Source organism: Chlorocebus sabaeus, chromosome X, assembly GCF_047675955.1.
Source record: "Chlorocebus sabaeus isolate Y175 chromosome X, mChlSab1.0.hap1, whole genome shotgun sequence".
Lineage (NCBI taxonomy): Eukaryota > Metazoa > Chordata > Mammalia > Primates > Cercopithecidae > Chlorocebus > Chlorocebus sabaeus.
In genome coordinates, this window is record NC_132933.1 from 149,846,427 (window position 1) to 149,918,033 (window position 71,607).

General features: G+C 41.4%; 2 protein-coding genes across 2 annotated transcripts in view; both read right to left on the reverse strand.

Moving 5' to 3' along the window:
* Positions 1 to 25,986: 25,986 nt before the first annotated feature.
* Positions 25,987 to 53,266, reverse strand: ARSH (arylsulfatase family member H). Its single transcript, XM_007990955.3, has 9 exons — positions 53,175 to 53,266; positions 49,410 to 49,531; positions 46,308 to 46,433; positions 44,084 to 44,507; positions 40,477 to 40,613; positions 35,344 to 35,478; positions 31,848 to 32,010; positions 29,986 to 30,107; positions 25,987 to 26,354 (listed from the first exon to the last, which is right to left on the reverse strand). Exons 1-9 carry the CDS (start codon positions 53,264 to 53,266, stop codon positions 25,987 to 25,989), a joined length of 1,689 nt encoding a protein of 562 aa, XP_007989146.3.
* An 18,087-nt stretch (positions 53,267 to 71,353) lies between these two features.
* LOC140710807 (endogenous retrovirus group K member 104 Rec protein-like) overlaps positions 71,354 to 71,607 on the reverse strand; it is a 2,401-nt gene continuing 2,147 nt past the window's right edge. Inside the window, exon 2 of the mRNA XM_073013266.1 lies at positions 71,354 to 71,607. This exon is cut by the window's right edge and continues 202 nt beyond it. The gene's annotated coding sequence lies outside the window, so the exon portion shown is untranslated.

Sequence of the window (71,607 nt, forward strand, 5' to 3'; positions counted from 1 at the left end):
GTGCTGAGATTACAGGCATGAGCCACTGTGCCCAGCCAAAGATTGGATTTTAAGTGCAGTTTTGGCTGGATGCGTTTGGCTCACGCCTATAATCCCAACACTTTTGGGAGGCTGAAGCAGGCAGATCACCTGAGGTCAAGAGTTCAAGACCAGCCCGACCAACATAGTGAAACCCCGTCTCTACTAAATATAAAAAAAATTAGCCAGGCGTAGTGGCACATGCCTGTAATCCCAGATACTCAGGAGGCTGAGGCAGGAGAATCGCTTAAACCTGGGAGGCAGAGATTGCAGTGACCCGAGATTGTGTCATTGCACCTCAGCCTGGGCAACGACGGCAAAACTCTGTCCAAAAAAAAAAAAGAGAGAGAGCAGTTTCATGCATTGATCCTAAAGGTTGGGTTTATCTCCAACTTGTCTAAACTGTCAGGAATGCTTAGCGATTTGAATTCCATAGAGAAAAGTAGACAGCTTTGAAAGACTTCATGGGTTTTAAGAGGACACTTAGTCGGGTGCGGGGGCTCACACCTGTCATTCCAGTACTGTGAGAGGCCAGGGTAAGAGGATGGCTTGAAACCAGGAGTTTGAAACCAGTCTGGACCACATAGTGAGACTCTCCCCCTATTTCAAGTCATGATAATAACAATAGTAATAATAGAGGAGGCTGATTGTAAGCTGCAAATTTTTTAATAAAGAAAAAGGTCATTGTGGAGTCACATTCCTGAGGAAAGGCATTTGTAAGAAGCTTGTGAGGAGACGCCCTGAGAACCGGGGGTGATGTCCCTTCAGGAAGAAAAGAACAGATCATCAATGCTGGGACCTTGGAGGTGGTAATAGAGAACTTGGGTTTTATCTGACAATGAAGGAGAGCTATCTCATGATTTATGACCAAGGCCCATCCACTCTGGCTCGTGTTCCGATATCAATACACTTGACCAAGTACAGCACACACTGTGAGTGTGCAGCTGGGACCAGGAACAGGCATTCTTTCTTGAGAAACCACAGTGTGTCTCCGAAAAAAAGTCCAGTAGGTAGGCTGGGTGCAGTGGCTCACACCTGTAATCCCAGCACTTTGGAAGGCCCAGCACTTTGAGTCGAGGAGTCCGAGACGAGCCTGGCCAAAATGGCAAAACCCCATCTCTACTAAAAAAAAAAAAAAAAAAAAAAAATTAGGCCGGGCATGGTGGCTCATGCCTGTAATCCCAGCACTTTGGGATTGGGAGGCCCAGGCGGGCAGATCACCTGAGGTCAGGAGTTCGAGACCAGCCTGGCCAACATGGTGAAACCCCGTCTCTACTAAAAATACAAAATTAGCCGGGCGTGGTGGCGGGCACGTATAATCTCAGCTACTTGGGAGGCTGAGGCAGGAAAATTGCTTGAACCTGGGAGGTGGAGGTTGCAGTGAGCCAAGATCATGCTACTGCACTCCAGCCTATATGACAAGAATGAAACTCCATCTCAAAAAAAAAAAAAAAAAAAAATCACCCAGGTGGGGTGGCATGCGCCTGTGGTCCGGAAGGCTGAGGCAGGAGAATGGCTTGAACTCGGGAGGTGGAGGTTGCAGTGAGCTGAGATCACGCCACTGCACCCCAGCCTGGGCAACAAGAGTGAAATTCCATCTCAAAAAATAAATAAACAAAATAAAATAAAACAAAAATAAATTACAAGTAGTGACAAGCTGAGGGCTAAGGATGTTACAGGGTAATAGCTTGATAGTTTTGCAAATCTGCCCAAATTTAAAAATTAATTTGTAATTAGCCAGGTGTGGTGGCACATGCCTATAATCCCAGCTACTCGGGAGGCTGAGGCACAAGAATTGCTTGGATTCGGGAGGCAGAGGTTGCAGTGAGCTGAGATCACACCACTGCACTTCACCCTGGGCAACAGAGCGAGACTGTTTTTTAAAAAAAAGGTTGTGGACAGAGCATTCACGTCTGCTGAACATTTATTTTGACCAAGAAATGATCTCTCAATGTACAACTGCAAATCAAGGAAGTTCAAATTATCAGAGGACACGTCAGAAATTCTCCCTAAATAAAATGTCTGAAAAAGTGTATTTCCAAATATGGTCCACCTCACCTACAGTGTCCTCCCCTGGCACTTCATATGCAGCTCATTATGAATGCTGGGAGCTTTCTCATGATGTCAGGCTAGTTTCTGGGCATAGTTTCCAGGACACCAATTTCCTGCAACTGCCTCACCCCATGCCAGAACTTGCTAACAGAACTTGCTAATTTGCAGCCTGTTCACTTCTTCTTGTTTCACATCTGCTAATTCTGGGGTAGCGACCTCACCCAGTCTTTCTCAGCAATAATAATTAAGAAAATAATTTCCTTGACAGACAAGTTAGACAAGCAGGATGAACTTCAGAGAGACAAGTTCTTTAAAACATTCCTAGATGACTTCAGTGTGCAATAACAATAATTCTAAAATATTTTTAGTGTGTGATAGGTGAAAAAGGATTGCAGGCGTGTGCATAGAAAAAGCTAGCTGCAATCAGGGAGATAGGTTTCACACTGTTTTGTTTTGACTTCTTTGAATGTATCTTTTTTTTTTTTTTTTTTTTTTTTTGAGACAGGGTCTCACTGTCACCCATGCTGGAGTGCAGTGGTGTGATCATAGCTCATTGCAGCCTCAATTCCTGGACTCAAGTGATCCTCCTGCCTTGGCCTCCCAACATGTTGTGATTACAGATGTGACTGACTGTGCCAGGCTGAATGTATCATGTTTGTAGTAGAATATAATTTGAGCTGTTTCTTTTTCATCAGTGATTTCAAAAACTGTAAAAGAACCTCTGTTGGTAATAGAATAAAATTACACTCATGCTTAAGATAGGATATTTAGGGCTACACTTAAAGAATCAAAGCTTTTTGGTCAAAGTGGACTAGCAAAGCCAAACTATGAAGGACATGCAGAAAAAATAAATGAAGTATTGCAAATGTTTGAATTTGTTAAAACATAGGTGAAAGTACTACACTGCTGAAGACTAAATGAATGCTTAAATACAGCGAGGCATAGACCCTGTCATAGGACATAGGTTATGCAGAGTTATGCATTTGTTTTTTCTTAGCAGAAGCTTGGTGTCATAACAAGTGCAGTTGACAAGGCAGTTTCATTTTACAATGATGCCACTGGAATAGAGAATCTCAGAGGTGACTCAACAATAAGTGATTAAAATAAAATTAGTAAAAAATAATGTGATGAGTGACAATAGAATACAAGATTTTCGGGTTTTGTTGTTGTTGTTGTTGTTGTTTTGAGACAGCATCTCGCTTGATTGCCCAGGCTGGAGTGCAGTGGTATAATCTCGGCTCACTGCAACCTCTGGCTCCTGAGCTCAAGCAGTCCTCCCACCTCAGCCTCCCAAGTAGCTGTGATTACAGGTGTGCACCACGACACTCAGCTAATTTTTTAATTTTAATTTTTCGTAGAGACGAGATCTCTCTATGCTGCCCAGCTATCCTTGGCCTTGGCCTCTCAAAGTGCTAGGATTACAGGAGTGAGCCACCATGTATGGCCAATTTTTTAACCTCAATCAAGCAATAAAGGAAAGTGTACACCATCTCCAACTTTGCCACTTTTTTCCTGAGAGATAAAAATGAACACACTAACAACTTTGGAAGGCAAAAATCTCCTCTTTGTGATCAGTGCTTAGAGGGAAACATTCATGACCATCTCCTAGGCTGTCCCAACTCCCTGCTCAGTAAAAGTCACAAGGAAGGGTGACATGAGGAAATGGCTTCAAAAGACCACACCTGTTCCATTGGCCTTGAAGTTAGATAATCTATTTCTGCCTCTGCCAAAAATGTAACTCTATCTTTGGACAAGCTCCTTCCTGTCTCTTAGTCTCTGTTGCCACATATGCAAGACGCAAGGAAGGTTTTCCCCATCTAACCGGTGTAGGTGCCTGTGTGAAAATAAATAGAATGTGGAGCAGAGTGGATGCTACACTTTAAAGATCAGTTTCTCTCTCCATCTCCTTGGGAACTGCATCTTCCTTACAGTTAAAACCCTGTAAATGCTATATACGTTTTTCTCACTTTTAGGGTTGAAGGGTATAAAGTTAGGTAACCCAGTGGAAGTTGCAGTGAGCTGAGATTGTGCCACTGCACTCCAGCCTGGGCCACACAGTGAGACCCTGTCTCAAAAAAAAGAAAAAAGAAATACATATATGTTTGCACCTACCATATATACACTATATATAGCTGACATATGCAAAATACATGTGCACCATATGTCTATACACCTCTGCACACTATATATGCACATTTCACATATCCTATATACATAAATCTATACCATATATACATATCATATATACATATACTCACACCATATATATACACATACCACATATATACACACCCTATATATACACACACACCATAACCATCCATATATACCCATATAGTATATATGGGGTGTGCATGTGTGTGTGTTTCTGTGTATACATAATACACACTGCATATAAAATACTGGCCCACCATATACATCTATACATAATACATATACCACATAAATATATATTCCCTCTATAGATACATACCCACCATGTACACATATATCCAACATATATGTACATGACATATGTATACACACATATATACACACACCAATTACACCAGATAGATATATATGTACCATTTATACACCATAAATATACTCCATATATAATACACACCATATATATACATACACACATTATATATATACACTCCATATATAATACATACTCCATATTATGTATAATACATAGTTATATGTATAATACTGTATTTGAAGAGGTTTATCTAAGGAACATTACTCAAGAGGCTTCTTCCATAAATACAATGATTCAACTAATGAGATTCTGCTCACTAACCTGATGCTATAATGGGATAAGACTTTTGGGGGCTTTGGAACGAGGTAACAATATTTTGCATGTGACAAGGGTATAAAGATTTGTGACCAGATATCACAGTCTGGCACTTGTAGGAGTATGTCTACAAATTACTGATAGGCAGCAATGGATAACTATTTTTGTTAGGCAACCATAAAGAACTAATACAATGAGCAGACACACATTTGTAAAATGACAATAATAATGATTATTTTAATAAAAAGAATAATGAAAATATATGGCAGGAATTTAACTGTTATTTCTGGGTGATGGGATTATAGAGTCTTGTGATTTTCTTCTTACTATTTTTTCTGTATTCTTATTTATTTTATTTTATTTTTTGGAGACAAGGTATTGCTCTGTCATCCAAGCTGGAGTGCAATGGCATAATCACGGCTCACTGCATCTTTGACCTCTTGTTCTAAAGTTGGGACTACAGGCACATGCCACCACACTCAACTAATTTTTTATATTTTTTTGTAGAGATGGGGTTTCACCATGTTGCCCAGGCTGGCCTTGAATCCTGGACTGAAGCAATCCACCTGCCTCAGCCTCCCAAAGTGCTGGGACCACAGACATGAGCCATTGCACCTGGCACTACTTTTCCATATCTTTGCATTTTCCGTTTTTCAAATGTAAACCCTAAAAACTAGGATGAACAAAGTTTGTCCAGAAATCCTTTTACAAATGTTTACCTCATTTTGTCCACTAGCAACGAGGGGTCAGTCTGAGCTCTTGGTGCTATCAGAGTTCCTACCTCTCACTTACATGCAAACCCGGGCATGTCTCATTGCTTATTAGCCTCCTGTACTCTGATGTGCACAGTTCAACATAAATGACCACTGAAGTTTAATTTTGTTCCATAGCATTGCCAGGGTGGCATGACTGCCTGCTCCTGGCCCATCTGGCCCCTTAATGGAATTCCCCATGGCCAAGGTGAGAGAATAGGAAAGAAGAAACCAGCCAGGCAGACAGTTAGGGTGGGTCCTCAGTTGAATCCTTTCAAACAAAAGAACAGCCTGCAGGAACTGCAGATAAGGGAACTTGCACGGGGGGTTGCCTAAGACATGCCCACAGCTGCACAGATAAGAAAGGGTGCACAGGTGACTTGCCCAGACATGACCACAATGGAAAATTCTGTGCTCTGAGACATGGGCAGTAAGCGGAATAAAACAGTATAGAGTAACTCAAGCTAAGGGTCTGTATATGCTCTAGGAGGATGTTATGAAGTTACCAGGAATTTGCACCGTGTGCAAATAAGATGCCCAGCCCTCATAGGTTTCTTATAAAAGCCTCTGCATTCAACTGTGAAACAGAAACCCTCTTCTGGGCCCCCTCTCCGTGGTGGACAGCGTTCTTCTTTTGCTTATTAAACTTTGGCCCCAACCTCAACCTTTGTGTCCACGCTCCTTAATTCTCTTGGTTGTGAGACAAAGAACTCCAGGTGATACCTTACAATGAGAGACTGCTACATTGTGGTGCATTGGCAAGAGAATAACAAAGGGGCTTAGAGCCCAAAGACTTACAGCCAATTTAAATGTCCTAGGACAGATGGGAATGAAGGCGGACAGACATTCATCAACCTTTAAAATTCTTTAAGCAATACAAAAGCCAAAAAGCCAAAGCCAAAAGTGAGGTTACAAAATTAACTTCTCTTTGCCTTCTATGCATCAAGCTACTGTGTTCTTGGTTGCAGTTACAGACTAGTAGCTACTAGCTACACAAAATATAAGCATGACTAAAACCTTTTACACTAAGGAATTTAGAGACATTTAAAACCTTTTAAGCTAAGGAATTTAGAGAATTTTGTTGTGTCGTAATGCTTTTTACAGACTTTTTAGTAATTTGTCCTAAGTTGGCTGAAAAAAAATTATATATATATAATATATGTATATTATATATAGTGTATACATGTATATATATAATATGTGTGTGTGTGTATACACATAAATCATACCTTGGAGTATTATACCAAGGAGGATTTGTCATGAAGTACCTTTATCCTCTCAGTAATTTTCTTTTAATTCTATGGGGAGCAGGAAATTTGTTATGGTTTGGATGGATGTAAAGGGTTGGGTAATAACCCAGGAGGCAAAAACTGCTTGTTTTCCCTGCTGTTTAGTATCCATCCTTGATTTGAAGGGTCTGAACTAATTCTCTCTCTCAAAATCGGCTGCTACAATCTCCGGCTCCCATCTCTTCCATGACAGTCCCTGGGTCTAGAGTGAGGGTGCTTGTACCGTTTTAGCAGCAGGGCATTGGCAATGAAAACTAGTTTTGGCCCAATGGGATGCCAGATGAGGGATATTTACAGGCTTTGTCAAATTACCTCTGATCATCAGAATACCATGATTCCGGTTTTCTCAGAAGCAAAACAACAAGAGAGAAATAACATTCATAATTTTGACAATCAAGAGAATTTGTGTGTCACAACAGAAAAAAATAACTTTTCTATTAGGGTGCCAACTAAAAGCATCATGAATAAAATTATAACCTGTTTCATCTTTAGAGAATTATTGTAGCCAAGAAATAATTCATGATTCCATCTGCATTTGAAAACGAAGGTCACAGCCAAGCACTGTGGCTCACACCTGTAATTCCAGCACTTTGGGAGGCTGAGGCAGGCAAATCGCTTGAGACCAGGAGTTTGAGACCAGCCTGGGCAATATAGCAAAACCCCATCTCCACTAAAAATACAAAAATTAACAGGGCATGGTGGCACACACCTGTAGTCCCAGCTACTTGGGAGGCTGAAATAGGAAGATCGCTTTAACCCAGGAGGTAGAAGTTGCAGTGAGATGAGATCGTGCCACTGCACTCCAGCCCGGGAAAGAGGGAAACACCCTGTCTCAAATGAATAAATAAGTAAATAATAAAAGCAAAGGTCAGGGCTGGAATCTAGTAACAGGTGTGTTATAGTTGAAACAACTTTTCTGTCTCTCTAGCCCTCCTTTTCTACTGAAGAAAAATATAGGAAGACCAATACATCTGCAAAGTAAGTTTTAGGCTTATTATACTTGAGTATTTGCATGAAGCACAGCAAGAACTGATTGGTCATATGGGCTCTTCTCAGGTTGGCTTTGCTGGAACTTTACCTAAAAATACATTATTTTAGTCAAAGCCTTGGTCAAATAACCAGTGTCCACAATTGTGTCCTATTTCAAAAGAAAACAGTCCTGCTAAAGTCATGAAAACCACTATAAATTGCCATAAAATGGGAATAGGCAGAAATAGTTTCCAAACTCTGGAGAACTCGGGTAGAGAGAAAGGTAAATTTTGCTCACAATAAGATATGCTATCCAATCACTCTAAACTGTAAATATCTCGAAAGAAAAACAAGTCCTTAATGCTTCTTTAACCAGAGCAACAGCCTTCCAAACAAGATGTTGTTTGTTTATCTTGGAACGGCAATTCACATGCAAAGAGCTATTTATCGGGCACTGTAAAAACCAGCAGATCCTCACGTAATTACAGAGTCAGTCTGAAGAGGAAAAAGAGGCCCCCTCCTTGTATATTATCTTTGCATTCCCCAGGTAGCAGGTCCTATATGAACCATTTATGTTTCATCACGGAACTCTTTTGGACATCATTATTTCCATTAGCTTCAGTTAACATCCCATAGCAAGGGTGTAATTGCCTCTGCTGACGAAAAAGGTCAAACTCTATAAACTATTCTAAGAGATTTATTCTGCGCCAAATACGAGTGACTACTGGCCCGTAGCACAGCCCTCAGGAGATCCTGAGAACATGTGCCCAGGGTTGTTGAGTTAGATTGGCTTTATGCATTTTAGGGAGACATAAGACACCCCTCAACACATGTAAGATGGACATTGGTTCAGCCAAGAAAGGTGACACTCTTCAAAGTGGGGGCTTCTAGGTCATAGATAGATGCATAGATTTTCTCATTGGAAATTGGTCGAAAGAGTCCAGTTATTGTTACAGTAGGTAGCTACTCAGGCATAAGCAGGGCAGGAAAAGCTCTCCCCAACCCCACCAGGAATGTCAGGCGAGCATCAGGTGGTTATTAAACCGTCTCTCTAAAATAATAATTGGTCACAGTCAGCACCAGGGAAAGGCCGTCTCCTAATAGAAAACACCTGAAACTGGTGGTCAGCAGCTTCCCAATACGATCTCAGCAGGTGAGTGAGTGGGCTCAAGCATGCACACTAAGAGGCAAAACGGCGGAGTTTAACCGGTCTACAACCTTCCAGGAACACGCGACTGGTAAGGGAAGAACGCCTCAAGTGAGCATGCGTACAACTCCAGTAAACACACTGCGCATGCTCCCCTCCCGAGCCCGGCAGGCTTCTGTGCATGCGGACAGCCCACACCAAGGGAAGACCCAGGCGAGAAGGGACACAAGACTACAGTCTAAAGGTCAGTGCATAAAACCTCAAGTCTAAACGCCAAACCATGCACTTGATCTCTTAGGTCAGCTACTTGGCCATCTTCCAAGTGTTCTTTCCTTCTTTTCATTCCTGATCTAAAACCTTTTTTTTTTTTTTTTTTTTTTTTTTTTTTTTTTTTTTTTTTGAGACAGAGTTTCACTCTTGTTGCCCAGGCTGGAGTGCAATGGCGTGATCTCGGCTCACTGCAACCTCTGCCTCCTGGGTTCAAGCGATTCTCCTGCCTCAGCCTCCCCAGTAGCTGGGATTACAGGCACCCGCCACCATGTCCAGCAAATTTTTTTGTATTTTTAGTAGAGACAGGGTTTCACCATATTGGACAGGCTGGTCTCGAACTCCTGACCTCAGATGATCCGCCCACCCTGGCCTCCCAAAGTTCTGGGATTACAGGCGTGAGCCACCGTGCCTGGCCTCAATTGTTCTTAAACTTCTGCAGTCTGAGGCAAATGAAGAAAACTGGCATGGGGCCCCTTAATGTTGGGGGACCAGTTGGGGCTCCCTGTGGCCCACTCAACCTTTGATCATGTTGTAAAGACTTTTTGCTTTAATTCCATCAATTTTCCTTTTCTTTGTTTCATTTCTTAATAATTATCTAAACATTCCAGCCTGGCCAACATTGTGAAACCCCGTCTCTACTAAAAATACAAAAAAATTAGCCGGGTATGGTGGCACTCACCTATAATCCCAGCTACTCGGGAGGCAGAAGAATTGCTCGAACCGGGGAGGCGGAGGTTGCAGTGAGCTGAGGTCTTGCCACTGCACATCAGCCTGGGCAACAAGAATGAAACTCCATCTCCAAAAAAAAATTAACAATAATAATAAAATTATTATCTGAAGATTTCCACCCTTCTGGCATGAGCCCTTTGACTCACTTTTCCCTTCCCTGTTTTTGTTTGTTAATTTATTAATTTTACTTGTTAATTGGTGAAAGGAAACCAAAATCCCCAAGCCAAGGGGAAAAGGCAAGCTGGGAACTGCATCAGAAAAACTGCCTCCCATTTTTTCCTAAATAAGACAGCTATGAAGACAAAAACAAACAAAACAAAACAAAACCAAAAAACTACATACCGCTTTCACAATTTGCCCACAAAGAAAATTTTTGTGCACCTCAAGATCTTTACCCTAAAACTGTTCTGTTCAATTTCACCTTGGCTTATCTTCAGAGATGTGGGACAAAGGAGAGACAGAAGTGAAAGCCCTCTCTGCTCACCTGAGACAAATGCATATTGTGATAGCTTCCCCTGCCCTATTGTTTACACAAACATGCAGATTCACTGAACAGGCATCAGTCACTATTCCTCTACCCACCACCGCCACCCCCAATCCCTGTCACATGTAAATTGTGTATTCTGATCAAAGACCGAAAAGAATGCAACCTTTTGTGTCTTGTCCATCCATGAGCTGGAATCCCCCACTTTGAGTTATCTCACCTTTTTGGACTGAAACAATGTACATCTTACAGGTATTGATCGATGTCTCATGTCTCCCTAAAATGTAGAAAACCAAGCTGTACTCTGACCACACTGGGCACATGTTCTCAGGATCTCCTGAAGTCTGTGTCATGGGCGGCCATGGCCACTCATATTTGGCTCAGAATAAATCTCTTAAATAATTTTACAGTTTGTCTCTTTTTGTTAACACCCTAGTCTTTTAGTAGCATCTGTAAGACCCATGAGGGAAAGCTACAACAGCAAATTTGATAAGTTTTGTCAAACCATTGTTTGATTCTGCAAGAGTAATGTCACCTGGGGTGCTCTTGTAGAAACGGAAACTTGAACCACAACATTTGTAGAAATGAAGCTTTCCTTTCCAAATGTGTGAACCTCACAGTTCTTCAACTAACATCGTTAATACACCGAGAATCTATTGTGAACCCAAAATGTCTGAGACAGGTCTCAGTCCATTTAGAAAGTTTATTTTGCCAAGATTGAGAACATGCACCCGTGACACAGCCTCAGGAAGTCCTGACGACATGTGCCCAAGGTGCTCAGGGCACAGCTTGCTTTTTTACATTTTAGGGAGACATGAGACATCAGTCATTATGTGTAAGACATACATGGGTTCACTTCAGTAATTCAGGACAACTTGAAGTGGGGGCTTTCAGATTAGAAGTAGATACGAGACAAAAGGTTACATTCTTTTGAGTCCTTGATCAGCTTTCCACTGAATACACAATTTAGGCTGGCTCAATGAATCTGCACTTTTACATAAGCAATGGCACAGAGGAAGTTATCAGATAAGCATTTGTCTCAGGGGAGCCTTGGAAGGATGACTTTGAGTTGCGTCTGTCCTTTGTCCACAAGGAATTTCCTTAAGCACAAATTATGAGAGGAGTATGTAGCTTCTTATCTTTGTAGCTGTCTTATTTAAGAATCAAATGGGAGGCAGGCTTGCCTGACACAGCTCCCAGCTTGACTTTTCTCTTGGCTTAGTGATTTTGGGGTCCTGAGATTTATTTTCCTTTCACAGAATGACCTGAATGATATAGTTTGGCTGTGTCCCCACCCAAAGCTCATCTTGAATTGTATCTCCCATAATTCCCATTGTTGTGGGAGGGACCTGGTGGGAGATAATTGAATTATGGTGGCGATTTCCTCCATATTGTTCTTGTGGTAGTGAATAAGTCTCATGAGATCTGATGGTTTTATAAGGAGAAACCCCTTTTGCTTGGCTCTCTTTCTTTGCCTACTGCCATCCATGTAAGATGTGACTTGTTCCTCCTTGCCTTCCTCCATGATCGTGAGGCTTCCCCAGCCACGTGGAACTGTAAGTCCAATTACCCCTCTTTCTTTTGTAAATTGCCCAGTCTCAGGTATGTCTTTATCAGCAGCATGAAAACGGACTAATACATTGGGTAATGGGCATATTCAGCTGGTGAATATCCCGGTCATCATAAAGCCAATCCCACATGGCTTGCATATGAAGCACATCAGCTGTTTTATCAGGGGTGCTCCACTTGGCATTTTATAGGGAAGGCTGGACAGTCCCCTTCTCAGGATAAACAGACCTTGTGGTGGTGTTTACCCAGTCCACCAGGCTGGCCATTTCCTCCGGAAAAACTTCCTGGGCATCTGGGTCCTATACGCTCATCAGCAAGTGTTTAATAGTGAGTGAGCTGCAGGCCCTGCACCAACCCAAACATGCTCTTTCTTTCTGTGGCATTTAAAAATTAAACATATTGGCTGGGCAGAGTGGATCACGCCTATAATCCCAGCACTTTGGGAGGCCAAGGTGGGCAGATCACCTAAGGTCAGGAGTTCAAGAGCAGTCTGGCCAACATGGTGAAACTCCATCTCTCCAAAAAATAGAAAAATTAGCCAGACATGGTGGCGTGTGCCTGTAATCCCAGCTTCTCAGGAGGCTGAGGTGGGAGAATCACTTGAACCCCAGAGGTGGAGGTTGCAATGAGCTGAGATCATGCCACTGCACTCCAGCCTGGGTGACAGAATGAGACCCTTTCTCAAAAAAAAAATTTAAACATACTGTTCTTAGTCATTCTTACAACCCATTTTTAGAAAAGGGAACTCAGGAAGCTGACGATACCAATCTAGAAGACAAACCAATTCCTTTTCAAGCTTGTCCAGCCCACAGCCTCTGCGCGGCAGAAGATAGACATGTGGAGGAAGGGCAAAACCAAGTAACTATTAAACTCAGAGGGTATTTTACAGGCTGTTCAATCTTTTGGCTTCCCTGGGCCACATTGGAAGAAAAATTGTCTCGGGCCATGCATAAAATACACAAACACTAATGATAGCTGATGAGAAAAAAAAAGGCAAGAAAATCTCATACTGTTTTCAGAAAGTTTACAAATTTGTTGGGCCAACACAGGGAAGCCAAAAGATTGAACAGCCCTGTAAATACCCCTTCCTCCACATGTCTATCTTCTTGGTAATCACAGGTCTCAGAGGTAACTTTCGGTTGGCCTGGCTTAATTTTTCCTTTTGTAGGAAGCTTTGAGGTGACTGGCCTGATCTGAGACAGACCCACATCTGAGCTTGGTGCGGCCTTCACACCCAAGCCAGCACTCTTTTACTTTCATTTTAGTAACTACAGAGGCAGTAAGCAAGCGATTGAATAGTTCACTTTTTCCTTATTAATTTGCATTTCCTATATATCCAGTGAACTAAATTCCCTGGGAGTATGAGTAGGATCCATCTCTAAATTTGTCGGGTGGCTTTGACCTTTAGTGACTGAAGACAAGCCAGCTGCATCTCCTTACTGATAGAGGAACTAGAAGGAAATTATTCAGGCAGATAGTGAGGCTAAAATAGTCCTTGGCAGAATTTCCCTTTTTAAAAAAGGAGCCCCCAAATCATTTCTTTTTAACAAAGAGCAGCCTGGAAAATCGAGCTGCAGGCATAGATAAGCAAGCTGGAAGCTCGCGTAGGTAAATGCTGGCAGCTGTGCCAATGGAAAAGCGCTACCTGGAAGCCAGGTATGTTCAACATGGAGGCTCCATCTTCCCTTTTCTTTGTCACCACGTGTACAGTAAAAAACCAGAGGCCAGGCACAGTGGCTCACACCTGTAATCTCAGCACTTTGGGAGGCCAAGGCGGGACGATCATCTGAGGTTAGAAGTTTGAGACTAGCCTGCCCAACATGGTGAAACCCCGTCTCTACTTAAAAAAATACAAAAATTAACCAGGCGTGGTGGCACACGCCTGTAATTTCAGCTATTCAGGAGGCTGAGGCAGGAGAATTGCTTGAACCCGGGAGGCAGAGGTTGCATTAGGCAGAGATCACGCCACTGCACCCCAGCCTGGGCAACATGAGTGAAACTGCATCTCAAAAAAACCAAAACGAAACAAAAAACAAAACAAACAAACAAACAAAAAAGGCAACATGGCACTAGCCAGGTAAATAATCCATCTGCATAATAAAAGATTAGGCACCAAGGTGGACAGATTACCTGAGGTTAGGAGTTTGAGACCAGCCTGACCAACGTGGAGAAACCCCATCTCTACTAAAAATACGAAATTAGCCAGGTGTGGTGGCAGGCACCTGTAATCCCAGCTACTCAGGAGGCTGAGGCAGGAGAATCGCTTGAACCTGGGAGGTGGTGAGCCGAGATGGCGCCATTGCACTCCAGCCTGGGCAACAAGAGCAAAATTCTATCTCAAAAAAAAAAAGATTAGGCCAGCTTTTCATGCCCTATGCAAATGACACACCTAGTCCTAACCAGTTTTACGTGCCCTATGCAAATGGTACACCTGGTTCAACCAATGTTTTGCGTCCTATGTAAATCATAGCCACCTCCTCAAGCTCATCTATAAAACCTGCTGCGTTTCAGCACCAAAGCAGCAACCCAGTTCTCCAGGACCCCGCTCTGCTGCAGAGCGCTCTTCTCTTTCTCTTGCCTATTAAATTTCTGCTCTCAACTCATTCTGTGTGTCCACGTCCTCGTTTTCTGTGGCCATGAGACAATGAATCTCGGGTATTTACCCCAGACAATGATGCCACTTCAGTACCATGTGTGACCACGTGGCCACCCAAAAATCAAAGGTTTCTCATTTCCCACCTTTTTATTTTTCTTTCTCCAATGAGTTTCGTCTGTGTAATTTTCCATTTATTTTAAAGTGACCTTTAAATAGCCTGTAAACATTACATATTCTTTGGCAAAAACCACATCTTTGTGTTTTTATAAACCTCACCAAAAATACATCTTACTCTCCTACTATCCCAACTCCCAGTAACCCTAATTTCCAGTGCAAAACCTGGGATTACCTAATTTAATCTAACATTGATACAGGACCGCTGGGCTCCCGGCTAAACTACAGCCTCAAGTCTGGAAGCTCAGCCCTATGTGAAAGCAGCTGGCCTCGTTTTTCTGCCCAAATGATGGCCTTTCTGGCCTGCCCTGCCCCTATCCGGTGCCCATAAAGACCAGACCAGCTGGCAGGGAAAAAAAAGAAAGAAAAAGAAAAAAACAACACAAGCAGCTGACTGGCAGGGATACAAGCTGCTGAGTGGTGAGCAGAGAAGTAACTGAGCATTGGAGACTACAGATAAACACGACTAGCTTCAGACGGCATGCTTTTGGAGGGCAGCCCAGCCAGAGAAGGCTAGGCTTCAGAGAAACATCACCTTCTTCACACACCACCCCCTTTCCAGCTCCTCTTCCACCGAGAGCCACTTCCACTGCTCAGTAAAGTCCTCCACATTCATCATCTTTCAAACAGTTTGTGTGACCTGATGATTCTTGGATACCAAACAAGAACTCGGTGTCAAAAAGGACAGGTGCTGAGGGCTGTCACCTTGACCCTTCACTGAGCTGTTAACACAAAACTGTCCGTAAACTGCAGGCTGAGTAACATGAGTCACTCCAGTTCCTGCCCACGAAGGGGGTCAAGGTCAAGGGAACAGTCCCGTCTAACAGGACTCTAAGATTTTAAACCACTGGACAGGATTTTGAAATTAAATTTATCAAATTAGTATTACTAAAGATTACTAAAGGAATGTGAATTAAAAGCATCTGAGCTAGCTTCTGGTTGTCTGATAAGCGCTTACTTTTCTTTAAGCCGTGTGATTAGAGCTCTTTCATGTAATTTGGTACTGAAATATTACTTCCTCACCACATATAGAAACTTACAGACAATGCCAGGTATGGTGCCACACGCCTGTAATCCTAGCACTTTAGGAGGCCAAGGCGGGTGGATCGCTTGAGCTCAGGACTGAGACCAGCCTGCCAACATGGCAAAATCCCATCTCTACAAAAAAAAAAAAAAAAGAAAGAAAGAAAAAATTAGCTGGACGAGATAGTATGCACCTGTGGTTCCAGCTACTTGGGGGACTGAGGTGAGGCAGGAGGATCACTTGAGCCCAGTGCTCAAGGCAACAGTGAACCAAGATCACACCACTGCATTCCAGCCTGGGTGACAGAGTGAGACCTTGTCTCAAAAATAAACAAATCAAACAAACAATAAATAAACATATAGACAGACACACAGATAAAGGCACATCCTATACAATTTTTCATTTGCCTGTTTTCAAAAATTCTCTCTCTTCCTTTAGACTATTAATTTTTAAAAAATTACAGGAGCCAGCAAAAGTTGAAGGAGAGAATTACCATCCCAGGCCTTTTCCTTTTCAAAAGAGGGAACGCTCTGAGGCGAGCAGGATGCAGCAGAAGTTGAACCCCTAAGATGTCAGTCTGAAGAATTTCAAGAAGAGATGATGGAATTCAAAAATTAAAAACTTCTTGCAGTTTCACTAAGAGTACATCAGTATTTTAAGAAAATCTTGTTCTAACCAATTATCTCCTTTTGCATTACTGTATTTTTATTATTAAAGTCCAATACCTAGAATGATTATAATTTCCTTTTAATTATAGCAAACTTAATTACATACAAATTTTTTTGAATTCCTTTTTTACAGACTGTATTATCACATGCACAGACCATATACAACCTGCTCGAACTTTCTGTTCTGTCCTAAACATCTCTCTTAAACAACCAGTTATTTTATGTGAAAAGAAAAATTAAACATACAAGATTCTTTCTCATACAAAATTATTTTTCTTTTAACATTTCTTACCAAAAATACCTCCTTGTAACTTTTTTTTTTTTTTTTTTTTTTTTGAGCAGAGTAGTCTCGCTCTGCCACCCAACCTGGAGTACAGTGGCACAATCTCGGCTCGCTGCAACCTCTGCCTCCCGGGTTCAAGCAATTCTTCTGCCTCAGCCTCCTGAGTAGCTGGGATTACAGGCACATGCCACCATGCCTGACTAATTTTTGTATTTTTAGTAAAGATGGGGTGTCACTGTGTTGGTCAGGCTGGTCTCAAACTCCTGACCTCATCATCCACCTGCCTCAGCCTCCCAAAGTGCTGGGATTACAGATGTGACCCACTGCACCCGGCCTACTTGCTTTACATCTCTTATTTCTTGGTTCCTTTTACTGTATTTCATAAATAACCCTTAAATAAACCTGGAATCTGGCCGGGTGCAGTGGCTCACACCTGTTATCCCAGCACTTTGGGAGGCTTAGGTGAGTGGATCACCTGAGATTAGGAGTTCGAAACCAGCCTGGTCAACATGGCGAGACTCCTATCTCTACTAAAAATACAAAAATTAGCCAGGCGTGGTGGTGGACACCTGTAATCCCAGCTACTAGGGAGGCTGAGGCAGGAGAATTGCTTGAACCTGGGAGGCGGAGGATGCAGTGAGCTGAGATTGCACCACTGCACTCCAGCCTGGGAGACTGAGCGAGGCTCCATCTCAAAAAATATAAATAAATAAACATGGAATTAGGTGAAAATAACTTAGATTTTAATAAGAACATATTTTTTAGAAAAGTTTTTCTATAATTTTTTAACATTGAAAATGACCCAGATATCTAATGAATATCTATTATTTAACTTTAGATTCTAAATTATGTTTATTTACAAGCATTTGTTTCATTACATTTACCTAATTAATTTTGTAAAATCTTTTACCTAGATCATCTGTGAAAACTGTGATAGTCATCGTTTAAAGTTATTTCCCTGTTAACCATTTTTATAATCTATGAATTTTGTGTTTACCTAAGCAAAAATTTTAAAGTTAGATATATAGATATTTTACTGATAACTTAGGATTTAGCTATTTTTATTACACTAATCACATTAAACATCTTATTTATCAAAAAGTACACAAACAGAGATTATTCTGTTTCATGCTGGGTTGCTGGGTTTATAGTTTTATAAGCCATATGCCAAATTTTGACACCTTATAATATCTGTCGAAGGTAAATATGAAACTGCTTGATCAGTAAATGGAAACAAACATGTATGCTGACAATTTTTTAAATATTTCTAATACTATTGTACCAATAATTTTAAAGCCAGCTTATTTATTAAAGATTTATGTAAGTCACGTGAACTTGAAAAGCGTTTTGGCTCAGTATTTAATTTATGAATACTCTTTAACTTGAAGCCAGTTTGACACTTCATGGCTAAAGCACATAAAAAAATATGTATGTACACATATTTGCACGTATATAAAGAAATCAAACATGCATACACACTCATACAAAGATCCTATAGCTTTTGCTTCAGAACTCTAGCCAAGAGATATCAACACAAACTCACCAGTTTACACAAACAAAAAGGTTGGATCCCAACAGTGACTTCTATCTCAACAGCAATGGAAAAGTAACAGAAAGGCCAGGAGTGGTGGTTCACGCCTGTAATCCCACCACTTTGGGAGGCCGAGGCAGGCGGATCACTTGAGGTCAGGAGTTCGAGACCAGCCTGGTCAACATGGTGAGAGCCTGTCTCCACTAAAAATACAAAAATTAGGTAGACGTGGTGGTGCACATCTGTAATCCCAGTTACTTAGGAGGCTGAGGCAGGAGAATTGCTTGAACCTGGAAGAGAGAGGCTGCAGTAGATCGCGCCATTGCACTCTAGCCTGGGTGACAGAGCAAGACTGTCTCAAAAAAAAAAGAAAGAGAAAGAAAGAAAAGAAAAAACAGTAAACAGAAGATTTAAAGTAGGCAGAAAAGAAAATAGCAAAATAGAGGACTTAGGAACTGAATGGTTGCAGGTTGAACTTTGGGCTGGAATTTTCTCTGATGTAATGTGTGCAGCGGTTTAAAGTGTGAACAAGCACAGACATAATATGTAACAGGGAAGCTTTTTGTTTCACCTGGCATGCCCTCAAGCTTTTCCCACTTACACAAATACTTGCAAGTAGAGGAACCATAAAACCAAAAGGGGTGCCCAAATGGGGGTCGTTCTCTCTGCCTTTCCTCATTCTTAGGTGCTATGTCTCCCACTTTTTTGAAAAACGAGGAACTCATCTGTGGCCTAGGTTTTAGTGGGGTGGATTGAAGTGTGCTGGCTGTGGGAGGGAGTACACCGTGTGTCACCACTGAGTCATTCTACCCTTTTACCTGTCTCCGTTTCTCTCTCCAGAGGTCTAGACCTCCGAGAGGGCTCAACATGGCAAGTGATGAGCTCCTACACCTGTCTCCTGGATGAGCCTCTTAGAATTAATTTTGTTGTGCGGTTCCCTGTAGGGTCACTGCACATCATGGCGGGAGCCAATTCCCCAGACACTCCCACTCAACCCCTACCACCCAGGGGTGTTTTTTGGTTAGGAGAAGCAAAACCCCCTTTCTTTTACAAGCTGAGGAGCTCAGCCTCTCATTTATCTATGAAAGTGGCGGTTCAGTTCCTCACGCAAATGCACACACAGGCCAATCGAGATTAATTTGAGGGGAAAAAGGCAGTGGAGAAGACCCTTTATAATGCACCACCAAACCTAAATTAGGATCCTATACGACAACTTCCTAGGAGAAAAAAAAGAGGAAGAAGAAAGAAAAACAGCTCAGAATGAATCAAGGACCATCAACCAAATGGAAGGTCCAGAGCTCTGGAGGACTCACCGGTTCCACTGGAGGAGAAACCTAAAGCCAGCGAGGGCTTCCAATGGCCCCGCTGGTACCTTAGCTCTGGGTTCAGGCAACTGCATCAAGGATTCTGAGTCTTTTCTGAGGCCCCACATGTAGGGCACCAATTATTGTCCACGAAAAGAGTCAAACTCTGTAAAATATTTGAAGAGTTATTCATTTAACCAACGGCTCACAACACAGCCCCAAGGAGGCCCTGAGAACAAGTGCCCAAGGTGGTTGGGTGACAGCTTGGATTTATACAATTTATGGGGACAGGAGACATCAATCAAGACATGTCAGATGTACATTGGCTTAGTCCAGAAAGGTGGGATTCCATTGAAAGTGGGGGGCTTCCAGGTCATAGGTGGATTCCAAGGATTTCTGATGAAAGACCTATAATCAATAGAAAGGTAATGCCTGGGTGAGGATAAGGCGTTGTGGAGACCAAAGTTTTTATTATGCACATGTAGCCCACAGGCAGCAGGCTTCAGAGAAACTAGATAGTAAATGTTTCTTATTAGACTTAAAATGGTGCCAAACTCTTGCTTAACCTTTCCTGGATCAGAAAAAAACAATAATTTTACAGTGGAGATCTCCAACAGACACCACTTAATCCAGGTGATCAAATTTAGCATCACCGGGACAGGACATAAAAACATCATGCACTCCGTAACATGACACACTGAAAACTTACATCAATTCTGATGAATTTTTTTTTTTTTTTTTTTTTTGCCAAAAATGCATAACCTCAGTCTAATCATGAGAAAACACTGGACAAAACCAAACTGAAGTCAGGGCGCAGTGGCTCATGCCTGTAATCTCAGCACTTTGGGAGGCTGAGGTGGGTGGATCACCTGACGTCAGGAGTTTGAGACCAGTCTGGCCAACAAGGTTAAACCCTTTCTCTCATAAAAATACAAAAATTAGCCAGGTGCAGTAGGGGGTACCTCTACTACCAGCTATTGCAGAGGCTGAGGCACGGGAATTGCTTGAACCTGGGAGGCAGAGGTTGCAGTGAGCCAAGATCAGGCCACTGCACTCCAGCCTGGGGGATAGAGGGAGACTCTGTCTCAAAACAAACAAACAAAAACTGAAGAACAATCTATAAAACAATTGACCATTACTTAGATTGGATAGTGGAACAGAATATCAAATGCATCCATTTATTTTCAACATTTTGTTTGTTTGTTTTTAATTAAGCTGCCTCCTGCACTACTGTATGTCTGGATTTTATGTTTATTTTCCCATTCAGAAAGTCTATCTTTTTAAAAAGGAATTTTAATCCATCCATGTTTATTATGACCACTGTTATATTTGGATTGAGTCCTGTAGTTTTGTTTCATATTATTTTCCCTTTTTTACATATATCAGACTTTCTACTTCAGTGTAATTCTTTCCCACCCACCTCTGATTGCATGAATCAGGTTTTCTTCAATTCACACATTTCCCATTAAGGCTCTGAAACTTGTACAAATCTTTTCTAGTTTTCTGGTGGTAACCACCTTTAAACTGTCAGCACATATATTTAAGCTTATATTTTCTATCAAATATAAAGATAGTCATTACTTATGTCTTCTTCCCAGATGAAACAAAAACATAAACATATGCTCATTCTCTCTTTCTGCTCTGCTCTTTCAATTACCTCCCATGTGAAATGTTAATTCCAGATTATTTTCACAACTATGCACTAACACATTCAGACTTTGTTTTATACATTTATGTATTCAGCACTGCTTCTTGTGTGCTCTCTTCTATATTAGTAGTAGTAGTAGTAGTAGTAGTAGTAGTAGTAGTAGTAGTAGTATTTTGAGACAGGGTCTTGCTCTGTCACCCAGGCTGGAGTGCAGTAGTGTAATCACAGCTCACTGCAGCTTCAGTCTCCTGGGCTCAAGTGATCCTCCCACCTCAGCCTCCTGAGTAGCTGGGACTTCAGGCATGCGCCACTGCACTCAGCAATTTTAAACAAATTTTTAGTAGAGATGAGATTGCACTATGTTGTCCAGGCTGGTCTTGAACTCCTGAACCCAAGAGATCCTCCCACCTCAGCCTCCCAAAATGCTGTGGTTACAGGCGTGAGCCACTGTGTTTGGCTACTCTCGCCTTTCTTGGATTACATTCCATTTTGCTGGAGTCAATCAACCAACTTTTTCCTCAAAGGTCTTTGAGGGATAACATTTTTGAGCATTTGCAAATTTGAAACACTCTGTAAAGACGAAAAATGGCACATTCATTTCTTCAGTCTCTTCATACCTGAGGTGATATGGTTTGGCTGTGTCCCCACCCAAAGCTCATCTTCAGTTGTAGCTCCCATAATTGCCACGTGTTGCAGGAGGAACCCAGTGAAAGAAAATTGAATCGTGGGAGTGGTTTCCCCCATACTGTCCTCATGGTAGTGAGTAAGCCTCATGAGATCTGATGGTTTTATAAGAGGTTTCCCCTTTCACTTGGCTCTTTTTTCTCTCTTGCCTGCCACCATGTGAGACGTGCCTTTTGCCTTCCACCATGACTGTGAGGCCTCCTCAGTGATGTGGAACTGTGAGTCCATTAAACCTCTTTCCTTTATAAATTACCCAGTCTTAGGTATGTCTATATCAGCAGCATGAGACTAGTACCTGAGGAATATGTTCTTTCTGGCAAACATGCAGGGCAGCAAACACAAAGGCACTCTGGGGCTGTTTCTTATATCTCCCTCCTACCACCTTAACAATTCTCCAAAATATTGCCACGAGTTTTGGAAAATATAATAATGAAAGAAGGGTTTGCTCCCATCACCGTGTTGCGAGCTCTCTGGAAAAACCACAAATCCCAGAAAATCCCTTCTCAGACACCTTCCAGAACTCATGTCTTTAAGGTTCATAGTAGGAGGCTTCCCGTGAGGGAACGTCCCTGATGAAGACTCTGTCTGTCCTTCATTCTCTCTCAATTCCTCCAGTCCTCTGAATATGTGGCTTTTCATGTCCCAGCATGGGATGATGGACAGATCAGGGCAGATGGTTTGAGTAAGACTCCTACTTCACCTACCTCATGTTTCTTATGCATTCATTTAACACCTTTTATTTTGTCAGCATTTTTATTTTTAATTGACAAATAATATGTATATATATGTATATGTGTGTGTGTGTGTGTGTGTATATATGGTGTACCATGGAATGCTTTGATATATGTTCACAATGTGGAATGATTACATCAGGCAAGTTAATAAATTTATCCCCTCCCAGGAGCAATAAGTTTAATGATCTACTGCACAGAATGGTGACCATATAAGTAATAATGCATGATATATTTTAATGACCACTTCTTCCTAATCTAAGTTATGGGTTAAGAAAATTCAACCTCAGTATTTCTTGTAATAAAATAAAATTACTATCATCTTAAAGTGCTGTTCCAGCCTCTTGTAAGTGTTGTAGCATGTTTATCTATTTAATCTTTGCAACAACTCTATGCAGAGTTTGCTATTGTAGTCATTTTAAAGTTGAGACATTGCACTACAGAGAAGTTAAGTGACACTTATTTTTCCCTAGCCAATAAATAGAAAGAACTTGAAAAGCAGACATTCAGTTTTAGAGTCTGCATGTTTTGCCACCATTTTTTGTTTCTCTAAAAATGCTGAATTGTGGAGGACAGATTGGCTACTTTGACTCAAATCCCCTGGATTAACATAAAACAACCCGAGTCTTTTCCTCATGGCCATTTCCTTCCAATGGCTCAAGAAAACATCAATGACAAGTCTCTAGCATGAACACCTGTGGCATGCTTGAACGCACTGACCGAGTAGTTGAGAAATATTTGTCTAGCGCCTCCTAGTGGCACATTAGTGAAGTGGAGGCATAATTAATTGGTTTATTCAGGTCAAAGTCTGCAATGTGGCTACAATGTAAAAAGGAATAAGAAATAGCAGAATCGGGGCGGGTGCGGTGGCTCACGACTGTTATCCCAGCACTTTGGGAGGCCGAGGCGGGTGGATCACCTGAGGTCAGGAGTTCGAGACCAGCCTGGCCAACATAGCGAAACCCCATCTCTACTAAAAATACAAAAAATTAGGGGGGTGTGGTGGTGGGCACCAGTAATCCCAGCTACACGGGAGGCTGAGGCAGGAGAATCGCTTGAACCTGGGAGGCAGAGGTTGCAGTGAGCCGAGATCGCACCACTACAGAATTGAATAAAGAGAAAATGATGGATTTTCGGGTGATGTAGGGACCTGCTAGCTGCTCCCTCTTTCTCTCTCTCTACACACACACACACACACACAATTTGAGAACAGCATTAAAGACAAGTAATACAGGGGAGCTCTGAGTGAAATAAGTAATCTTCAAACTTAAAAAATTGCAGAAGATGTTGTTATTGCATTTGTTTGTTAGGTTGTTTTTTGGGGTTTTGCTTTGTTTTTGAGAAAAGATCTCCCACTGCACTCCAGCCTGGGCAACAGAGCGAGATTCCATCTCAAAAAATAAAAATAAAAATAAAAAATTAATTATGGTAAAATAACACATAACAAAATGTACCATTTTAAATCATGTTTAAGTGCACAGGTTAGTGATATTAAGAACATTCATTGTTGCTGGCGCAGTGGCTCATGCCTGTAATCCCAGCACTTTGGGAGGCTGATGCAGGTGGATGGCTTGAGGTCAGGCGTTTGAGACCAGCCTCATCAACATGGTGAAATCCTGTCTCTACTAAAAATACAAAAATTAGCTGGGTGTCGTGGTGTGTGCCTATAATTCCAGCTACTCAGGAGGCTGAGACAGGAGAATTACTTGAACCCAGGAGGCAGAGATTGCCGTGAGCTGAGATCACACCACTGCACTCCAGCCTGGATGACAGCGTGAGACTCTATCTCAAAATATAAAGTATAATAAAATAAAATAAAGAACATTCATTGTTGGCCACATGTGGTGGCTCACACCTATAATCCCAGCACTTTGGGAGGCCAAGGCAGGAAGATTGCTTGAGCCCAGGAATGGTGAGAAGAAGAAACAGAAGCAGACAGAGGACCAGTTAAAACATGGAAGCCGCTTTCCATAAGACATGCCCACCAGCATACCATATCAGTTTACCATTGCCATGGCAATACATGGGAGTTACTGCCCCCTTCTATGGCAATGACTTGAGCACTCAGAAGTTGCCACCCTTTTCCTAGAAATTTCTGCATAAACTGCCCATTAATCTGCATGTGATTAAAAGTGGGTATAAATATGACTGCAGCAGTGCCCTGAGCTCCTGCTCTCTGCAGGAGCAGTCACAGAACTGTGATGCTACCTTCTCCATAAAGCTGTTTCTTCCACCACTGGCTTACTCTTGAATTCTTTCCTGAGGGAAGCCAAGAACCCTCCCAGGCTAAGCCCCAGTTTGAGGCTCACCTGCTCTGCATCCATCTGTGATCTTTTCTTTGTCTTTCATAGTCTGCAGTCACAGATGCTTCAAATTTTGGATTTATGTTTGTTTATCCTGCTTAGAACTACTTCCTATGTGTATTGCCAAATGCCTTCCTTCAATTAAATAATTGTTTGTCATGTTTCTTTATTTTTTCTTAAATGTTGACTCTTCACCATTTTTCTTATTTTGTGTTTAAGGAATCATAATTAACTGCAATTGATGATGCTTACAACAACAACATTTGTAATAATAATATTTATTGACTGCTTATTCTATACAAGGCGATTTCACATTAACTAATGCATATAATCCTCATAGCTACTCTGTGAAGTAGACACTGGTTTTCTCATTTTACACATGAAGAAACCAAATCACAGAGATGATATAGCTACCAGGAAGCAAAGTCAAGAACTTCAGCCCAGTATTTTTTCTCATAACCAGATGCGTATTGGACAGGAAGAGAAAAGAAGGAAAGAGAGAAAATCAAGAAGTCAATCTGACTATAATAGTACTACTTCAAATTTTATGTGACCCTCTGCTTCATGAAAAAATTAAGTACTTATCATGATTTATTAGAAAGCTAGCATACCTAGGTATAGAATCTGCAAGCAGAAGTTTCTAACTTATGACATTGGACCTGATGCTTCCATGAATTCTAGGAACAAAAAGCTCTACAAGAATCTGCTGAAGTCACCTTGATCTGCTCTTTCCCTTGGGCAATGGCACAATTATATACTAGAAAAAAATTGTACAACAAATGCTCCCCTCCAGGTTCACTGTTATATATGGACCCACTTTAATTTCACTGAGCTCTTGAAAGAACTGATTTCTGAGGATAAAACAGTGGGTGAGGCCATCAGTTTTTATCCCAAATGGAATGAATCAGTCAGGTGAGCTCTGCTCCTATGACCATTGTAACAGTAAGTGTGTGGTGGGTAACACGTGGTCCCCATGGTCTCAGGGAGCTGTGGGAAGGATGTCATCTTCCTTGTCACACCCACAGAAGGGGAAGGTCCCACAGCATGGCTGCAGCCATGGTTTCCAAATTGTGTTGAACACAGAGAACTGCTGTGGGACAGGTGTTAGTGTCCTACGATGCTCTTTTATGGCTGCCTCCATCTTCTTGATCACGGAGTCAAATAATGGTTCATTGTCAGGGTTCAGTGGAAGGGCTTCTGAAGGGTCTCTTGAGATGTCAAAGAGGAGTGGTGGGTCGTGGTAGGTTACATCCCCTGAACATGAACATATTCCACTCCCATAGCAGGCACTAGTTCCTTCAGGGTAGAATTTGGGAGTCACATAATGAGCTTTCCACACAGTTGCACCTAAAAAGTAAGTTGCATTATGATACCATCTTGGTGGTGATTTTAGGACTCTTTTCATTAAAGATGTTTTTCTCAAATGCTTTTTCTAGTGATTGATAATACTCTTCTGCACAAAATTACACAGCAACAGTAGCATGTCTTCAACTCTAAGAACAATGTACAATTTTACTGCAAACTTGAAGACATTTTTAGAAATCTTGTCATGAGAACATTTGGAGATAACAATGACGACCCAGGTGGGAATAGGGTAATTGTGGGAATACCAAATTAAAATTCTACCTCAATCTGATCAGGTACAAACAAAATTAAAAGTGATCCAAGGCTAAATACCACTTTCACATCTGAAATTGACAAAAGTAATTTGGCAAAATGAATCATTCTTTATCCTTTTCTCCTTCCCTCTTCTGTCTTTTCCTTCCTCCTCTTCCCTTCCTCCCTCCCTCTTTCTCACTCTCTTCTTTCCTTCCTTCCTTCTTTCCTCCATTTCTTTCTTCTTCCTTCCTTTCTTTCCCTCCTTCCTTCCCTCCCTCCCTCGCTCCCTCCTTTCCTCCTTTATTTCCTTCCCTTCCTTCCCTTCCCCTTCCCCTTCCTTCCTTCCTTCCATCCTTCCTTCCTTCCTTTCCTTCCTCTCTCCCTCCCTCCCTTTCTTCTTTCTTCTGATATGAAATGGTTAGCAAATCTATTTTCAGAGATCAAATTTTTTTTATGTTTTATTATTTACTTATTTATTTATTTTGAGGTAAGCTCTCGCTCTGTCGCCCAGGCTGGAGTGCAGTGGCAGCATCTAGGCTCACTGCAACCTCTGCCTCCTGGGTTCAAGTGATTCTCCCACCTCAGCCTCCCTAGTAGCTGGGGTGCCACCCTGCCTGGCTGCAGTGATCAATTTTAGATAGAAAACATAAGCATTGCCCAGCCTCTGGTCAATGAGGATTTTACCGAAGTCTACTGGTGGAGTCTTGCTGAGAAGCTGTGCTTTCCTACTAAAATAGGATTAAATCATCTAACTGGATTCTTTACCGCCTTTGGTTTTTTCCCTCCTTACTGCATGGAGTGCAGGTGTGATGCCTGGAGGAACTGCAGCCACTTTGCAACCATGGGGTGAGACGCATAAGAATGAAAGCTAGTGTGTCAGAGGTGGCTAAGTGGAAACAAGAATCCTGGTCCCATGACCGTGGTACTGAGCACTGTGTCAGCCCCATGCTCCCAACTTCTGGAATTATGATGAGAAAAAATAATAACAAAAAAATTCTACTGTATAATCCTCTATAGTTAAATTTGGGAGGCTTATGCTGTTTACGGGGCTGTTTTATTTATCATTGATCATGTCCTGCACTCATATAGAATCTTAAAAACATAGGTTTTACTTATTTTTGTTTTTGCAATTGTTTTATGTGGGACTATCTGCGTCAAAATGAAGATACATCACACCACAAGTGACTGATCCCATCAGAGAAAATTCCTCCTGCAAATAAAGTTAAATCCAACCAAGAATTCTGGAATTCCATGCAATGACTCCAGAAGGCCTTTCTTTACAGGTGTAAGGCAATCAATACTATTTGTTAATTTATATTTGTTTGGATTGACTCCCATAGCGTGAATGTGGGACAGAAACAATCACTAGGATGTTAGAAAGGAAGGAAGGTGGAGAGAAGCAACCACCATGCAGGCCACGTTGAAAAATGTACTTCTCGTTGCTAGAATAATTACTTCAGTCATCCCTAAGTTGTGGGTATTCATAGTCTCTCTTTCTCTCTTGTTCTCTCTCTCATGTATACATTCACACAAGCTAATGCATACTTACACACACACATTAATCACGTTTTCTTAATTTTCTGTATCCTATAATGTTTTGACTTTTTTTTTTTTTTTTTTTTTTTTTTGAGGCAAGATCTCACTTTGTCACCCAGGCTGGAGTACAGTGGCACGATCACTGCCAACTGCAGCCTCAAACTTCCCACTCAGCCTCCTGAGTAGCCGGACTACGGTTGTATGCCACCATTCCTGGCTAATTCTTTTTTTTTTTTTTTTTCTTTGTAGAGACAGGGTCTTGCAATGTTGCACAGGCTGGTATCAAACTCCTGGGCTCAAATAATCCTCCTACCTTGGCCTCCTAAACTGCTGAGATTACAACTGTAAGCCACTGTGCTGGGCTAGTATTTTGACAGCTTGAGAGGCCTGATAGACTCGGGGAAAGACTGCTCCTCCCAGGGCTAGCTGATTCCTAAAAATAGTGATATGGCTTGGCTCTGTCCCCACCCTAATCTCACCTTGAATTGCAATAATCCCCTCAGGTCAAGGGCAGAGCCAGGCAGAGATCATTGAATAAAACTGTTCCCATGGTAAGGAATAAGTCTCACGAGATCTGATGGTTTTATAAGGCATTTCCCTTTTTGCTTGGCTCTCATTCTCTCTTGCTTTCCACATGTAAGATGTGCCTTCTACCATGATTGCGAGGCCTCCCCAGCCATGTGGAACTGTGAGTCCATTAAATCTCTTTTCCTTTATAAATTACCCAGTCTTGAGTATGTCTTTATCAGCAGCATGAGAATGGACTAATACAAATAGTAACAACTCACTGAGGAACACACCCTTCCTATGCAAGCAACCACCTCCTTTATCTAACTCTCACACAGTGAGCTGATATTTGATCTGACCTAAATCAACCAGCACCGGGTGCCAGGCAGCTAGGGACAGTCTCTGTTGCTCCAAACTTACTGTAATTACTCAAACTACCAGTCTGAAGCTGTTCACCCTGCCCTGCCTGACCTTTCCCTTGGAAACCCTAATAATAAAGGCTGTGACCTGGGCTCTTCATTCCTTCCCGCCTGTGCTTCCAAGTCAAGCCCTGGTGCTTCCCACCGTGAACCTGTGTGGTAGGATATAGCCCCTTCTCTCGGAAAATCTAAGTCATGAAAATATTGCAATGGCATTGGTCTGTCTGTGTCAACACTCACCTCCCTAAGCTAAAACGCTTTGGGTGGATTGGCTGTGGTGGGTCACACCTGTGGGAGGCCGAGGAGAGAAGATTGCTTGAGCTCAGGAGTTCGAGACCAGCCTGGGCCACCTAGTAAGATCTCATCTTTATTTTATAAATATTTTTAAAATTTAAAATGAAACCCTTTGGGTACAAATCTCTCTCACAAACACATCCCTCTAAAATCCTACTGCAGGCCGGGCGCAGTGGCTCACGCCTGTCATCCCAGCACTCTGGGAGGCTGAGGTGGGCAGATCACCTGAGGTCTGGAGTTCAAGGTCAGCCTGGCCCACATGGTGAAGCCCCATCTCTACTAAAAGTACAAAAATTAACTGGTTGTGGTGGTGGGTGCCTGTAGCCCCAGTTACTCAGGAGGCTGAGGCAGGAGAATCACTTGAACCCGGGAGGCGGAGGTTGTGGTGAGTCAAGATTACACCACTGCATTCCACCTGGGTGACAGAGTGAGACCCTATCTCAAAATGAAATGAAATGAAATAAAAATCCTACTGCAGTGCGCTGTGTATGTGGCTTTCCCAGCGAAAAAGCACCATCATGGCTGGGCAATATCCACACATGGTACAACTTCCTCCAGGAGACGAAGGAGATGGGAACAGGGCCCTTATCATCTCTCCACGTGTCCACGGCCTTCATACTTACAGTCCTTCTGATGCCACCTGACCGTGTGCAGATAGACCCCACAGTAGTGGAACAGGAACTCGTGGTCGGAGTGGGACGCCCTTCCTTCCAGCAGGGGCATTAGGTTCCGGCCGTCGATGACTCTTGGGAGAGAAGGGGGCATGTCGAAGGTGAGAGAGGCATGGTTCAGTCACGCATTTTATAGCAGAAGAAAGAGGAAGAGGAGGAGGAGGAAAAGGAAGGGGAGGAAGAGAAGGAGGCGAAAGATACAGAGGAAAAATTTCCTTTTTCTTTTTTTGAAACGGAGTCTTGCTCTGTCGCCCAGGCTGGAGTGCAATGGTGCAATCTCTGCTCACTGCAAACTCTGCCTCCCGGGTTCAAGCAATTCTCCTGCCTCAGCCTCCGGAGTAGATGGGATTACAGGCGCCCGCCACCATGCCCCGCTAATTTTTGTATTTTTAGTAGAGACGGGGTTTCACCATGTTGGCCAGGCTGGTCTTGAACTCCTGACCTCGTGATCTGCCCGCCTCAGCCTCCCAAAGTGCTGGGATGACAGGCGTGAGCCACCGTGCCCGGCGGAAGAAGGAATTCTTAAAACTTTCTCCTTTTCCCTCATTTTATAACAAAAAGACAAAGAAACAAAACATTCATTCTCTGAGGCCATGGAAGAAGAGAACAGCTGGAACTATGATCCTGATACTTTGCAAGACAATATGAGTTAATGTTGTGGACTGGAAAAATTAAGCTATTTACGCTCTTTTGATTCCAGTGAAACTTCACATTTAATGAATAGATATCACCCCACACACATGGAATTAAATCGTTAAAGCACAGGATGTATGTGTTCATTTTAAAGCTCATAGACAAGGCCAGGCCCGGTGGCTCATGCCTGTCATCTCAGCACTTTGGGAGGCCGAGGTGGGTGGATCACGAGGCCAAGAGAGCAAGACCATCCTGGCCAATGTGCTGAAACCCCATCTCTACTAAAAATACAAAAATTAGCTGGCCATGGTGGCGCCGGTCTGTACTCCCAGCTACTCGGGAGGCTGAGGCAGGAGAATCGCTTGAACCCGGGAGGCAGAGGTTGCACTGAGCCAAGATCACACCACTGCACTCCAGCCTGGGCGACAGGACGAGACTCTGTCTCAAAAAAAAAAAAAAAAAAAAAACCTCATAGACAAAGTGCAAACCAGAAACAATAATATCATTTAGCACACATGCAATCACACATACGTGTTTTGTTTTTGTTTTTGTTTGAAACAGGGTGTCACCCTGTCACCCGGGCTGGAGTGCAGTGACGAGATCTTGGCTCACTGCAATCTCCACCTCCCGGGTTCAAGCGATCCTCCCACCTCAGCCTCCCAAGTAGCTGGGATTACAGGCACGTGCCACCACACCAGACTAATTGTTGTATTTTTAGTAGAGATGGGGGTTTCAGCATGTTGGCCAGGCTGGTCTCGAACTCCTGACTTCAAGTGATCCGCCTGCCTCGACTTCCCAAAGTCCTGGGATTACAGGCATAAGCCACCGCACCTGCTCTATGCATACATGTTTTTATTCAGTAATCATTTAACATTTAATTGTGTAATGGTCTAGAAGCTGTGAGGGATGTGATGACGTATGAGAAACAGATCCCATCCATGAGAACAGTCAAACACACACCTTCATAAGTGTAATATGACAAAGAATATTAAGGTATACTCTAAGAAGAAAACAAAATATTCCACCATGCACCAAGGGGAGAAAGACATCTGGCCCTATGGGCAGAATATTGATAATTAAGTAATATACTATGCATATACACACACACATAGAATTATCAAGTATATCCACATATGTTCAAATATATCACCCTAGGTTAGGAGCAACCACTGTTTCCATACCTGTCCTGGGGCAAGATCCCTCCGCCTATATAAGACAGCGTCGGATAGATGTCCATTAAGCTAGTGGGCTCATTGATCACTCTCCCAGCCTCCAAGACCGACGGCCACCGGAATATCCCTGGCACACGGATACCTCCTTCCCATCCTCCCATTCCTTTGCCACCTAAAACCAAAGATCACAACACAACCAAAGATGAGTTAAAACCCAACCATATTGGCCGGGCGCAGTGGCTCACACCTGTAATCCCAGCACTTTGGGAGGCTGAGGCGGGCGGATCACTTGAGGACAGGAGTTCAAGACCAGCCTGGCCAACATGGTGAAACCCCATCTCTGCTAAAAATACAAAAACATCAACTGGGCATGGTGGTGGGTGCCTGTAATTCAAGCTACTTGGGAGGCTGAGGCAGGAGAATCGCTTAAACCCAGGAGGCGGAGGTTGTGGTGAGCCGAGATCGCGCCACTGCACTCCATGGTGGTGCATGCCCGTAGTCCCAACCACTCGGGAGGCTGAAGTGGGGGGATCAGAGACAAGGAAGCGGAGTTTGCAGTGAGCTGAGATTGTGCCACTGCACTCCAGCCTCGGTGACAGGGTGAGACTCTGTCTCCAAAAAAGAAAAAAGAGAAAGAAAAGAAAAAGACGGGTTTTATCCACATTATACTGATCCTTGAGGAACAAGCTAAAAAATTTTACCATGTGATTTCCCATATAGAGGAAGAAAGAGAGGAGTGTGAGTAGAAAAATGGCCAGAGGCAGAGTTAAGAATCACTTCTTAGACAAAAGTCCCCTTGGGTGTTTCTGAGCACAAAACAAATGAAGCCCTTGCCTTAAGATCAATGGTGAGATTGAGGTGGTTGTTACAGAGTAGAAAAATGGCCCTATGCCAAATGGCAGTGTCAAGACCATATGTCTAGACTCTTTAAGAAAAAATAGGAGCCTCTCTGGAGGAAAAGGTCTCTTCCTGTGTGAAATGTTTATTGAATGCCTTCTATGTGTGCACCTGTCTGACAGGCAGCATTACAAAGAAACACAAAACCGGAAGCCTCTAGCAGAAAATTAGGTAAAATTCACTGCAGACACATTCACTGATCCACCAGTCTAACCAGTGTTGAAAGGCAGCTCAGCCTCTTGGCACCATTTTTTTTTTTTAATTGAGACACTGTCTCCTTCTGTCGCCCAGGCTGGAGTGCAGTGGCGCGATCATAGCTCACTGCAGCCTCCAACTCCTGGGCTCAAGCAATCTTCCCTCCTGAGCCTCCCCAGTAGCACCATTCTTCATTATAAGAAAAACTTGACAAGCTCCCTGAAGCAAATCTATGTGTTTTTAACACACAATCATAAAGCCATCCTGATGTTTTCTTCATCTTATTTAATAACCTGTATCTTTGTGGGGCAGAGTGGGGGGGCGTAACTAGACTAGAACAAAACCAATTGTTTACCCAGGAGATCTAAATCTCTCTCTCCATTGAATTCATTGCTTCACAGGGAGCACCCTGAGAAACAGGTATCCTGTCCCAAAGCCTGAGAAATGCTCACAACAATTTTGCCAGAGTCCTATTCCAGGGTTATGTGTGCTTTTTAAGGACAGGGGCTTTACACTCACACATACTCATGCAACTATAATAATTATTACAATATACAATATGTACAGTTGTTAGAATCATCATGACTGTAATAATCACATTTCATTAGATGGTATGTATATGGTGACTCAAACCTGTTCCTCACTTTTTCTACCAGGCTTAGTACCAATTTCATCTTTGCTAATTAACAGTGATGACTACAGCGAGACTACATGACAAGTCAGAGGAGGCGAATGCTTTCAGGAGCTCACTTCTATTAATTTGCAATATATAATCCAGTATATACAATCCTCTATATATATGTACATATATATATTCACTATATAATCCTATCTGTGTGTGCATATATGTAGGGTTTTATATTATAAATATAATGAATATATATAGTGAATATATATATTGAATTATATATATTATATATAATGGATATAGTGACTATATATACATAGTAAATGTATATAAGATTATATATATTATACTGAATATAGTGAATATATTAAATTATATATATTATATACAATGAATATTGTGAATATATATAGGGTTATGTGTAATATATAATGAATATAGTGAGTATATATAGTGAATATGTGTAGGGTTATGTATACTCTATACAGTGAATATATAGAATTCTATATACTATATATAATAAACATAGTGACTATAAACATAGTAAATATATTTATAGAATTATATATTATATATACTAAATATATAACATTATGTATAATGATCTATACAATAAATATACTAAATACATAGAATTATGTGTATAATGAATATAATGACTATATATACATAGTGAATATGTACAGGATTATGTATATTATATGTAGTAAATATGTAAAATTACATGTATTATATGTAATGAATATAGCAAATATATAGGATTATATGTGTTATATGTAATGAATATAGTAACTATACATATGTAGTGACTATATATAGGATTATATATCACATATGAATATATGATTATATATTATAAACAATTAATATGGTGAATATGTATACATAGTGATTATATAGATAGGAAAATATATATATAAGACACACACAGAACTTTTTAACGAAATACAAGGAAGTTCAAACATTCTGATTTGATAATGATGACAATTTTGATACCCTTTTAGTTTTTTTGTTTTACTTGGAAGGTTAGGGGGTAGTGGGAAAACAGCAAATACCGAATTCTTTTTTAAATTATTCTTTCTGTTGGCATGCCTTTGGTGATGCCTAAGTGTGGGTGCTATGGAGTTCTTGAACAACCCAGCATGAAGTCTATCAAAGTGAGCTGGAAGAATCTGCTGGCCATGAGGAGACAGGCACCCCAGTCAAATGAAAAACTCTTTTTTCTGATAGACATAACACTCATCAAAGTATAATAAATAGCATCATTGATGTTACCGAATTAAAAACCTGCATCTGAGAATCCAAGTGAGGATTGATCTAAAGGAGCAGTTCTCACCTAGAAATGATCTTGCCCCCAGGGGGCACTGGGCAATGTCAGGAGACATTTCTGGTTGTCGCTGCTCTGGGGTGGGTGCTACTGGCATTTGTGGGTGGAACCCACAGACGCTGTTCAACACCTACAATGGCACAGGAGGCCCCCAGCCAAAGAATCCTCCAGACTCAAATGTCAATTGTGCGGAGGCTGGGAAATCTGCCATAGATGGTCATTGAGATCCTATGCTCTCTCTCATGGGGTTGGCATTGCTTCAAACATTTTACTTTGAAGCTCTTGGAAACTGCCCCAAAATTTGCAGCTTTTTTTTTTTTTTTTTTGGTCTAGCTTAATAAGAGTCTGACTCACATAAAAATATCTGAACATCATGGCAAATGAATTCAAACAAATGCAAAGCCAGTAGAGACTACTGATTTTCAATGGACAGGTGTTGGTTCTCTGCGCACAATCACCTTTGTAGATCCCGTTCCAGCCGCCCAGCTGAACAGCCCCGTCCAGGGGCTCCAGGTGGCCCCCGTTGTCAGAGGTGAAGTACACCAAGGTGTTGTTGGCCAGGCACTCCCGGTCTAGGGCATCCAGAATTTTACCTGGTGAGGGTCAGAGACACAAAGACGTTGACCTCTCGATGCAGATCACCACTGCTTTATTACATGTTTGCTACTATGCATTTATTACACATAGCATTTAAACGTTATTCTGCATTACACAATATTGTATAATTAATCATATAATATTGTAATATATACTATTTTAAACTGTATGTAATATAGTATACATAATATATATTATATCCAGCAGTTAAAATATTTAATATATAATGTAATTATGTATAATATATGTTATATTTAATATAATATACACTTTCATACATTTTAATTACTAACTATATATTTATTATATATTATATGATATATAGTACATATTTCTTACAAATACATATTAATATGTAACATGATGTATTAGAAATGCATAAAGAATTGTTATATATTAAAATATAATCAATTATAGAATAGAATAAAATATATTGCAATATGTATAATCAATACATATTAAGTATTATTATACCATATGACTTTACAATACTAGAAACATCATTATATAATAGTTTATAATGATTATGAATACACTATATCATTGTGTAAAAATTGTTAATTATATAACATGTAAATATTATTTTATTATATAGTATTTTGTATATCAATATGTAAAAATATATGTTTATTTATAGATATATAGGAAAATATATTAAATATAAAATATGAGCATATGTAATAAATGTATAATATGTAAGGAATATGTTAAATTTTATAATATATATCTAATTAATATATGAAATTTTATCATAAATTTATATCATTTATATGAATATATACTATATTGTTTTATATAATTGTATGATATTGTGTGTCACATATTATCACATTAATTTTATTATATTAATGTAATTCTATAAATTATATTAAATATACTAAATACATTAATTATATTAATTTAAAATACAGAATAGTTTATATATAATATATAAAGTATTGGTTTATTATATAATTTTATTGTATAATATGTTCATTATTTTATTTTTTAATATATAATAAAGTCTATTTTATTATACAAATCATGTAATAATATATAATGTCATCATTGCCCCAAACGATTCAAATAGACAATGCTAGCTAGGCCCAGCAGTTAAATAAACCAATGAACATTAATTTTTAAAAATAACAGTTTGCAAAATGACACTTCCAGGAACACATGAGCAAAGCCATCCTCGTACTCCAGGGCACAGCACCGCCTCCCTTAGAGATTTTGCTGTCCTGGCTGCTATCTGAAGTCTACACGGAAATTGCAGGTTATTCTTGCTGTCTGGGTTATGGTTAAGATCTAATGACAATTAATGCTAGACTCAGCAGACACTGTCTTTAAGGTGTTGACAATCCCTCAGGAGGACAGTTTTTTAAAATAATAAGTAGAAAGCTGTTCTAGCAAAATTCCAGACAACATTCATTTCCTTTCTGATGTCTGTTGAGCATTTGCTAATCAGCAGATAACATCGTCCTGGGCCTGAGGTCACAATGCACTTCTCGTTTACGCTAGATCATCTCTGTGATGCTCTTGTCCCTTCAGAGATAAAAGAAAATGGAAGGAGCCACACAGAAAACTGTTTATATGTAAACTCATTAACCTTTGTTATCTACTGTTCAAAAGTGATTTGTTTTACAAGTGACATATACTATTTTTTAGAAATGTTATAATTAGAAATTAAGATATTTTAAAGCCCAGGGTTTGTAAGATGAAAGACTATAAAGGCTTTCTGGGAAGAGAGTAATTATATGTAAATTATCAATTCACATTAGATCTGGCTATAATATCAAAAAAATCATAAAAGTGATTTATAATTTATACTGTGCAAATATAGTAGCTGCAAATTCTTTTTCTGTTTCAAAACAAATACATAGGTAAATAATTGTCCGTAGAGTGTCTAAAGTGAAAATAGACAGATGCATATGAATATATAAATGCTAACGGTAATAGATCACTTACAAGACCTCTGACCAAAGACAACTGGAAAGAAACCAATAATGAAAAGTGATTAAGGTTGGGCCCGGTGGCTCACACATGTAATCCCAGGACTTTGGGAGGCCGAGGTGGGAGGTTTACTTGAGCCCAAGAGTTCGAGACCAGCCTGGGAAAGATGGCAAAACTCCTTCACTACAAAACACACACACACACACACACACAAATTGGCCAGACATGGTGGCGCACACTTTTAGTCCCAGCTACTCAGAAGGCTGACGTGGGAGGATCACCTGAGCCCTGGAAATCAAGGCTGTGGTGAGCTGTGATCGCACCACTGCATTCCAGCCAGACTGGGCAAAAGAGTGAGGCCCTGCATCTTAAAAAAAAAAAGGGAGGGGGGGATTAAAAGTGTTTTTTAATAGGCACAAGTTTCTTTCATTGGAAAATTTAAAATGTCATTGAATTCTTGAAGATTCATTAAGTTCATTTTGCACCTTGTATTTGCATTTGCATGAGTATAACATTGTTAAGGTTTATTTTTGAGTAAAGTTAATAAATTACTAAACCTGTGAGTTTTATACTCATATTGTTAAATAGTAAAATAACACCCACAGAGATACCTGTCTGACTTTCAACATGTCTTCATTTTGGTAGAATTTTTATAAGAAATGATGGAGAAAACTCAGAATATTGGGAGATGTTTTGCAGAAAAATAGCTACTCATCATTTCTCCTGTGTCAAATAATATTAGCCATTTAATAATGCAATTGCTAGCTTCTGTAACACGTCTTCATCATGTATTTACATATACCGTAAAACAAACATAATTATTTCTCAGTGATAAATACTCAGACACAGACTTTAACAGAAATTCCCTTTGCAGGAAACTGTCCTTTGACTAAGTACAAATATAGTAAAAGCAATTTCAAAAGAAGCAAAGAAAAAAAAATCCCAATTATATAATTCCATAAAGGCTACAATGTTATAGCGGTTTTTAACTGTAACACATTTCAGTGTTTGTATTTCATTACCAAGGAATTAAATTATATATATGTGTATATATGCAACATACAGTACTATGTATATATTATAAAAAACATAACATATGTATACATATAAACCATATGGTGTGTGTGTGTGTATATATGTATATAACATATGGTGCTTAATTCCTATTAAAACTAGCTATAGTATTATGCATAAAAGTGATTTGTAATTTATACCATGCAAATAAAATAACTGCAACTGAGTGTATATATATATACACACATACATACACTTCCCACAGCAAAGATTAAATTAAGAAATACAGAGCTTAGCTTTAGTTCAACAAGCTTAAAAAGGGTTTGGATGTCAGGGATTAGTTCCCTTTAAGCCCTTAAGTTTTTCCCTTTAATACATTCCTTTTTTCTCCCCATTTCTGCTTAAATGCCTTACTGGCAGCCTGGCAGCACTGCCTTTCCTTGTATTCTTTTTTTTTTTTTTTTTTTTTTTTGTTGAGACAGGGTCTCGCTCTGTCACCCAGGCTATAGTGCTACCTCCACCTCCCAGGTTCAGGTGATCCTCCCTCCTCAGCCTCCTAGGTAGCTGGAACTCCAAGGCGCGTGTGTGACACCATGCCTGGTTAATATTTGTATTTTTCTGTAGAGATGGAGCCTTGCTATGTTGCCCAAGCTGGTCTCAAACTCATGGGATCAAGCAATCCTCCCACCTCGTCCTCCAAAAGTGCTGGGACTACAGGCATGAGCCACCACGCCCTGCCCCTCTCTGTATTTTATCTCCTCTTTGGGATTAAATATAGATGGTAAATATTACAATGGTACCTAGAATTTGAGGGAAACACACACAGTGGAAATATACAAGAGAAATTTATCCCATGACAAGATTCCTCTTTGTCCTATCTGACACCACTAGCTCTTCAGTAATTTTAACTAGTTTTTTATAGCTCACTTAGATTGTGGTTTTCAGAGAAAAGAAAGTTATTTATAATAAAATTTGATTAATACCCCTTAAATGCATTTAAATTAAAATAGCTCCATTTCTTTCAAAGGCACTCCATAGAAATAGACAGAGGCGGCTGATAACTGGGAGATTGTTAGTTTAGACGGTTTGGCAGAGCACCGTTTTCAGAAGTTTGCACTCAGAAGAAGAAAAGTACTGTATTCCAAAATGAAACACCATTGCTGAGAGGAAGGACAACTCTGTCAGGAACATAGAGGCTGGGTGGGCGAATGCAATTCAACTAGCACAGCTAGTTATTATTCTGGAATGCATACAGTGACGCTTCCTGCCTGCTAATTTATTCTCCTTAGCATTTCTTTATAGTGAACACTATGCCTTTGAAATAAATTGCTTCAGTTGTGTTAAATCCCCATCCCAAATTTCTATGTATTTCCTGTAGAACTGACTAATCAGAATAACATTTCCCTTTATATCCATCAAAATAACCAGGAATTGAAATTACAATATTCTTTTTTTTTGAAACGGAATCTCGCTGTGTCACTCGGCTGGAGTGCAGTGGTCTGATCTTGGCTCACTGCAACCTCTGAATCCTGGATCCAGGTGATTCTCCTGCCTCATCCTCCCAAGTAGCTGGGACTACAGGCCCACATAACCATGCCTGGCTGATTTTTATATTTTTAGTAGAGACGGGGTTTCACCACGTTGGCCAGGCTGATCTAGAATTCCTAACCTTATCAAGTGATCTGCCAGCCTCGGCCTCTCAAAGGGCTGGGATTACAGGTATAAGCCACTGTGTGCCCGGCCAGGAATTACAGTATTCTTTACAGTGCAACTTCATTTATCCTGCCGATGAGTTTTTCAGAAAAGTGACTGTCTTTATTTTAAAGATGGGAAAACTTATATTTACAAACTGTGACTTCTAATGGGGAATATATTTCACTGGTATTGCTGAACAATTAAAAGCCATCTTTTAATTCAATTCAGGGATGAAACAAACACTTATCAGGTGTTTATGCTGTGCAAGGGGCTGGACATAATTTGAGACAGTACAGATTTATTTTCTGTAGCCCGTACTTCAGATATTTACAGTTCTGTCACTGAATACTTACCCACCATCCAATCCATTTCTTCTACATTGTCCCCATACCTGCCATATTTACTGTGCCCAACAAACTTCTCTTTGGAGATGAGTGGAGTATGTACGTGCAGGAACGAAAAAAAGAGGAGAAAAGGTTCCCGTTTGACCCTAAGGGGTAGAAAGTTACAAAATTACCTTCACAAATAAAGCCATTTCCACCATTTAAATGTGATTCTGCATTGATGAAAAGATCTCATAATGGTTGCTGGAGGTTTTCCATGTACTTCAGATGACAATACCTCTCCTGTGAGTCGTAAATACCACGAGGTTTATGTTGAAAGGATATGAGGAGGAACGAAGGATAACAGAACATTTGTGTTCCCAGTGAAATGTTTCATGTAGCCAGGCGCAGTGGCTCATGCCTATATTCTTTGCACTTTGGGAGGCTGAGACAGGAGGATTGCATGAGCCAGGAGTTTGAGACCAGTTCGGGCAACATGGCAAGACCCCGTCTCTACAAAAAAATTCAAAAATATAGCTGTGCATAATGGCACGCCTGTGATCCCAGCTACTCAGGAGGCTGAGGCAAGGGGTTCACTTGAGCCTGGGAGGTGGAGGCTGCAGTGAGCTATTATCACAACACTGCACTCCAACCTGGGCAACACAGTGAGACCCTGTCTTAACAACAACAACAAAAATGTTTAATGCGGTTCATTTTATACTCTCTTGTGTCCAGTTTAGCATCTGACATAAAGTAGCAGCTTAATAAATCTTTTAATCTTTGCTGAATGAGTTATAAAGTATGAATTCTCTTCATCTATTGTCTCAAAGTGTTCTTTTAGGTATGAGTTCAGAAGAATCATATCTTAAGGACAGACTCAGATGTGCCACAGTAAGGATTTGATGCTCCTTACTTTCCATTTTCCCTTCTTTCTTTCTTCCACCTCCTTCATGGTTCCTGGAACATAAGTTTGATGGCTGGAGCTTTGGCATCCACCTTGGGCCATGAGGCTGCTCACAAAGGTGGCAGAGAACAAGATAAAAGCTGAGGTGTGAATAACCTCACTGTAGCCGTAGCCTGCCTACCCCAAGAGAGAAATAAATTCTCCTCATTTACATCTTGCTTTTTGTGTTCTGCATTTTATGTATTTATTTATTTTGAGACAAGGTCTCACTCTGTTGCCCAGGCTGGAGTGCAGTGGTGCAATCATGACTCACTGCAGCCTCGACCTCCTGGGCTCAAGTGATCCTTCCACCTCATCCTCCCAAGGAGCTGAGACCACAGGTACATGCCACCAAGCCTGGCTAATTTTGTACATTTTTTGTAGAGATGAGAGCTCACTATATTGCCCAGTCTGGCCTCAAACTCCTGGGCTGAAGCAATCCTCCTGCCTCAGCCTCCCAAAGTGCTAGGATTACAGATATGAGCCACCCCGCCTGACCTTGTGTTTTGCATTGCCACATACAGTCATTCTAAAGCTACTCCTTCACACATTTTTACAACCAGCATAGAAAGAAGGGAAGGAGTTGGAGATTGAATATGTTCCCAAAAAGGTAGCCCAAGCAAATGGGTTGGGATGGGAAGAGAAGGTAAGATGAACGGAGAGCTGAGTGGGTGGCTGTATCACTGTTCTCATGGTCGTGTTGGAATAAATAATGAATCTGACGGGCACAGGGGCATATGAGTGAATGATATTCCACTGCGTACCCTTCAGCCTGGTGGAGTAACAATATGGCCTCCCCTCTCCACTCCCTGTCAACCCCACTAAGGAAGGTGACAAACAGTGTCAATGAGAATCCACACCAACAATTTTAATGTGCCTCTAATTTGTAATCTAGACTGGGCACAATGGCTCACACCTGTAATCCCAGCATTTTGGGAGCTCAAGGCAGGAGGATCGCTTGAGCCCAGGAGTTTGAGACCAGCCTGGGTAACATAGCAAGGCACTGTCTCTACGGAAAAATAATTTTATAAAATTAACTGGGTGTGGCCATGTGCGTCTGTAGTCCCAGCTACTCAGGAGGCTGAGGTAAGAGGACCACTGGTGCCCAGGAGTTTGAGGCTACAGTGAACTCTGATTGCACCACCACACTCCAGCCTGAGTGACAGAGTGAGACCCTGTCTCCAAATAATAATAATAATAATAATTTGTAATGTAGAAGTGAGCTGGTATGGGATGATGAGAGCTCATTACAGTCATGCCTGCATAGCTTGTGTTGAACATAGAAAACTTAAAACTGGGTATCTATAAATACAGAGCCACCTCCCAACAGTTCATGGACAGAGAGCTCTTCCGGCTGTGTCTGAGTGTGTGTCTGGGTATGTGTCCGAGACAGAGGAAAAAATTTACCCCCCAAGTTTAATCAATTTACATAACAATCCACACTGAAGCAATATAGAATAAAATATGGCAACTCCAGTTTTTGTTTTCAGAAAAGGGGTAAGTGGCCGGGCATAGTGTAATCCCAGTACTTTGGGAGGCCGAGGTGGGTGAATCGCTTGAGCCCAGGAGCTTGAGATCAGCCTGAGCAATATGACAAAACCCCCTTTCTTAAAAAAAATGCAAAAATTAGCCAGGCATCATGTGTGTGCCTGTAGTCTCAGCTACTCTGGAGGCTGAGGTGGGAGGATCACTTGAGCTTGGGAAGTCGAGGCTGCTGTGAGCCATGATCGCACCACTGTACTCTAGCCTGGGTGGCAGAGTGAGATCCTGTTCCAAAAAGTAAAAAAAAAAAAATTAAAACATTAAAAATGGGAAAGTGAGCAAAATATGTGAGTTTTTTTGTTTTTGTTGTTTTGCCTTTTGAGCATTCAAAATTTGCAGGAAATTTAACTGTTTTATTCTACCTAAGAGGAGACTCAAGTCTATCACAAATGTCACTTACATTTTTTTCCCTCAGCTTTTATTTTAGATACAGGGTCTCCATGTGCCAGTTTGTCACATGGGCCTATTACACTCAGGGAGTAAGCAGAGCACCCAATAGGTAGTCTTCCAACCATGTCCCCCTGTCTCCCTCTCTCCTCTAGAAGTTTGCAGTCTATTGTTTCCATGTTTATGTCCATGGAGGCTCAATGTTTAGTTCCCATTATATCCCATGAAATACTACACAGCCATGAAAAAGAATGAGATCATGTCTTTTGCAGCAACACGGATGCAGCTGGAGGCCATTATTCTAAGCAAATTAATGCAGGAACAGAAAGCCAAATACCACACATTTTCTCCAAAAGATTTGTTGTTGTTGTTGTTGTTTTTGAGACAGTCTTGCTCTGCCGCCCAGGCTGGAGCGCAGCGGTGCAATCTCGGCTCACTGCAAGCTCCGCCTCCCGGGTTCACGCCATTCTCCTGCCTCAGCCTCTCGAGTAGCTGGGACCACAGGCGCCCACCGCCACGCCCGGCTTATTTTTTTGTATTTTGGTAGAGACACGGTTTCACCGTGTTAGCCAGGATGGTCTCAATCTCCTGACCTTGTGATCCGCCCGCCTCGGCCTCCCAAATTGCTGGGATTACAGGCGTGAGCCACCATGCCCAGCCTCTCCAAAAGATTTTTAAAGGTCCGTGTTATCAAGGTGTGACGACCTGCCATGAAATAAAAATAAAATGTCCATGCAAGAAATCAGGCAAGAAATGGCTAAATACCTTTCAATGAAAGCTAGCGCCTCCTTCAGCATGAGGGAAGCTACTTTCTCCTCTTTCATCGGCTGCTGGATAATTTCATGGTTCCTCATAAGGATGCAGTTCCAACGCCGAGTAAATCCATAACTGGAATACCAGGAAGTGAAAAACAGAAAGGCGACGAGAGCAAAGACAAAGATGACCTTCCACGGCACCGAGAACCAGCGGGCGAACTTGGGAATGAGAAGCAGAAAAGGAACCAGGGCAATGGCCACCGTGGAGATCCACAGTTTGATCCTGAGCCAGCGGTGCAGTTCTGGTGTCTTGGATGCCTGGCAGTCGCTTAAAAGTCCGAAAGGCACCCCATAAAAGTAGTGAAAACCATGGTTGAGCGGGTGGTAGCAGTGATCATTCCGAGAGGCGCAGCTCAAACCCAGGTGCCATTTGCCTAAAAGTAAAATAAAATCATACCACGGCAGCAGGGCAGCATTCAATGCTGGTCTGTTTCTAGAATGTGGGCTTCCCTTTGGAAAACTCAGATATAACTTTCATTTTGTGGTCATCATGGTTTTTTCTTGGTATCCCCGAATACCTCCCTGGTATAGACATACCACCAGCAGCCTTCTCCCTGCAATGTGTCTCTTCCAGACAAAGCCACGCAGCAGGAGCCGCTTCGCTTTTGCTACAAGGAGAGGGGCCTAGTGTTCATTCAGAAGAAATCTTTGGCTTGGTACCAAACAACCTCATGAACAATGAGAAAGTTTCCAGGTATCTGCAGCTTGCTAGGAAGCCAGAATCGATGTCTTGGTTGTTTGGTGGGGACGATACCAGGGACTCTCGGTGCAGCTTGCACATTCATGCTTTTAGCTAGCAGTGCCTTCCCACCCTCTTATTCCATCTCACTGAAAGGTAACCAAGATTTTATTTCTAGATGGAACACCTCTTCTAGGTCCGCAAGCTAGGGATGACAAACTAGCCGAAGAATTTCATCAAGAACCAAATGATTCTGATGATGCAAGTAATTCCTTTTATCAAGCACATCCTCTAGGGGGCCAGGTCATGTTCTGATTTGTCCACACACATTATTGTATTCAACACTTCACAGACCCTGTATTATGAATAGAAAACACATTGTCTAGATTATTTTTTTAAGAGACAGAGTCTTGCTCTGTTGCCCAGGCTGGAGTGCAGTGGCATGATTATAGCTCACTGCAGCCTCAAACTCCTCGGCTCAAGCAATCCTCCCGCCTCAGCCTCCTGAGTAGCTGGGACTATAGGTGTGTGCCACCATGCCCAGCTAATTTTAAAATTTTATTTTTGTAGACCCAGGGTCTTGCTCTGGTGGCCTAGGCTGGTCTTGAACTCCTGGCCTCAAGCAATTCTTCTGCCTCAGCCTCCCAAAGTGCTGGGATTACAGGTCTGTGCCACTGTGCCCAGCTATCTAGATTTATTCAGAAGCCCGAGTCACATTAATGAATAATGGCAGAGTCAGATCTGAATCCTGTGCTCTAATGATGTGAGAACGCTGCTCAAAGCTAATCTGGAGAACTCGCACTCACAGGACACTGCTGGGAGTTGCATGGGAATACATGCCCTACTGATGGAAAATCTCTTAACCTTTTTTTAACTGAGGATATCTCAGAGCTGTGGCTTATAATTCATATTAGGAATCCTCGAAAATAGTGAACCATACAATGCTTTGGGGTAGCGTTTCCCAAAAGGATTTGATCACACAAGTTATTCTTAGAGGAATATCTTCTAGGACTGGAATTCTACAAACTTATTTTTCGGTGAAAGTCTCCCTCACAAGCTCATGTCCCCCCCCAACACCCCACCCCCGCCAAAAGGGCATAGAATATTATGTGATCTAAATCGACCAGCAACTGCCTCCATTTGACAACTCTTAATGCTTTAAGTTTTCAATTTCAACAGTACTTCGCTACAAATTTACGAGTTTTTCTGCTAATAATGGTGTCACAAACATCGTATCCCTCCAACACAATATTCCATTTTAGTGGCAACTTTGGATACCCTTGTTTGCTTTCTGTTCTCATTGTTTTTCCAATATTATGCCCTTGATTCTACACATCCCCAGTCAATGTGTGATCAATTCCTTCTCCAAGTGTCTTATCTCAAAGAGAAGTCGGTCAAACTGGCGCGCACAGAGCCAACATCCCCGGAAACACCTTAGATACTATGACAGAGGCCGCAGGATCACGTTTCCACGAGCAGAGTTCAGGCGCCATACCTATGAGTCCCGTGCGGTAGCCACGGTGCTGCAGCAGCTTGGCAAAAGTCGTTTCATTGGTAGGAAGACCACCTGAACCACCAAGCCACGTGAGGGCGCGGTTGAGGTTGTAGGGAGACACCATCCCTAAATTCACAGGAGTCAATGGGTTAGCACCATAGTCTTTGCTAATACCGAATTGATCCCGACATGCTTCAAGTCCTTTCCTCCTGCACCTCCTCAAAGCCATTCTTCCCCAAGTTTTCTGTTGCCTTTCTGGCTGTACATCCTTGACTCTCCTTTTCCCACTCGCTAAATGCAAACATTCCCTTGGAATTAGGGCTGCCAGAATAAATATGGGATACTCAGTTACACTCCTTTGAATTTCAGACTAACAACAAATAACCTTCGTTAGTGTTTCATGTAGAGGCTGATAACCTTCATGCTTCAATAGGATCTGAGGACACCACTGCATTTTAGCTGTGTGTAAATACTCGGATATTTAGCTGGGTATAAATACATTTTTTAATGTATCATTGGGAATCTGAAATGAAGAATTGTAGGAGTGACAATTGCTTTTTCATATACTTGTGTGTATATATGTAATTTATTTATTTATTTATTTATTTATTTTTTTGAGATGGAGTTTCGCTCTGTCACCCAGGCTGGAGTGCAGTGTCACCATCTTGGCTCACTGCAACCTCTGCCTCCCGGGTTCAAGCAATTCTCGTGCCTCCGCCTCCCTAGTAGCTGGAATTACAGGCGTGTGCCACCACACCTGGCTTTTTTTTTTTTTTTTGTATTTTTAGTAGAGACAGGGTTTCACCATGTTGGCCAGGCTGGTCTCTAACTCCTGGCCTCAAGTGGTCTGCCCACCTCTGCCTCCCAAAGTGCTGGGATTATGTAGATTTATACTGGCAGACAAATGTATACACCTATAGTTTAAAAGGAATTCACAAGAAAACCACAAGTGAAGATCAGCAACAAATAAATAAATAATCATTTCAGGACGGGCGCAGTGGCTCACGCCTGTAATCCCAGTGTTTTGGGAGGCCAAGGCGGGGGGATCACCTGAGGTCAGGAGACCAGCCTGGCCAACATGGTGAAACCCTGTCTCTACTAAAAATACAAAAATTGGCTGCGCGTGGTGGCGGGCACCTGTAATCCCACCTACTCAAGAGGCTGAGGCAGGAAAATCACTTGAACCTGGGAGGCGGAGGTCGCAGTGAGCTAAGATCATGCCATTGTGCTCCAGCCTGGGTGACAAGAAGGAAACTCCATCTCAAAAGAAAAAAATACATTTCAAGGATCCTACCTTGGAAGAAGAAGAAGGTAGACTCTAGTGTTATTGATAGGAAAGAGAAACAGTTTTACTAAAGGAAGCATTAGACCATTATCTTGCTGTTGAACTATTTTGCTGAATTTTTGATAAGTAGGATGAATTAAACTGAACCGTTTGTGTGAAATTATTAAAAATATACACATGGCAATGACTTGAAATCTCTCCACCAATCACCTAATTTTTTCTTATTTTTTTAAAATAAATTTTATTTCACCATAATCAATACTTAAAATTCCCTGAAATTAGGCCAAGCATGGTGGCTCACTCCTGTAATCCCAACACTTTGGGTGGCCAAGGCGAGTGGATCACACATGAGGCCAGGAGTTCGATACCAGCCTAGCTAACATGGTGAAACCCCATCTTTACTAAAAATACAAAAATTAGTCGGGCGTGGTGGTGCATGCTTTTAATCCCAGCTATTCGGGAACTGAGGCAGGAGAATCACTTGAACAAGGGAGGCAGAGATTGCAGTGAGCTGAGATTACACCATTGCACTCCAGCCTAGACAACAGAGCGAGAGTCTGTCTCAAAAAAAAAAAAAAAAAAAAAAATCCTGAAATCCTGAAATTATAAGTGTGATTTTTTTTGGAAACTCATACAGACTCATATCTTCATCCCTGTTCATACATGGTACTGTGTTATACAGAGACTGCTTATCTAGAAATCAAACTATTTTGAACAAAATGGAGAACCTTGAATTATGAAAGAAGGTCATTAGGCAACAAAAAAAGATAATAATAAATCAATATTTATAGGACAAAAAATTTCAGTGTTTACTTTTAATTTTAGTATAATTCTCATTAACCTAATTAGTTCATTCCTTGAATGTATCAGATGAGAAGTTACTACTTAGAAGGAAGAAAATTCATACAGAAAAATTTTTCACTGAAAAATTAAACTGTGAAGGCAGGTATACTAAAATTATGACAAGCAAATACTAGAATTAAATAAAACGCAGCAGTATGGCACAATATTTCACATAGAGGCTGATAACCATGAGCACTTCAATAGTGTCTAAGGGTACCACTATATTTTAACTGGGTATAAAAATTGTTGTTCATAATATTGATGTTGAGTGGATGTTTGTAGGTATTGATTCTAAGCTAAGCAGCAAAGGAAAACATTTAATTGTCATTATATCAACTTGGTAAGTCTGGATCTTGAAATGATGGGGTCCAGTAAGGAAGCATGTAAAAGTTTCATTTCCTTTTTTTTTCTCACTTATACTTTTTTCCCCAACTGTGTCTAGTTTTCCAATCTCATCCTCCGAGACAGATTAGATCCACTCATCTCAGAACCACTGCATGGTCTCCGCTAGCTTAAAGACATCAGGGGCCTCTTGAGAAATCTTAGCACAAGTACCTGAAAATGGGAGTGTTGACCGTAAGTTGGCAAATTGCCCCCAACAGGCCTAAACCCTGTCACTATATGCACAGAGATGGGCAGGTGCAGTGACATTTTGCAGTTTTCCCCAGGGACCTCTGCTATTCCTGCCAATAACATCAGACAATGACTTCTCTCCAGAAACCCTTCTCTACAACGGCAAAGACGTGACCACGGTGGCACGGGAGACTCCCACATACAGGGAGGGGGTCAGAGTCCAACTTTACCTCCCTGAGAGGCACACATGTTTAAGCTGTCCAGGGATAACAACCCCCTTTGATTTTAGATCCCTAATATTCTGAGTGACATTTTGAGAATTCTTACAAAGATTTGCAAAAACTAATCATTAGAATGCATTCTGGTGAGACTGAAATATTGCTGCCTTTTCATTGCCTCACCTGATCTGATGGGGTACCGGCCGGTCAGGAAGGCAGCCCGACTTGGGGTGCACGTGGAAGCAGCTGCGAGATGCTGGGTGAGCCTCACTCCCTCATTTGCCAGGCGGTCAATATTAGGTGTGCTGCAGACCAAAGAAGAATTTGGCAGGTGAGTTTCTAAAAATTGTCAATACAATGATCGAGGATCAAAGCTATTCTAGTTGACTCTATTTCTGGTAAACCTAAAATTCATTTTTTTTAAACTTTAATCTCTCTACTTCCTTAGATGCATTGATGGTTAAAAGCAAAGGGCAATGTAAGTTTAAAATATATCTTTAGTCAAAACTATTACAAATGAATACAGGTCACTCAGTATACAGTTTTATGAGTCTGAGAAAAAAAATGTATTTCAATGAAAAAATTAGCCAATTTCTTCTTATCAAGGACCTAAAATTAATGGGTAATTTAGATTAAATACATTTTTAATGTGTTTCATATTTTTTTAAGAGACAGTCTCTTGCTCTGTTGCCCAGGGTGGAGTGTAGTGATGCAGTTATAGCTCACTGCAACCTGGAATTCCCTGGGCTCAAGTGATCCTCCCACCTCAGCCTCTCAAGTAGCTAGGTCCACTGGTGTGCACCACCATGCCCTACTACTTTATCTAAATTTTTATTTAATTTAATTTTTTTTTGGAGACAGGGCCTCACTCTGTTACCCATGCTGGAGTACAGTGGCACGATCCTGGTTCATTGTAATCTCCGCCTCCCGAGTTCAAGTGATCCTCCTGCCTCAGCCTCCCGACTAGCTGGGATTACAGGCGTGAGCCACCACGCCCAGTGGTGTATTTTTAGTAGAGATGAGGTGTTACCATGTTGGCAAAGCTAGTCTTGAACTCCTGACCTCAAGTGATCCGCCTTCCCCAGCCTCCTAAACTGCTGGGATTGCAGGTGTGAGCCACCACACCTGGCCTTAAAATTTTATGCAGAGATACAGGTCTTGCTATTTTGCCCAGGCTGGTCTCAAACTCCTGGCCTCAAATGATCCTCCCACCTCAGCCTCCCATTAATATATATTTTATGGTAAAATTGACCTATTTTATAACCAAATTGTGACATTTTGGAGTTTAATTTATTTCCCATTTTGTCTAATATGTTGCAAAAATTTTGTAAAACTTACAGAATTCTACAGGTTGAAAAAAAGACGTGCCTGTTCTCCTAAAAGCTAAAGCATACCCAATCTTAATCCCATGTGTACAACATTTTTTTTCCACAATCTCACAGAAAGGTTATAATGAAGGCTGAGCGTGATGGCTCATGCCTGTAACCCCAGCACTTTGGGAGGCCAGGAGGGGCTGAACACTTGAACTCAGACCACAGTGGGCAATATGCCAAAACCCCAACTCTACAAAAAAAAAAAAAAAAAAAAAAAAAAAATTAGGCGGGTGTGGGGGCTCATGCCTGTAGTCCCAGCTGCTCAGGAGGCTGAGGAGGGAGGATCACTTGAGCCTGGGAGGTCAAAGCTGCAGTGAGCCAAGATCATGCCACTGCACTCCAGTCTGGATGACAGAGTGAGATCCTGTCTTAAAAAGAAAAAAAGAAAAGAAAAGAAAGAGATAAAGAGGAAAGAAAGAAAAAAAGGAAAGGAAAGGAAGAAAGAAAGAAAGAGAGAAAGAAAGAGAGAAAGAGAGAGAGAGAAAGAAAGAAAGAAAAAGAAAGAAAGAAAAAGAAAGAAAGAAAGAAAGACCAATGCCTTTCAATCAACAAATATATGCTTAAAATATAGGACTAGACTGTGATCTGCATTCCAAGAAGAAACAATGTTATTTAAATCCACACTAAAAGATGCTATGTGTTTTCACAAGTGCCAGATTGGTCTATCAAAAGAGAGTAGAGAAATAAAGAGCCCCGGGGACCAGAGACTTTAGAAATAATTCAAGGAAGATATTTTTAAAGCTGTAGACTAATGTGGTGTATCTATATAATGAAAAATTGTTCAGCCATGGAAAGGAATGAAGGACTGACACATGCTACAATGTGAATGAGCCTTGAAAACATTACGCTCAGTGAAAGAAGCCAGTCCGTAGACACCACATACCATATGTTATGAGCAAAACTGTGTTCTTCCCAAATTCCTATGCTGAAGTCCTAACCCCCAGGACCTCAGAATGTGACTGTGTTTGAAGATGGAGTCTTTAAAGAGGTGATTAAGGTAGCATGAGGTCATTAAAGTAGACCCTCATCCAATAGGACTGAAGTCCTTATAAGAAGAGGAGATGAGGACACAGACACACACAAAGGGATGACCCTGTGAGGACACCGGGAGAAAACCGTGTCTACAAGCCAAGGAGAGAGGCCTCAGGAGGAACCAGCCCTGCCTACACCTTGATCTCAGACTTCCAGCCTCTAAGAATGTGGGAGAATCAATGTCTGTTGTTTTAAGCCACTCCAGTCTATGGTATTCTTTTTTTTAGACGGAGTCTTGCTCTGTTGTCCAGGCTGGAGTGCAGTGGCCGGATCTCAGCTCACTGCAAGCTCCACCTCCCGGGTTCACGCCATTCTCCTGCCTCAGCTCCCTGAGTAGCTGGGACTACAGGCGCCCGCCACCTCGCCCGGCTAATTTTTTGTATTTTTTTAGTAGAAACAGGGTTTCACCATGTTAGCCAGGATGGTCTCGATCTCCTGACCTCATGATCCGCTCACCTCAGCCTCCCAAAGTGCTGGGATTATAGGCGTGAGCCACCGCGCCCAGCCTATGGTATTCTTTTATAGCAGCCTGAAATAGACTAAGACATCTCATAATAAGAGGAGATGAGGACACAGACCCACATAGAGGGACGATCCTGTAAGGACACGGGGAGAAGATGGTAACTACAAGGACAGGAGAGAGGCCTCAGGAGGAACCAGCCCTACCCACACCTTGATCTTGAACTTCCAGCCTTCAGGACTGTGAGAGAACAAGCTGATATTATCTAAGCCAACCAGTCTGTGGACCTTTGTCATGGCAGCCTGAGAAAATACATACTTTATATGATTATTTGTATATGAAACGCCAAGAAGAGACACATCCATAGAGACAGAGGGTTCATTTGTGGTTAACAGGGCATGGGGATAGGATGGGTAATGGGGGTCTTTTTTGGGGGGGTGAAAAATTCTACAACTACACAGAGGTGATGGTTGTCCAACACTGTGAATGTACTTACCACTGAATTGTTCGCTTTAAAATGGTTAAAAGGTGATTTTTTTTTTAAACAGAGTCTCCCTCTGTCACCCAGGCTGGAGTGCAGTGGTGGGATCATAGCTCACTGCAGCCTCAATCTCCCTGGCTCAGGCAATCCTCCTGCTCCAGCCTCCTGAGTGGCTGAGACCACAGACGCACGCCACCATGTCCCAGTAGATTTTTTTAAATTTTTTTCATAGAGACAGGGTCTCCGTATGTTGCCCAGGCTGATCACAAACTCCTGGGCTCAAGCAATCCCCCCACCTTGGCCTTCCAAAGTGCTGGGATTATAGGCTTGAGCCACCATGCCTGACCAAAAAAGGCCAATTTTTAAACGTAAATTTTGCACAATAATGAAAACGCCACCACCAACAGCTAGAAACTAAGGGAACTGGGATGTTAAGCGGTCTCCTGACATTTTGCAGTTTTCCCTGGGGACCTCTGCTATTCCTGCCAATAACATCAGACAATGACTTCTCTCCAGAAACCCTTCTCTACAACGGCAAAGACGTGACCACTGTGGCATGGGAGACTCCCACATACAGGGAAGGGGTCAGAGTCCAACTTTACCTCACTGAGTTATTACCGTAGCAGCACAAATCCCCCACTCCAAGGTCATCTGCCATCAGCAGGACGATGTTGGGTCTGGCGTTTCTTGTCATAAATGTGCCATCAACACCGCAAAACAAATAGCACAGGGACACTGACAGCCAGCAGCTCCTGAAAGTATTTTTAGAATAAGCAAACAAACAAGCAAGCAAACAAACAGGCACTATCAATTAATATTTGCATTTTAGATAACTTAAAATATGAAATAGTGATATTCGTTATCAGGTCTCACTGTGCAATGTACCTGTGTTGGCTTACTCAGAAACTAGATTCAACAACAACAACAACAAGAAAAACTACTGTTCTACACCAGAGGTCCCCAATCCCCTGGCCATGGACCAGTACTGGTCCATAGCCTGTTCGGAACCAGGCCACACAGCAGGACGTGAGTGGCGGGCGAATGAGTGAAGCTTCATCTGTATCGACGGCCACTCCCCATTGCTTGCGTCGCTGCCTGAGCTCCGCCTCCTGTCAGATCAGCAGCAGCATTAGATTCTCATAGGAGCGAGAACTCTATTGTGAACTGTGCATGCAAGGGATCTAGGCTGCGTGCGCTTTATGAGAATCTAATGCCTGATGACCTGTCTCTGTCTCCCACCATCCCCAGATGGGATCATCTAGTCACAGGAAAACAAGCTCAGGGCACCCACTGATCATACACTACTATGAGTTGTAGAATCATTTCATTATATATTATCATGTAATAATAATAAAAATAAAGTGCACAATAAATGTAATGTGCTTGAATCATCCTGAAACCATCCTGCACCCCCTTCCTGTCTGTAGAAAAACTGTCTTCCACAAAACCGGTCCCTGGTACCAAAAATGTTGGAGATCATTGTTTTATATGAATATGGTATCAGATTTTACCAATTCATTTTGCAAGCATGACGAGGTTTAACTCTTATAACATATTTTGATATTGTTTTAGTGATATCAGAGGCTTAAAATTTATAACAGTGGTTACAGTTGAGGGTAAGGTCTAAAAATTTAATGTTGCTCAGTGCTGTGGCTCATGCCTATAATCCCAGCACTTTGGAAGGCCAATGCAGGTGGATTGTTTGAGCCCAGAAGTTTGAGACTGGCCCGGGCAGCATGGTGAAACCCCATCTCTACAAACAATACAAAAATAGCTGGGCATAGTGATGCATTCCTATAGTCCCAGCTACTCAGGAGGCTGAGATGGGAGGATTGCTTGGGCCCGAGAGGTCAGGATTGCAGTGAGCTATGATTGTGCCACTGCACTCCAGCTTAGACAACAGAGCAAGACCCTGTCTCAAAAAAACTTCTTTATTTTATTACATAAAAATGTAACCAAGGCCGGGCACAGTGGCTCAGGCCTGTAATCCCAGTGCTTTGGGAGGCCGAGGCAGGTGGGTCACCTGAGATCAGGAGTTTGAGAATAGCTTGACCAGCATGGTGAAACCCCATCTCTACTAAAAATATAAAATTAACCAGGCATGGTGGCACGCACCTGTGGTCCCAGCTACTTGGGAGGCTGAGGCAGGAGAATCACTTGAACCCAGGAGGCAGAGGTTGCAGTGAGCCGAGACTGCACCACTGCACTCCAGCCTAGGTAACAAGAGTGAGACTCCATCTCAAAAAAAAAAAAAAAAAGTAAACAAAATGGAAAATCGGAGACTAAGAGCTAGCCAGTTTTGATTTTTCAAGTGCTCAGTTGTACTTTTTAATACATTTTATAACCTCAAAGTTTTTCTCTAAGCCACATGGAGCGGGGTGGGGGCAATGACAACAGCAGCTCTAGTAACTTGTTAAATCTGAGCCCAGAACTAGATGCTGAAACACTGCTATTTTGGGATGGAACATGTGTGTATACAAAGTGTTTTCTCCTTTTGTTCATCAAGAACATATGTCCACAGAAGAAATCAGGTGGAAAAAATTCCACTTCAAAAATAATCTAGAAATTATTTAAAATCTATGAAAGAAAATTTAACATTCTTAAGATTCTGCTAAATTTTTTAAAATTTGTCAATTAGTTCAATGAAAGGAAGATTTTACTAAATTTTATTTTATTTTTTAATGGGTCAATGTTGGAATAGATCTACTAAATTTTATTTATTTATTTATGTATTTTTTGAGATAGAGTCTCGCGCTGTCACCTGGGCTGGAGTGCAGTGGCGCAATCTCAGCTCACCGCACCCTCTGCCTCCCAGGTTCAAGCAATCCTCCCACCTCAGCCTCCTGAGTAGGTGGGACTACAGGTGTGCACCACCATCCCTGGCTAATTTTTGTATTTTTAGTAGAGATGGGGTTTGCCATGTTGGCCAAGCTGGTCTCAAACTCCTGACATCAGGTGATCCACCTGCCTCGGCCTCCCAAAGTGCTGGGATTACAGGTGTGAGCCGCCGCACCCGGCCTAAATTTTAGATTGTAAAAGAACCCTCTTGTAACAGCTGAATTGTACAATATCCTGAAACATCCACAACAGTCATTGATGAAAAATGATCACTATGAATTGAAGACCAATATCCCCTCAGTCAGGTTCCACAACTCCAAATTCCATTCAGTCAATTCCAAGTCCTCCTAATTCAACCTCAAATATTGTATCATAAATCCTTTTATATCCATCCATCTTCCCTTCTATTTCATGTTTATAGTTTTATTTTTAAAACTTTTTTAATTGAGATGGGGGGGGTCTCGCTATGTTGGCCAGGTTGGTCTTAAACTCCTGAGCTCAAGCAATTCTCCCGCCTCAGCCTCCCAAAGCACTAGGATTACAGGTGTGAGGGACAGTGTCTGGCCTATTTCTTTTTAAAATATTAATAGTAGTAATTTTATTAAATCTCGAGCTTATTTTTTTAATAGACTTTTTTTTTAGAGCAGTTTTAGGTTCACAGAAAAAAATTGAACATAGGTACGGAGAGTTCCCACACACCCCCTGTCCCCATATATGTAATAGCTTCCTCCATTATCAACACCCAGAAACAAGATGGTACATTATCTGATACAATCAATGAACCTACACTGAGAAATCATTATCTCCCAAAGTCCATAGTTTAATTTAAGGGTCACTCTTGGTGTTGTACATTCTGTGGTTTTGCACAAAAAGTCCCAGCCTACCATTAAGAGGGTTTAAGAATGAGGATAGGGAGATGATACACTGAAAGAAATCTTGGCTAAGAATTTTTCAGGATTGAAGACAGACATAAGTTTTCAGACTGAACCCAGTTAAAAAAATAAAAAATCTCCAGTTAGACCTGGCTCAGTAAAGGGCAATGATGGAGACAGAGACACTTGGTTTAAACACAACCACAGATAACCTACAATGGGAGGATAACTGGAATGTCAAGAGACTTCCCAACAACCACAGTGGATGCCTGATGACCAGGGACCACTGCTTCCAGAGTGCTGAGACAAAAGTCGCTCTGAACTCAGTTCCAAACCGTTCTAATACATCATTGAAGAAAGAGTAGGGGTTACGGGCATGTGGGATGTACATGAACCCAAAAACTCTTGATGAAAAAACTACTAAGGAATATTTTCAGCAAAAGGCAAACTTAGAAAGAAAGAGTAGACAGGCCAAGTGCAGTGGCTCATGCCTGTAATCCCAACACTTTGGGAGGCCGAGGCAGGTAGATCACTTGAGGTTGGGTGTTTGAGACCAGCCTGGTCAACATAGTGAAACTCCGTGTCTACTAAAAATACAAACGTTAGCCAGGCATGGTGGCACATGCCTGTAATCCCAGCTACGAGAGAGGCTGAAGCAAGAGAATCACTTGAACCTGGGAGGCAGAGGTTGCAGTGAACTGAGATCACACCACTGTACTCCAGCCTGGGTGACAGAGCAAGACTCCATCTCAAAAATAAATAAATAAAAATAAAAGAGTAGACATAAGATGTTGAAAAGAGATAAAATATGTTGATAACATTAAATACGTATTGACAGAAAGTATTATTAATTATTATTATTTTGGAAAGGAGTAAATAATTCACTAAGCAATAATTACATGGAAGAAGAGGGGGTAGGACTATGGTGTCTTTCCTTTCTTCAAAAGAAAGCTGGAAATAGAGATTAACCATCATATTTTGGTAAGTTAATAATGATGTTAATATGATGAAGGGAAGCATGAGGTATAGTTTCCAGGCCACTTGAGGGGAGAAGGATGGGCCAGTGTATTAGTCTGCTCTCACGCTGCTAATAAAGACATACCTGAGACTGAGGGTAAATTATAAAGGAAAGAGGTTTAATGGACTCACAGTTCCATATGGCTGGGGAGGCCTCACAATCATGGTGGAAGGCAAAGGAGAAGCAAAGGCACATCTTACATGGAGGCAGACAAGACACCTTGTGTAGGAGAACTCCTATTTATAAAACTATCAGATCTCATGAGACTCATTCACTATCATGAGAACAGTGTGGGGGAAAGCACTGCCATGATTCAATTATCTCCACTGGGCTCCACCCTTGACACATAGGGATTATTACAATTCAAGCTGAGATTTGGGTGGGGTCACAGCCAAACTATATCAGCCAGGAAATAGAGAAACCTTAATGTAGCCTGTAAAAAGCAAGAGGGGAAAAAAGGAAAGCACAGGAGAATCTTGAAAATATAAAATAGCATGTAAGATGACAGAAATAAGATCAACTATCTTAATATTTATAACAAATGTGGGTGGGTTTACCTGCCTATTAAAGAATCCCATACTAATTTTTAAAAATCTGTCCTATGTTTTTCTTAAAGGACACACCTAAAACCTATTGACAAATAAAACTTGAAACTAAAAAGATGTAAACATCTACGTAGGCCAGTCAGGTAGTAATCAAAAGAAACTTGTTGCAGCAATAACATCAGCCAGAAGCAAATTACAATTGAAAAATCATTAATATAGAATGGCAAGGCTATTATAGAATAATAAAAATATAAATCCACAAAGATGATATGAACATCATAAACCAGTGTGAATTTAGTTATGGCTTCAAAATATAGAAAGTAGGCTGGGCATAGCAGCTCATGCCTCTAATTATAGCACTTAGGGAGGCCGAGATGGGAGGATCCCTTGAGTCCAGGAGTTTGAGACCAGCCTGGGCAACATAGTGAGACCCCATCTCTATAAAAAAGAAAAAAACTAAATAAATAAATAAAAGACAAAATATAAAAAGCATAGCTTGAATAAAATATGAGGAATAATTGATAATCCACAATCATAAAGGACATTTTAAGCACATATTTAACCGAAGCCCTCCAGGATAGAGAAAACCTTGACAAAGAATCCTTCTCTCTAGAAATGGAGAGTGATGAATGTTCGTGAATTTGCCAGCTCACCAGTCATACGGCAATTGTTTCATGGCTTCTTCTTAGATTATCTAAGGAAGAGAAAAATAAAATAAGAGAATCTGCAAAGCAAATGTTTTCCTCATAGCTAGGCAGATAATGAATGGTCCAAAGACTTAACTAGACTGTTTTGTGGTGACCCAGTAAATCCAGTACATTCTTTTTTTTTTTTTTTTTTTTTCTGAGACAGTCTTGTTCTATCGCCCAGGGTGTAGTGCAGTGACTTGACTCACTGCAACCTCCACCTCCCAGATTCAAGTTATTCTCATGCTTCAGCCACCCAAATAGCTGGGACTACAGGTGTGCACCACCATGCCCGGCTAATTTTTTGTGTTTGTAGTAGAGATAGGGTTTCACCATGTTGGCCAAGCTGGTCTTGAACCCCTGACCTCAAGTGATCCACACACCTCGGCCTCCCAAAGTGCTATGATTACAGGTGTGAGCCACCGTGCCTGGCCAGCCCAGTACATTCTTTAAACCTATTGGCAAATAAGTGATATTTGCTCACAAATAATAAGGCAACATTCTATGCATGGTCTATGCAGCTCAGGATAACTCCAATGGCAGAGTTACAAGAAATTATGTTGGTATAGCAACAAAAACCTACTATTCTGGTGTCAGTAAAATAAATCAGTAATCAATGAATGTGTGTATATTCAATAACTGCTTGGTATCAGATCTAATTTATGTGTGGTACTGTTCTGGAAAGCACTTTGGTTTTATACATAGTGGATCAACTGTGGTGTCTACCTTAAAATGCACAAAAAGAAACACCATAGACCTGTGATAGTCATGGCGGCCAAACTGGCTTGGTGGAGGAAGACATGTTTAGCAGCTGTCATTAAGATCTTTTTACAAGAATGCAACGAGTGGTACAATCTGATGTTTCCCTGCCTAGAATCCTCAAGTGATTCCAAGTTGGTGAGGCTTTATAGGCTGAGGAACTGCCCCAGAAGATAAATAATATATAATAAAAATTCATAGCACCGCCATACTGTTAGCAGAGCTCTATAATTCCCCAGGCATTTCTACACACTTGTTACCATTTGCTCCTCAAAATATCTCACCCCGCTTGCCTCAAAAGGTTAATGATGACTCTTCCGTTTTGGTCATAGAATACCATAGGAATTGGGTATCATAGAGCTTAAAAGACTTGCACAAGGCTAGTAAATTGAAGAGCTGGGATTCAAAATGAGGACTGATTCTCAGGAGTGTGTGTGTGTGAGAGAGAGTGTGTGTGTAAATTAGCCAATTCCCAAAGCCATCTTCTTAACTTCAACCCTCCAATATGGCTCTCAAATGTAATATCCTTAGAGACTAACCACCTTGGGACATTTGGTGAAGCCCACGTTCTAACCGTTGAGTAGTGGTCCATTTTCTATACCCCACAACTTCCAATTAATACCTCTATATTAGACTTGCCCACAATGTGACATTTTAAAATATCACATTCTGGTTCTCATGTCTGTAACTCCCCTGCCTAATATACTACATAGTATTCCCATAAAGTTCACACCGAGAAAATCCAGAGTTTCCCAATAGCTAGGTGAGACAGAGACAGAAACATGGATGAATTGAGAATATTGTCTTTTTATTCACCATATTTAGCCATTTCCACCCTCCTTTAATAAGCATCTCTCCAGGACAAGATTAGTAAGAATCACCATGAATGGTCCTAGCCACCTGTGCAATGTTCTCTCCAACTAGCAAGGAATAAAGGTTATTTTTATTTATTTATTTATTCATTTAGAGACAGGGTGTCACTCTGTTGCCCAGGCTGGAGTGCAGTGGTGCAATCACAGCTCACCATAGCCATGATTGTATTGTTAGATTAAAATAGCAAAGACGTGGAATCAACCCAAATGTCCATCAATGATAGACTGGATTAAAAAATGTGTACATATACACCATGGAATACAACACAGCCATAAAAAGGAAAGAGATCATGTCCTTTGCAAGGACGTGGATAGAGTTGGAAGCCATTATCTTCAGCAAACTAACGCAAGAACAGAAAACCAAACACCTCATGTTCTCACGTATCGGTGGGAGCTGAACAATGAGAACACATGGACACAGGGAGGGGAACACCACACACTGGGTCCTGTTGCAGGGTAAAAGCCGGGGGAGGGAGAGTATTAGGATAAATAGCTAATGTATGCTGGGCTTAATACCTAGGTGATGGGTTGACAGGTGCAGCAACCACCATGGCACACGTTTACCTATGTAACAACCCTGCACATCCTGCACATGTACCCCAGAACTGAAAATAAAAATTAACAGTTAAAAGAAAATGAGAGATTGTACATGCACACACACATCTTTATATATGTAAGAAATCTGAGATACATATATCTATATCTGGCCATTCTGTGTGTTTTGAAATAAATATATATATATATCTGATTTATGTAATATACTCACACATGCACTCAGCCATAAAAAATGGATGAAATCAAGTCTTTAGCAGCAACATGGATGGAACTGGAGGGCATTCTCTTAAGTGAAATAACTCAGACACAGAAAGTCAAATACTGCATGCTCACTTATAAGTGGGAGCTAAATACAGTGTCCACATGGACATAGAGAGTGGAATAATAGACACTGGAGACTTGGAAGTGTGGGAAGGTGATGAGGAATGAGAAATTACTCAGTGAGTACAATATACACTATTCGTGATGTATTCACTAAAAACCTGGTCTTCCCCACTGTGCAATCTATCCTTGCAACATAACTGCACTTGTAGCCCTTTATACTAAAAACTAAAATAAATGGTCACTGAGCACTGTCTGCACATCGTCAACTTGGTTGAGACTCTTAAGTGGAAAAAAAAAAAAAACCAGAAGGAAACACTGTAGTGGGAAAAGGGAAAAGAAGAAAGATCAAAGATCACAAAACCAAATTCTGGGCTCCATTTCAGAATGGTGGACTTTGAGCATGGCTGGGCCAAAGTTACACAATGAGACAAAGATTGCAAGAGCGCAGTCATGCTTTAAAAGCAAGAACGATAAGGCTTTTTGTTGTTGTTGTTTTGTTTTTTTAAAGTCATGCTCTAGAAAAGAAGGAAGACAGATGGGAACCCACAGTAGCTAGCAATGTCAATGCTGGAAGCGTCAGAGGGTGCCAAAGAAACACCTCTAAGACTGGAGTGAGATGTCACCAGCCAGGACACAGGGAGTTTGATGATGGTCAATGATGGCCTGTTATGGAGTCACCACACAGTTGGGGTCAGTCAACAGCAATGAATGAGGGAAATTATTTGTGCACAAGTCCAGTGAATTAACAGATGACTCAGCAGCTGAGCATGGTGGCTCACACCTGTAATCACAGCACTTTGGGAGACCAAGGCAGGAGGACTGCTTGAGCCCACAAGTTCAAGACCAGCCTGGCCAACATGGTGAAACCCCGTCTCTACTAAAAAAAAAAAAAAAGATCTGGATGTGGGAGGCTGAGGGAGGAGAATTGCTTGAGCTCACAAGGTGGAGGTTGCAGTGAGCCAATATCCTACCACTGCACTCCAGCCTGGGTGACAGAGTGAGATCCTATGACAAAAAAGAAAGGAAGGAAGAAAGGAAGAGAGGAAGAGAGGAAAGAAGGAAGGAAGGAAGGAAGGAAGGAAGGAAGGAAGGAAGGAAGGAAGGAAGGAAGGAAGGAGAAAGAGAAAGAGAAAGAGAAAGAGAAAGAGAGAAAGAAAGAAAGAAAGAAAGAAAGAAAGAAAGAAAGAAAGAAAGAAAGAAAGAAAGAAAGAAAGAAAGAAAGAATCTTACCCTGAGTCATCTGTTTTTTGTTGTTGTTGTGTTTTGTGTGTGTGTGTTTTTTTTTTCTTGAGACAGAGTCTGGCTCTCTCTCCCAAGCTGGAATGCAGTGGACTCCCTCCCTCCCTCCTTCCCTCCTTCCTTCCTTCCTTCCTTCCTTCCTCTTTTCTTTCTTTCTTTTCCTTTTCTCTCTCCTCTCGCTCCCTTCCTTCCTGCCTTCCTGCCTTCCTTTTTTTTTTCTTTTGTCGCGGGGTCTCACTCTGTCACCCAGGCTGGAGTGAAGGGATGGGATCTTGGCTCACTGCAACCTCCACCTCTTGGGCTCAAGTCATCCTCCTGCCTCAGCTTCCCGAATCACTGGAACCACTGACACAAGCCACCACACTAGGCCAATTTTTGTATTTTTTGTAGAGATGGGGTCTTACCATGTAGCCCAGGCTGATCTAGAACTCCTGAACCCAAGCCATCTGCCTGCCTTGGCCTCCCAAAGTGATGGGATTACAGGTGTGAGATACTGTGCCCAGCCAGGATAGGACTTTAAAGTAGCTATATTTAAATTCCTCTGATTAAATAAGGGAGTGGAATCTCTTATAGGCTGAACTGTGTCTGCCAAAAAGTCCTATGTTGAAATCCTAGCTCCTAGTCCCCCAGGATGTGACTGTATTTAAAGACAGGGCCTTTAAAATGATAATTAAGGTAAAATGAGGTCACTAGGGCTGGCCCTAATCCAATCTGACTGGTGTCCTTATAAAGGGAGAAGATGAGGACACAGACACACACAGCGACAGCCATGTGAGGACACAGGGAGAAGACAGCGTCTCCAAGCCAAGGAGAGAGGCCTCAGGAGGAACCAGCCCTGCCCACACCTGGATCTCAGACTTCTGGTCTCCAGTACCAGGAGAGAATAACTGTCATTTTAAGTCACCCAGTTTGCAGTATTTTGTTACAGCAGCCGCAAGAAACTAATATAAATAACTGAAAACAGTTTTACAGACCATCAACAAAGCAAAAATGAGTTATAGGGAAGGAAAAAATATCTGTAACATTTTCCTTTTTTTTTTTTTTTTTTTTTGAGACAGGGTCTTGCTCTGTCACCTAGGCTGGAGCACAGTGAGCTGTAGCCTGAAGCAATTTTTCTGCCTTAGCCTCCTGAGTAGCTGGGGCTAGAAGCGTGCACCATGCCTGGCCAATGTTTTACTATGTGTTGAGATAGGATCTCACTATGTTTTGCAGGCTGGTCTTAAACTCCTTAAGGCCTTAAGTGATCCTCCCACCTCGACCTTCTTAAACTGTGGCAGGCCAGGTCTCACTAACGCAGGCCTCCATGGCATCTGTTTCAGCACTGACCGAGTGGCGAAGTTAAATACTTAAAGCTGAGAGAGCCAGCGACCGCCCTTATACAAAGGTCAGAATGTCCCAAAAGCCCACCAACAGTTCTGCCCAGGCCTTCTTAACAGGACCCGTTTAGGATGAAACAAGTTTTGTTGGGGGTCGAAAGAAACTCCCCAGACCTCCACAAACAAGTTTATAGAGGGTCTCAAAGAACTACTCAAACCTCCATGATTTAGCGAGAGACAAGATAAAGGTCATCACCCCAGCACCTGGACCCATTTAGATTAGATACATTCACCGAGGCTCCAGAGGAAGGTCCTCAGGACTCAGACCTTAGTTATAGATGAGAAGAAGTCGATCACTTACGTCTTTAGATGAATGCACGCTTACCCACAGACACGTTGCTTAGAAGGTATATAAGCTCTAGAAAACTTTGTAACTTTGAGTTGGTCTGGCAATAATTTCTAGGCCTTCTCCCTGTACCTGGTTACAGAAATAAAAACTCCCTTCTCTCCTAGTTCATCTACATCTCGTTATTGGGCCGCAAGAAATAGCAGCCAAACCCTTGGTTTGGTCCAAGAACAGAAGCACTAGGATTACAGGCATGAGCCACTCCACCTGGCCATATTTTCTATAAATAAATTAGAAAAGAGACCCCAAAACTTACAAATTATCAATAGGCACATAAAATATTTTTAACTTTCCCATCAACTAGGAAAAGTAAATTTTAAGGATAATAAGAATGTCTCACTATCAAAACACCAAAAACTTTTAAAGTGTGGTAATATATGTTATAAGAAGAATTCACAGAACGTTACCTTCATAGTCCTGCTGAAAGTATTGGTGTTCCTCAGTTGCCACTAAATATCAAGATTTAAAAGTGAGCCTAAAGTTTAGCAAAGCACTTGTGCTTCTAGCCCAACACTCAGTCCAGGGAGCCAGGATGCAGGAAGGATGTTTAATCCAACATTGTCTTTAAGTAGAGTCACATTGAAACCAACTGAAATCTCCACTCTTTGAAGTAGGTTGGCTAAATACATTGGTATATATTTTTACTATGAGATTCCATGCATCAGATCAAGAGTGAGACAGTTCTACGTCTAGTAATAGCAGTAGATTCCCAAGATACATAGTACAGGATTTTGTTAATTTAAATAAGTTTTCTGAAATATACATTATGATACCTTTTATTTAACGCATGCACACATCAAGATTTCCCTTTTCGTGAGTGTTTATAAAAGTGGGGCAGATATCTGGAAGGAAAAGACTCATAGGAATTGTGACCGCCAGGTAAAGTCAGGAGCCACAGTGGTGAAGACAGGTTTTGGCCAAGATGAACTTTACCTATAATAGTTGTTTAAAATTTAACTTAAAAAAAAAAAACAGAGATGATGCCTATTTCACATTAATTCACTATGTGACTTTTGCAAGTCTTCGTACTGAATCTGGAATGCTGTTTCCTTTAAAATAGGGAGACTGGGGCCACTGGGGCCAGGTGTGGTGGTTCACGCTTGTAATCCTAGCACTTAGGGAGGCCGAGGTGGGAGGGTCTCTTGAACTCAGGAGTTCAGGACCAGCCTGGGCAACTTAGTGAGACCTTGTCTCTATTTATTTTATTAAACTAAAAATAGGCCAGGCATGGTAGCTAACACCTATAATCCCAGCACTTTGGGAGGTCAAGGTGGGAGGATCACTTGAGCTCAGGAGTTCAGGACCAGCCTAGGCAACATAGTGAAACCTTGTCTGTATTTTATTAAAACAAAAGTATGCCGGGCATGGTGGCTAACACCTATAATCCCAGTCCTTTGGGAGGCCAAGGTGGGAGGATAGCTTGAGCTCAGCATTTCGAGACCAGCCTGGGCAACATGGTGAAACCCCATCTCTATTATGAAAAAATAATAATAATAAATTACTAAATAAAATAAAAACAAAAAATAAAATAGGGAGATTAGATAATTTACTGAGTATTTCAAAATAGCTAGAAGAAAGAATTGTAATGTTTCCAATACAAAGAAAAGATAAATGAGGTGATAAATATCCTGATTTCTCTGATTGGATTATTACACATTGTATACAGGTATAAAAATATCACATGTACCCCAAAAATATGTATAAATATGATTTATCAATTAAGATGTAATTTTAATTTTTTTTTTTTTTGAGATGGCGCCTCACTCTTTCACTCAGACTGGAGTGCAGTGGCGCAATCTCAGCTCACTGTAACCACCACCTCCCAGGTTCAAGCGGTTCTCCTGCCTCAGTCTCCTGAGTAGCTGGGACTACAGGCATACGCCACCACGCCTGGCTAATTTTTGTATTTTTAGTAGAGACACGTTTGCACCATGTTGGCCAGGATGGTCTAGAACCGCTGATCTCAGATGATCCACCCACCTCTGCCTCCCAGAGTGCTGGGATTACAGGCATGAGCCACCACATCCAGCCTAAGATTTAAAATTTTTAAAATTAAAATAACAAGAGAGATGCCCTCAGTCATTTTGGTTTCCTAGGTCACTTTGATGGTAGAACTGTATAATTCTACAAGGCATTTCCCAACCGCAGGTGAAACCAAAACAACAATTACTTTTATGAGAGCATTCATCTCAGGAAATCGCAATGCTACCCGGACACCACCCTCTGAACCTTTCTGTTCCCAATGACGAAGGATGGTGTTAACATCACTAGTCCCAAGTCTATGTAGGTAAATCGGGCTACATGAGCAAAGTGCTGTTTAAGGTCAACTAATAAAATCCAAAGCAGCCTCTGCATTCATTAAAATACTCTATTAACATTCATTAACAAAAATATTATAGGCACTGAAGCTACTCTTTAAAGTGTCTGTGTTCTCCAGATAAAAAAAATAAGCTCTTTTCTTCCATTCTCTACACACCTGCAAAATGTGCTGTCCTGAATGAAACCTGCAGTGAATTTTCACCAAGTCATCTTGATGATAAGAGTTTAGACAAGAAAGTCTAAGACATAATTACAACCCAGGCAAAATTCAGCAGGATTCAGCAGGTGATACTTTAACGTGGAGAAATGTAATTTATCACACTTTTCATTGGAATTTCTTCTTCCTTTCTTGACTCAGAACAGAAACCTAGAGAGGGAGTCTGTAAAGGCAGCAAGAGCAGAGGCGAATCCTGAGGATCTATCCAGAAGTAAAGCTCCACACGGACGGGGGACACACAGGGGTGAGAGGGGCTTTGAAGAGCTGGGTAAAATGCACTGGACCAGGCTTTTTCCATCTTGGTCCAGCTGACATTTGGAGCTGGATGACTTGGTGGCCACGTGCTTGGTGAAAATTCACTGTGGGTTCCGTGTAGGACTGCGTGTTTTTCAGGAGTATAGGGAATGGAAGAAAAGAGCTTTTTTTTTTTTTTCTGGAGGACGCAGGCCGTCCTGGGCACTGAAGGGTGTTGAGCAGGGTCCCTGGGCTTCATTCACCAGGTTCCAGGACCACCCATGCCCCACCAATGTGACAACAAAAATGTCCCCAGACATGGCCAAGGGGGCAGAATGACCTCCTCCTCACAGTGAAACAAAGTTAAAATAATGGGAATTTATAAACTAGAACTAGTCATGATAAAACTAGAATAAGAGGGCCAGCATGGTGGCTCACACCTGTATTCTCAGCACTTTGGAAGGCCTAGGCAGGAGGACTGTTTGAGCCCAGGAGCTTGAGATCAGCCTAAGCAACATAGGGAGACCTTGTCTCTACTAAAAAATAGAACAAAATAAAATAAAAATCGCCAGGCCTGGTGGTGTGCACCTGCAGTCTCAGCTGCTTGGGAGGCTGAGGCAAGAAGATCATTTGCGCCCCAGAGTTCGAGGCTACAGAAAGCGACAGTCACACTGGTGCACTCGTCTGGACGACAGAGTGAGACCCTCTCTCAAAGAAAAGAATAAAGACACCAAATAGTACTTGCAACTAGAACAGGGGAAAGTTATAAAAAGTGTCTTCTTGGATGACACCAAATGCTGCATTATATATTAATGAGTCAAAATTCTGGCTTCTTCATTCAAAGAGTTATTGATTTGGAATATAAGCTATGCTATCCTTAGCTGATAGTATTTTATTTTTTAAATTGAAATAGTTTAATAATTAAAACTTAGCAGTGCCTTATGTGTTTTCTTTTACTCATTCACTGCTGGAAGAAACTTATTACTAGATTACTGCTTTCTTATGTGATTTCTCACCTACACATAGAAGTAATTTTTAAAGATTTCTAAAGAAATTTCCACACATTCCCAAACTTCCCCCAAATGGTCTGATATTAAATAATTCTTGGAATGTTATTACTATAAAGTAGAAAGACAACTACTCAACAGTATAGAAAAATTATAAAGAAGTAACTATAAACCTTTCTTTTTCTTTTCTAACCATTAGGTTCTTACACTGAATAAGATACATCTTAACAACTCATTATTTGTTTTTTACTCAGAAAGACACTACCAATAAAAAAGTAAAATGAAATATACCCAGTATGGAAGTAAATGTAACATAAGAAAGTCTGCTCTATAAAGTGGCAAAATTTTTATATTATACAATGTAAGTGAACTTTGGATTTTTTAAAAAGTGAAGAAAATACAATATTCATTTATTCATTGCAATGCTGTGAGATGCATAATCCCCTTCAGATATTATAACAAATACTCTCTCAGAGAGTTTAAAATAAAATACAAGCCTTTGGGTCTTCACACTTACTTGTGTAGACTTCCTAATTCTACCACAAAACAATCTACCTCTGTGGTCTTGGATATGTCTACTTTGTTCTCTTCTCTTTCTGAAATTAGCATCACTAGTCTTAAACAGGAATGCCACCGATGGCTATAAAATTCACTACAGAAAATATGATTTGACACCCAAAGTGTCCATCCACTCACAGGTGAGTGGAAAATCCACTCCGGGACAGCCAGAATCCAATGGAAGTCAACTCGACAATAACTAGGAATCAACTATTGCTATAGACAACGATATTCATGGATGTCATGAGAAGCCACACAGAACAGTATGTATTGTATGAGCCCATTTAGATAAAAATCTAGAAACATGCTAAAAAAAAAAAAAAAAAAAAAAAAAACTAGATAAAACAACTACTCAACTCTTCACTCTCAACCCCATTGCTTACCTAAAATTTTAAGTCTGCTCAACTACAATTACAGGAAACTTAACATATTTTACTCACTTGCAACAAGTTGATTCCCCAGCTCCTGCATTTGCAGACACCGGTTCTACAATTCCAGGATCCTGTCATAGTCCTTAGTTGCTCTTGTCATTATTATAATTAAGTATCTATTAAAGAGCCGAGGCTGGACACTGCTCTAGTCTACCAATTATTTTTATATTAAACATAACCTACCATGACAGCTGTTACATAGTTATTTAAGAAAGGAATAATTTATCTCAGCCTTTCAACTGACACTCATACATATGGAATGAAGGGAGTTATGTAAAATTGAATATGCTTTCCATCAAGATAATTTTTTTTAGAAAAGTTAACTAAGAGCTACAGTTAGGCTTAAAAGGAAGGGAAGAGGGAAGAGAATTATAACAAGGTGAATTTCAGCATTTGAAATATGAGTGCAGGCTTTACAGTACAGCTTCTGCCTTTGGGTCTAAATGCATCTTATAAGCAGTACATCATAAAGCCTCAACCCCAACACTGTCCTCTGAGGTGGGTGAACGTTATTACCTGCATTTGTATGTGGAAGTATCGAGACATGTTTCATGTGAGATTAGCTTAGACATTCCCCATGAAGCACTTTTCTCACAAGACATTTCCTCATTTGTTTTCACCATTGATTAAAGTCTATTTTTTTTTTTTTTTTTTTCCGAGACAGAGTCTAGCTCTGTCGCCCAGGCTGGAGTGCAGTGGCACGATCTCAGCTCACTGCAATTTCCACCTCCCAGTTTCAAGCAATTCTCCTGCCTCAGCTTCCCAAGTAGCTGGAACTACAGGTGCGTGCCATCAAGCCTGGCTAATTTTTTGTATTTTTAGTAGAGAGGGAGTTTCACCGTGTTAGCCAAGCTGGTCTCGATCTTCTGACCTCCTGATCCACTCGCCTTGGCCACCAAAAGTGCTGGGATTACAGGCGTGAGCCACTGCACCCAGCCTGATTAAAGTTTTATTCTGAGGAAAGTGTTCTTTTGCAGAATTATCCATATATTTACACATATTTAGCAAGAGAAAGCTAAATTAGAGCTGAATGCTGCAACGCATTCACAACTGTGGTTGGACACAATCAACTAGAAAGATTGAAGAAAAAACAATACTGCATGGTGTTCAAACCTAAATGCCCTGGTTCAGACAAGCTGGGAAGGAGGATTGAAACCCACAATTTGAAAAACTGTCTGAGGCAATTCTGGTACAGAGCCAACCTGTAGAAATTCTGACTTACAGGTTTTTTGGCTGTTTTTCTTTTCTTTCTTTCTTCCTTTTTTTAATTTTTTTAATTTTTTCTTTTTTGACAGTATCTCACTCTTACCCAGGTTGGAGTGCAGTGGTACAACCTTGTCTCACTGCAGTGTCAAACTCCCGGGCTCTGAGATTCTCGTGTCTCAGCCTCCTGCACAGCTGGGATTACAGGTGTAAGCCACCACACCTGGCTAATTTTTGTATTTTTAGTAGAGACCAGGTTTCGCCATGTTGTCCAGGCTGGTCTCCAATTCCTGGACTTAAGCAATCCTCCCACCTCAGCTTCCCAAAGTGCTGGGGTTATACTAACAAGATATAGATCAATTTTTTAAAAAATAACAAAAGTAATCTCTATGCTGGGGGAAAAAATAGTGGTTCTCCCAACCCATGTAAATCCCTTAATTGCAGTCATAAGAAGACATACCTCTCCTTGAGGGTCTGAGAGTTCCCTAGCGGCCAGGCCATCTCAGCCATCCCTTCACCTGGTGACAAATCACCACCAAGAACTCGCTGGAGGTTCTCTGCATATTTTCTGCTGTTCTCCCAACAAAGCATGCCCCAAAGGACCACCAAACTCGAAAGAGCAGGTTTTTTCTCTCCACGAGAGTTTTTTCTGTCTTGTTTCTCACAAACACGCCTTAGGAGATGCCCCACTTTGATAAAGATAAAATTGAAGGGGCGGCCTGCCGCTCCACACCTGTGGGTATATCTCCTCAGGTGGGACGAGAGACTGAGAAAAGAAATAAGAAACAAAGACAAAGTATAGAGAAACAACAGTGGGCCCAGGAGACCGGCACTCAGCCTACCAAGGACCTGCGCCGGCACCGGTCTCTGAGTTCCCTCAGGTTTTATTGATTATTATTTTCACTATCTCAGCAAGAGGAATGCGGTAGGAGAGCAGGGTGATAACAGGGAGAAGGTCAGCAAGAAAACCTGTGAGCGAAAGAATCTGTGCCATAATTAAGTTCAAGGGCAGGTGCTATGCCTGGATGTGCACGTCGGCCAGATTTGTGTTTCTCTCCGCCCAAGCATCTCAGTGGAGCAAAGGATAACAGAGCAGCATTGCTGCCAACATGTCTGGCCTCCCGCCATAGGGCCGTTTTTCTCCCATCTCAGAATTGAACAAATGTACAATCGGGTTTTGTACCGAGACATTTAGTTTCCAGGGGCAGGCAGGAGACAGTGGCCTTCCTCTACCTCAACTGCAAGAGGCTTTCCTCTTTTACTAATTTTACTAATCCTCCTCAGCACAGACCCTTCACAGGTGTCAGACTGGGGAACGGTCAGGTCTTTGTCATCCCATGAGGCCATATTTCAGACTCTCACATGGGGAGAAACCTTGGACGATACCCGGCTTTCCAGGGCAGAGGTCCCTGCGGCTGTCCACAGTGCATTGTGCCTCCGGTTTATCGAGACTAGAGAATGGCGATGACTTTTACCAAGCATACCGCTTGTAAACATTTTGTTAACAAAGCACATCCTGCACAGCCCTAGATCCCTTAAACCTTGATTCTATACGACACATGATTTTGTGAGCTCAAGGTTGGGGCAAAGAGGTTGGGGGGCAACGTGGCTGGGGCAAAGTTACAGATTAACAGCA

What these genes read in the sequence shown, in the direction of transcription:
- ARSH (XM_007990955.3), bottom strand. Translation starts at nt 53,266, where the DNA reads ATGACAAGAAACGCCAGACCCAACATCGTCCTGCTGATGGCAGATGAC. An exon ending in TACGGTAATAACTCAGTGAG is followed by an intron (nt 49,532 to 53,174) that starts GTAAAGTTGGAC and finishes TTTGGTCTGCAG; the next exon opens with CACACCTAATATTGACCGCC. An exon ending in CCGGTACCCCATCAGATCAG is followed by an intron (nt 46,434 to 49,409) that starts GTGAGGCAATGA and finishes CTGTGAATTTAG; the next exon opens with GGATGGTGTCTCCCTACAAC.